The sequence below is a fragment of the Notolepis coatsorum genome (genome assembly GCF_963971535.1).
Source record: "Notolepis coatsorum genome assembly, chromosome: 8".
Lineage (NCBI taxonomy): Eukaryota > Metazoa > Chordata > Actinopteri > Aulopiformes > Paralepididae > Notolepis > Notolepis coatsorum.
Genome location: NC_140172.1, coordinates 62797114 through 62869202, shown reverse-complemented (window position 1 = coordinate 62869202; position 72089 = coordinate 62797114). Strand labels below are relative to the sequence as shown.

Sequence of the window (72089 nt, the reverse complement as noted above, 5' to 3'; positions counted from 1 at the left end):
GCGTCGCTCTCGGGGGCTAGGTGGAGCAGTCTGCTGTCTGATGGGACGGGCTTTGCTCCCTGTAGACAGTCTAGCTCATCGGGGAACGAGTCTCTCTGGGCTCGTTGTAGTAGAAGAAGTTCTGCTTCTTCGTAGTCAGCTGCTGCAATGTCAGTAGTGAGCTGAACCTCTGGGTGGTGCCACAGGAATGTCTTTAGCTGCGCACTCTCTAGGGTGAGGCAATCGTCTATGTCGGGGTCTGTGGAGACGAGTGTGTTCAATCCACAGAACATAGATTTCTTGTTTTCGGCCTCCTCTTTACTCGCTTCCCGTGGGGTGGGTGTAGGCCACTCTTCTTCCGGGAGCTTGAGGAACTCTGGCCCGTCACTGTATAGGTTGTGACGGGTGAGGTCATCCAGGGACATTCCCCGGATGATGACGTCAGCTGGGTTGTGTTTTGTGTCCACATACCTCCAGCTTGCTACTTCTGTTAAATCTTGAATCTCTGTGACTCTGACTCCCACGAAGACCTTGTATCTGCACGAATCAGACCGGATCCATGTGAGTACTGTTGTGGAGTCTGACCACAAGATTGTTCTTTGCACCGGAATGGTGAGTTCACGTTGGATTAACGTGGCGAGTTGCGCTCCTGCTAGGGCTGCGCAGAGCTCTAGACGCGGGATAGATTGTTGCTTTCGTGGGGCTATTCTTGAGCGAGCCAGGATGAAAGCAGTATGTATTTCTCCTCCCTCCTCTCGGGCACGCAAGTAGGCCACCGAACCGTAGGCTACTTCGGAGGCGTCGCTGAAGACGTGCAGGTCCATCTGGCACGTCTCCGGCCTCACTGTGGGTGGGAAGTAGCTGCGGCGTATGTTGACACCTGGGAGTGAGCTGAGTTCCGTCTCCCACTCTCTCCATGTGGATGCAAGGTGTTCGGGTATGGGGTCGTCCCAGCCCTGGTCCTTGTCCCATAACGCTCTTACAATCATCTTTGCCCTGGTGGTGTAAGGTAGAATACATCCCAACGGGTCATATTGTCTGGCGAGTGTTCTGTATACACTCCGTCTGGTGGTCGGTAGTGCAGTCGACCTTCCCTGCTCCTTGGTCAGGGGTGTGTGTTTATAATGGAGCGAGTCTGTTTTGAAGCGCCAGACTAGTCCTAATGTCATTTCTTGGGCTTCTCCTGGGATGGTCGCCATCCAGGTCTCGCTGCTTGCTGCCTTGTCCTCGGGGGAGAGGCTGCGCAATACTTGCGGGTCGCTGCTGGCCCACTGCCTGAGATCAAAGCCGCCTTTGATCAGGGAGGCGCGGAGCTTGAGTAGAAGGGCCTCGGCTTCTTCTGGCGTCGAGACGCTTTGCAGACAGTTGTCCACGTAGAAACTATTTCCTACACTTTGTCGGACCTCTTCATCAGCTGCTGGGTCCTCTGCGACGTGTTTTTGCAGTGCAAACGTAGCACAGCATGGGCTGCATGTGGTTCCGAAAGGGAGGACTTCCCATTGATAGATGGCTGGTTGCTCATCCCCGATCCTCTCTCTCCATAGGAACCGCAGCAGGGGCTTGTCCTCCTCCACTAGTCTCACCTGCAGGAACATCCCTTTGATGTCGCCGCTGATGGCCACCTTGTCTTGGCGGAAACGTAGTAACACGCCTAGTAGAGAGGGGCCGAGTGTTGGGCCGGGCAAGAGCTCTTTATTCAGATTTTGTGATCCGATCTGGTAGCTGCAGTTGAACACAATACGATCCTTGCCGTTGTGGTGGACTTTGTGGTGCGGCACGTACCATGATTCGGTCGTCTGATCGGCCTCTTTAATGTCAATTTTCTTTATGTGTCCCGCTGTGATTAGCTTGTTAATCTCAGCGCGGTACACCGTCTCTTGAGCGGGGTCTCTGGCTAGGCGCCGCTCTGTGTTCAATAGATACCGCTCCGTCGCTTCTTTTGGGGCGTGGAAGGTAGGCATACCCTCTCGCCTCAGGAGTGGAGTTGCGTATCTCATCACTCCGTTGACTTTGACTCTCTTTGTCCCCTGCTCGAGGAGGGCTATAGCGTAAATGTCTTCCTTGGAACGAATGTCTTTCTTTTCGTTCTTAAAGGGCATTGTCTCTAGTGTCCATAGCCTCTCGACATGCTGTAGGAGGGTGGTGTCTTCTTCTGTCACTCTGGAGTGGAGGCAGTTAGTGGCTGCTGTTCGGTTAAGAGACTTAGCGAGGGGGCCTTGTAATGTCCATCCTAGGCGGGTCTCGACTGCTGCAGGACAGCCTCTGGGCCCTGTGTGGACCCGGTCAATCGGGACGATGAGGTCTGCATGGTCGGAGCCTATCAGCAGGGTCGGGGTGGCACCGTCTATGAGCGGTATAGGTAGTTGATGCAGGTGCACATATTTATCCATCAGCTTGGCGATGGGGTAGGTGTACTGCGACAGGCCTATTTCTTGGCTGGTGAAAGCATTAGTAATCCTATACCGTCTCTCTGGCTGCCCGCTTGCTGCGATAGTGAAGGAGACATTCTCGCCCTTTATCGTCTTTAGATCTCTTCTTATTGTCCAAATCGTCATCTGGTTTTCGCTCCCCCGCAGCCCCAGCTGGGCCGCAGCGGACGCGAGGAGAAGGGTCTTCTCTGACCCGTCGTCAAGGACGGCGTAAGTGTCCATGACCTTGTCTTGGTAACTCAGTGTTACGCGGACCACCTTTAAGAGCACCCGGGCGCCCCCGCTGCTGGCGGGGTCAATGTACATAACACTTGCCTTTGTGCTGCTTGAGGGTGCAGGCTTTCTTCTGTTACTGTCGTGTAGGACATCTAGGTGGGCTCCGTCACACCGACTACACCTCTTCTTTAAGCGGCAATCGGCTGCCATGTGACTGCGCGCACATCGGTAACAGCGTCGGTTGGACTTTATCCATTGACTCACCTCGTCGGCGGTCATCTTCTTGAACGTGTCACATTGTGACAACCAGTGTTCCTTTTCGCAGTACGGGCACACCATCTTCCACTTCTCTTTCATCGAGGGGGTACTGTGGTTCTTGCTGCTCGGTACTGATTCTGATTGGTGCATGACGGTCACCAATCTTCGGCCATCGTTTGCTCTCCTAGGTCCCTCTCTGGAGCTTGGGGTGCTCCGCATGAACGTATCCAACCGTAGGCTGTTGACTTCTCTCGCCAGGAAGTCGGCTAGGTCTAGGAGGGATGGCTCGGGACTAGGGATGCCCCCCGGACCCCGGTTTTAAACGGGAACCGGTACTATATTAGAAAATACCGGAGTATTTATAAGCTCCGACGTCCTCGGTACTGCTATCGATACTCTAGAGAAATTATTATTATTATTATTATTATTATTATTATTTAAAAGTTGCAAACGATCTATCCTCTCTCTGTCTCTGCACGAGAAGCGAGCCACAGCGAGTCATTATTACACACACTCCTCGCGAGTCGCTCGCTAGTAGTGCTACATACGGGTACTCCTTAATGAAAGTTCTCCGTGCTGAAGCGCGCTGCACACAGACACAGACAGCTCTGAGTCTGCATGCACCGTGACTCGTGATGGCGGATAGAGCGAAGCGTTCTAAAGAAAGTATGGATATACAACGCACGTTGCCACAAGTGCAACAAAACATTTGCCAGTAAGGGTGGCAATACGAGCAATTTATCAAAACATCTGTTGGCAAAACATGATATTAGTGTGCAGAAATGCGCGTATTCGACTGCCTTGCGCGCAGTGTTCCATCTGCATCCACGTCCACTGCCGCCGGTAAGCCAAGATACGGAGTTTCCTAGGCTAATAACGAATTATTACAAATAGGCTAATAAACAAAATAATTGTTTAGCTACAAATACTACAATCTAAACTTTTTATAGATCGTCAAGCTGAGGCGTCAGCCACCAATGTGTCCCAGGCCAGTGAGCCCAGGGCCACCACACATCCTTCCCTCTACCTCCCTCCACCACCCAAAGTCCTTTCACCCTAGCAGCTAGAGGAAGGATGACAGAGGATAGGGTGAACGAGTGTCACAGTTCTGTTAGCCTTTTGCATTTGTTGTTTATTATAAAAAGTCTATAATTCAGAGTCAGACACATTTAAAACATTGTTGCTGCTGTTGCTGAAGAAATTATATTCATTTATTATATTTATTTATAAAGTTATATAAAAGAACATTGCTGCTGCTGTTGCTGAAGAAATTATATTTATTTATAATACTTATTTATAAAGTTGTATTTATAAATAATAAAGCAATGTTGATTCTGTTCTTAATTAATTGTCTTTTTTTCTTGCAAAAAAAGAACCAAAAAGAACCGATAAGAGTATCGATAAAGTACCGAACCGTTAAGCAGTATCGATAAGAGTAGTAGTATCGATAAAATCCTAACGATACCCATCCCTACTCGGGACCGTTAGGATCACGGTGGTCTCTTTGCCGCCTGAAGCGCTCTTGTCGGGCGGGCGGAAGCTTCTCTAAAATCCTCTCGACATTAGAGTTCGCGTACAGTTCGTGCATACCCTTTTCTCTTTGCGCCCCCAGCATCCCTACCAGGGATTGTACCTTGATAGACAGGTCATCTAGTGAGCGATTGTCTGTGGCTGGGGGTAGGCGGTCAATATGCCTTATCTCTTGTATTACGTAGTCCCATATGCGTCCATATCTTTGGTCGAGTGCTGCTAGAGCCGCTGTGTATGGGGTAGTAGAGGTGGCATAGGCCAGCGCTATATTGTGCGCTCGGGGCACCTTGAGGTGCTTCAGTAGGATAGCATACTTGTACGGTTAATCAGCTACATCGGACATCATTGTCTCTAAGCACATTCGTAGCTCCGTGTACTGTGCTCTGTTCTCGTGGGTGAAGTCCGGAAACGTCGGTGTGCCAATGTATGATGCCATGGATGGCTGGCACATCGGTGAGCGTTGGAAGAGAGGCCTCCTAGGCGAGTCTCCTCTTACGCCTCTTGGTGGGCTGGTACCTGCTGGGTACCATGGCCCGCGTATCCAGGTGCTGTTCCTCGGGGCTGGTCGTGCGTCAAGCTCACCCGTGAATTGAGTCGGGGGTCTGTAGCGCAGAGCCGCGGGGGTAGAGCCTGGGCTGTACTGGACCTCCTGGTCCTGTGGAGTACTGTGCTGCTGTCGGGCTTGACTCTCCTCCTCTCCCTCTTCTTCTTCCTCTGGCAGGTCCTCTAGATCCTGTAGTCGTCTATTTAGCCTCTCCGCGGTGTAGACCGTTTCTTCCTTGTAGCTGGGTCTCACTTGGACCGGTCGGGGAAGGGGTTCGGAGGGGGGTATAGGCTCTCTCTGGTGGTCGGGCTCAGGGTCGCTTGATCGGGTAGGGGAGGGTGCCCTTGACCCTTGTCTTGACGAGGCCCTGGAACCCCGTGCGGAGGGAGGGGGTGTTGCCCTGGTGATCAGCTGCTCCATTATCTGCGCTTGTAATCGGTCGCGCTCGGCTTCGCGCTTGGTGAGAGCGAGGTCGCGCTCTGCTTCTCTTTGGGCACCGGCAGCGGCGCGCTGGGCTTCGGCGGCGGCGCGCTGGGCTTCGGCCCGGTCCCTTACCATATTCTCTTCCGTCTGAAGGCGTCTAATCTCTAGACGTATACGATCTTCGTCGCTCCGTTGCTGCGCCTGAAGGCGTTCTCTTTCCATGGAAGAATGTTCGCGCTCACTAAGCGTCTGTGCTTGGAGTCGATCGCGCTCTGTTGAGGCTGCTAGGCTGGCGAGGAATGCCTGTGCCAGCATCTTGTCCGCCTCGCTGGGGGAAGACGCTGGTTGAGGTGATCCGCTCCTGGCAGTACTCGTTGGAGATCTGTTCTCCTGTGGCGAGTCCTGGAGATCCATCTCCGGGGTGCTCTCCTCTTCTTGTAGCGGGTAGAGTTCCATCCCTGGAGAGCTGTCTTTATCCTGGAGCTCTCCGGGGACTACTTCTTCGGTCTTAGCGGGGGGTAAAGTCATGTCGGGTCCCTCCTGGTCCCTACCGTGAGCTTGGTCAGTTACGTTAGAACCCACTAGGGCCTCTATTGGCGGGGTAGCCTGGTCGATAGGGTCGGACATAATTTTACTATCTACTTTTTCCGCGTTTACCGTCTGTAGAAAGCTAGGTAGTATATTGGCAACGTAATCCTCTAAGTACTGAGGTGTCTGCCGTCTACGCTGCGGGCGATCTACTTTAGGAGAACCGTTTTGTGGAGTGTTCATCATAGGCCATGTCAATATTAATACCACTATATTAATATTACACTAGTTACCCTCCGGCTCGAAGGACCAATTGTAACTGAGGGGTACAATTCCCTGACTGTATTGATAAGTATGGTATCATTAAACCACTACCGCTTTATGTACTTTAATTACTGGCCATACAGTACATGATATATAAATATGATGAACACTTCCCACAATGAATCGGTTCCACACAAAGGTGTAATCAAGTATTTATTGCAGCAAAAGTTACATAATATACTTCTCTATTTTACTTTGGATGCGCTTATAAGGCAAAGGAATGTGCGTAGGCAAATCAATAATGAATGTCCATTCTCTGGTTACGCAGGAGGTAATTATACAACCTGAATCTTAGGGAATTATATCTATGGTACACTAGTAATATATAGCGGGAGATACTGGAAGGGTCCCCCCGGTTGTAAGCCAGCAGGGGTAGAGGATCTGTCGGTAGTAGAGAGTCTGGTCAACGATGACTAAGGAGACTCCAAGTACAGGAGACGGTGCAATAGTCTCTTGATCCACAGACGAATACAGCTGTTCTCCGTAGACTGTAGCTCCACAGTGAAGAAAGCTAGCCGGCCTCAGGCTCTCTGAGGCGCAGACTCGACGTGGCTCCTCAGGGTAAATCCCACGCGTGTAGGCGTCGGCGATTCTCCGCTCCATAAATCACAGGACCAAAACAAATATAATCCAGCCGCAAAGGGCTATGTAGTCGTCGGGTAGATTAATCCAGTGTACATGTCCACACGGTTCTCGTCTAGGTCTCCTCGGGTGAAAGCGCCATGAAAGCAGCCCAGCCTGGATAAGCACTCTAGCTGATACGAGGAAGCGCTGGTGATGCTGGTCACTGTAGAACTTTAGCCGCACGATACACTATACACAAATAGACTATTACTGACTTAATAGAAATATGTCGCACTCGACGGTATAGCGCCAAACTCTGACAATTCAGTTATTAATTCGCACGCGGTCTCAATGCTCTATTTGGGGCCAAACAGGCCATACTTCACCGCACGGAGTATCGTGGGTGAGGCTTCAACTTATTGGGTAACTCTACTTCTGTATTCACCTGCGCCATATTTATATGCACGGCGAACAATCTAGTGCCAACCTCATTTCTGTCTCGTATTCCTGGGCAAGGCCGGGCATGTACAGACATGTCTTGACGGTGGCTTTGAACCTGACTCTGGAGGCGCGGCCCTGGCGCCTGTGGACCGCTGTCCAATAGGAGAATGAAATATTATGGTCTGTACTAGGCTAAAGGGACATTCCGTGTATATGTACAAGGAATATACAAGGGATATCAAACGACATACAAATACTATGCAATATATATCAATCAATAAATATATATATTCGGTTTAATCTGATCCTTTGTAACAACAAGCATTGTGCATCCTGAACAGCTACATCCACTACTTACTAAAATGCACAACATAAAGCTGCCTTTATGAACTTTGATGTTACTGTTGTTGTAGGCTATATTGTATTGGAGGATACTTTTATGGTGTTTAAGATAATTAGTGTGAATGAAATAATGGGTGTGCATGAATAAGAAACTCTTGAATGCATTATAAAAGTATGCCGTTTCTGTTAACCTACCCTTTTTGATGAGGTTTTCATCTTTTGTCCAGGAGATCCGGAATTTTGGGAGCAGGATGGCAGCTGCGATGATTTCAGAATCTTGATATGTCTTTGAAGCGGGACTTGATTCCCTGTTGAAGGGCATCCACCAGTACACCACAGTATTTGAGCGAGAGCTTGCTTCATTCAAGTTTCACGCTCAACTGCTCGAGTGTTGGCAGCAGCCATCCCCCAGATGTGCATTGGTCTCAGCCTGCAGAATGTTCAGCGCTTTTGCAATCGGACTCATCGTGGTGGCCCACTCGCACAAGAACGCGAATTCTGCCTGATTAAACCTGAGAGAGAAAAAGAGAGAGAGAAATTGACTACCGACTTGTTACGTTAATGCAACATATACTTTCAAACACCTCCTTCCTCATCCTCAGCCACGCTCCCTAAAGGATACTCCAATAAAACAGATAGAGGGATGGTGTGAGAGGGGGGCAGGGGGAGAAGGAGAGGAAGGGTGTGGAAGAAAAGAGGGTGGTTTTAACATAGATGCTCAAAATGCTCAGAGAGAGAGTTATATTCATCATTTTTACTATTATATTTTGTATATATTTATCTTGTATTGCATGTTTGACTTGATACAGTACATCTTTGGATGTCTTGCTTTTACAGCAATGGTCACCATCCATTCATGTACAATTAAGAGAGAATATTTTGTTGCTAAACACAATTTAGAGGAGAAACACGACTTACATTCGAACATCAAGAGCAGTGCAGATACTCCTGATCGCATCTTCTCCTGCTTCCTTACAGATTTGGAGGATTCTCTCAACAGCCATGAACGTTGAATTCCAACGGGTTTGGTTGGGCCTTATCAGCTGAAGCCTGCTTTCTGCTTCAACAGCCTCAGCTGCCAGAGCTGATCTGCCGCTTCGGTTCCATAAACCTTGGCACTTGGCGAAGCTAGACCTGAAGAGCTTCTTGTAGGCATCCTGCTTTGAGAGGGCTTTTTGAGCATCGACAGTTGACACCAAGTTAAGGATGTGGCAGGCACACCTTTGATGTTTTGGTAGTTGGTATTCAAAGCGGTCATCCTGTTGCAGGAGTGTTGAGGCATCTTGGAATTCCACATCTTCAGTTCCCTCATCATGGTTATCTTCTTCGTCATGGTCAGTTTCCAGCTCTTCTCTTGTTCCACTCACTTCTCTGCTGTTCTCAGCTGCGTCATTGTTGTTTTCCTCTCCAAAAACCCTGAAAGCCTTCACGAAGTTGGATCCACTGTCTGTGGTAGTGCAGACAATCTTGTTTTGCGGATTTTGTACTCCAAGTGAATGTCGTTTAAGGCACTGGCCAAAACATTGAACGTATGGGAGCCCTTCAGTCTTCTGCAGGCAAGTGCAGCAGAACGCACAAAGCTTTCAGTGTCGATCCAGTGAGCGCCGGTTACCCCAATGAAACTTCTTCGTCGGGCTGTCCAGCAATCTGTTGTTGTCGCGATCCATTCAACTTCACTCATAGCAGCAGTGACTGTCTCTTTCATGATTTGAGCAGCTTTGCTGATCTTCGAGTGGACAGTGGGCCTCGTAATGACGTTAGTGCTTGGTCGCAAACCATTTATCAGGGTTTTGAATGATGGCAACTCAACAACACTATAAGGTTGAGTCCTTGAACTATGTATCTTAACACAGCTTTGTCCACAGTGGCCTGAGACACATGCTTGGGTGGTAAGCTGTCCATCTTCAGTTGCTTGCTGTTGGATGCGTGACTGGTCTCCAGCTTTCTTTTCTGTGAAGCAGAAGTCAGTTTGGAATAATTAAAATTTTGGTAAATTTTAAAAATTTAATAAGTTTGATACCCCTGGTCTACCATTTTTGTATCCAACAATGTAAGAGGGAGTGTGTTAACCCAACAGTATAGATTAGTGTACTTAGCTAGCTATAACGTGTGTGATTATTTTAATCTATTTTAATAGACCACAAACTCTGCTGGAAACCCCATATAAAATATTTGTGTTCAAAGTTAGCGAGAAGTATTGGTATACTGGGCAAGACTAGATATATCCTGAATCAGAAAACTCTATATACATTATATTGCACACACATCATATCATATTGTGTTGAAACCTGGGGAAATACTTATAAAAGCAACTTCCAAAAGATATGCACATTGCAAAAAAGAGCCATACGGATAGTACATCATGGTAGATATTTAGATCACACAATCAAATAGTCTGTTTGTAAGGAGTCAAACATTAAAATGCATGGACTTAATCAAATTCAAATCTGCACAAATTATGTTTCTGGCAATAAAAAACGAATTACCAAGCAACATTAAAAAAAAATGTCATGGCTAGAGAGTGTTTATAATTTTAGAGGGACATTAGCTTTAAAGCAACCTACAGTATGTTTGCGGGGTATCACTCTGGAATGGTCTGGATGAGAGTATAAAATTAAGCAAAAATATCAATCAATTTAAAGGTAGCTATAAACAAGCACGTATGGACACACAGTGGCGTCGCGTGGGTAAAATAACAGGGGAAGCCAAAAAAAATTAATAAAAAAAAAAATTATTAAATGTTTTTATTAATTTTTTAATTTTTAATTTTTTTTTAAGTCAAGCAGTCACCATGTACACTACAGTATGGCTCGGCGGCCAGTCAAACTTTCTTAACAGATTGCAGAATGGGTACAATACAGTACGGCTCAATACACACAATTGTATAAGGGGATGCATTGCAGACCAGAGAAAGACGTTTGTCTTGTTTACATCAGGGTCCCCCATTTTCAATTCATAGTGACATTTATGACATACAAGACATCATGACATTTATGGGATAGGGACATACACAACATACATGACATTTATGGCATAGGGTCCGGGACATACATGACATACAGGTATTTAGTATGGTTACATTTGTGACATATACGATATTCAAATATACAGTACTGTTACCCATAGATCCTGACAGAGTATATACATATGATGGGGAGGGGACTGTACATTAGGAGGGGGTGGGTGGGTGGGAGAGAAATATACATACGGCCGGGAGAGAATATGACTGTCTATTAGACAAATGTCTAGAGTCTAGACAAACAAGACAAGACAAACGTATTTCTCTGGTCTGCATCCCCTTAACAATTGTGTGTATTGAGCCGTACTGTATTGTACCCATTCTGCAATCTGTTAAATAAAGTTTTCATTCATTCATTCATTCATTCACGTGTCTGTTGCGCGGCGCGCCCAGCCATCAGAGCGCTCCTACTGTAAAATGCGGAAGCAGCCATTTCAGCCTCAGTTTTACTCGTTTATAAAAATGATTAAAAATGTTTATTAGCAACGCCGAGCTTTCAAACCCCGCCGCATCTGTGTGTGAAACCCTAATGGAACGCTGGGTACCTTTGACATTTATATCCGATATATTTTGGACCCACCGCTAGCTTTTAAGCAGTGCTTGATGGTGCACATTAACCTGGCTACTACGGAGGAATAAGTGACTCAGTGCTTACCTGGTCAATAATGTGGTCCTCCTCTTGCCAGATAGATTTGTTAAATCATAATATCCACAGTGGTGTGCTCTGCTGGTCCTCAGTAAATGTCCCGCCGGCGAAAATAAGTTGCTATTAAAGTGCTAAATGTTAGATACACTAATAGAGGATTCAGTTCAGTTCAGAGTTTTTTATTTGCCACATGGAATAATACAATCATAGTTTCTTCATTAAAAAATCATAAATTCGAACGTGCCCGCTCTGTTAATAACATTTTCAATCAATCCCGCGAGGGGATGACGTTCAGACGTGTTCTGACCTGCCCCGCCTCCAGGGGGGAAAATGTGAAATGAGTGCAAAGGGGAGGCCACACTCAGGATTCTTCTCACAGCCCCGTTTTAAACTTTTAAGGTGTGGCAGTCAGCTCGAATCTGATTAGGATCGGTTTTGGACTCTAGATACATGAATCACATGGTTGAGGCTGGAGAAAGAGACCTACCCCCTGCCTCCTCTCCTCTATAGCTGCAGTGAGTCTGACAGTGTGTTCGAGGGAGTGAGAAGGAGAAGAGGGAGACATTTAAAAAAAAAATATATATATAACACAGATGCACAGATGAAAAAGAATGTAAACTATATTATTTTTTTAATTTTTTTTTCATATTTCATATTTGATATTAATTCATATTTTAATAGGGAGGCATGGCTTCCGTTGGCTTCCATAAGGATTCGCCACTGTGGACACATAAGAGAGAGGAGCTTGAGCAGTAATGTGACTGCCTATTATTTTTTCTCATTTGGATATATAAAAAACTGTACTTTTATTTTATTTTTCATTATTTGTTATATTATTTTTATTAAATTATAATGTCAAATATTGTAAGGAAGGGGCAGGGCTTGATAAGTTGTTTTACTTCCCCCTGTTCCTTCTCAAACACTTATTGTATGGAAATAGTCTTTGACTATTTACCTTTTTGTTTTTTGAACTTGTTTTATGTTTCTATGTTCAAGACAAATTTAAATCAAATCAAATCCAATTATCATATGGGCGGCTAGTAGGGGCTAGACAACTTTGCTAGCTAACATTAGCAAGGACAAATCATGAAAATGTGTGTCATCCTGCTAAGTAAGCTAACGTTAGCTAGAATTAGTTTAGCTGGTTAGCCAAGTTAATCTTCTTAATGACTTTAACATTACTGGAATCGATAACGTTGTCTACATTAGCAAAACGAACTTAGTGCTGTGTTAGCTACATTAGTAAAGTAAAATAAAACGTTAAAACGTGAAACGGGAAAAACGTTAGCTAACTAGCAAACTTGCCTCGACATGAGTCTTCAAATTCGATGGAGAATTTTTTAATGCAGAGATTTCATGGGATCGGGGGAGGCAAAGGAGACACTTCATTTTATAAGTGTTGACTGTGGCCAAAGAGAACAGTTTATGTAGATAGGGCCATGGATGCTCGTCTTGTCCGTCCACGCCGTCGCCGACCATTTCGTCCTCTTCATCACTCATTGTGGCCATCTTGCTTGTCACTCTGACTGTCTATTCTTCTGATAGCAGGTGTTTAATCAAAGATCCCCGCTTTCTAGTCTTTGCACAAGGACCAATCAGCATGGGTATGGGCGGGTTCATTTTCCATTGATGAGGATTTAATTGGCTGTTTACCTGCAGTCGCAGGATTAATAACGTTAACGTTAGTTCGGCCAGATAAACAATTCAAATATACTAATTAAAATGGTTGGACCTGTGAGATTTGTACTTTGTAGGTCTGCATTTTAAATGTAAGGAGTAAAAAGTATGTTTTTTTCCCTCTGAAATGTAATGGAGTAAAAGTACAAAGTATACAAAACTAATAATACTTGAGTAAAGTACAAATTCCCCAAAACAGTACTTAAGTATTGTAACAAAGTACAATTACTCAAGTACTTTACACCCCTGCTCAGTAGTGGCCAAAATCTTCGCAGCTGGGTTCCCATGAATGAAAAACGTCACTCATTCTTAAGCTGGAAGCGTGTTCTCGTACACCTGAATTTGCATACAGAAACGCCCCGCCAGCTCCTTATAAGGAGAGGCTATCCATTGCGTCTACTCCATGCTGACCCTTATGGGGGAAATATTAATTCAACAGGTAGCGTGAATGCAATTTGCGACTGATCGAAATGAGATTAGATTAGATTCAAATGTATCGTCATTATACAGCACAAGTACAATACAATGAAAATAAGTTTGGCATCCAACCAGAGTGCAAATGTAACAGTAAAGTGCAATAGTAATATACAATGCACAGGTGATTAAACTGTTTAATAATTATAAAGATAAACGCGACAATATTTGTGTATCATTAACAATTATGCTTTGCATTTATAGTCATGACTCAATGAGGTATTGGTGTTGTACTATGGTATTACTATATATATTACTATGGTAGTACTATGTACATTGGTGTAAATGTCATTGTGAGCATTACACACGCGCGTATGTACAGTATCTTCACTAAGCCGCCTGCCTCACCCGCTGAATCGTGCAGATATAGTGGAATAGACTAAGAATAGATTAATTCCATATAAATCTGTAGTCTCTGTAGTTTATTAACACATTCAGTGCCAGACCCGATGATAGTCAGGTTATCTCACCAGTGGTTGAGCGGCATACCCGAGTATAGTCGGGTTTTCATAGTTTTTTCTTTTATTCGATTTTTTTATTCTATGCAATGTCATGGACATCGGTGTTACCATAGGAAATCATTCTGAGATGCCTAGAGTGCAATACCGGCCTCATCCTGCTAGGTGGCAGTATCGCCCACCCTTTGAAACCTTATTTATAACAGTGCGTTACATCTAATTTCCTCCGGGCGAAGAATTTTGGTCCAGGCAAGCCTAGCGGTTCACCCGATCACATTGGAATGCGTCCATGGCCCCTCGATGCATGTGTTGTGCCGGATTATGTCTGGGACCCGATGGACACCAATACTGGAAATCGCAATCAGACAATATTCTTTTTGGGATACCCCCGATCAAAGGTAAGGACTATCTGACGTCAATTCCACCTTGATCCTACAATGATTTCATATCGATCCAGTCGATCAACGTATGCAGTATTCAAAACGATATATATATATATAACGTATACATGAACAAATGTATTCTTTTTCACATGTTGAACGATGGATAATGTCAAATGAGCCATAGTATCGTCTCCATAGCTATAATATAGCCCTCCAAACACTGCGACGCACAGTGAAAATCCCCATCTCTTACAGCGGTGGCGCAGTAGGTACAAGGATGACTAAAGCGGCTGGCGCCCAAAGTGTTAACGATGCAGCAGCTGATGCAGGAGATTGTAAGGATACTGTACATACACACACGCTATGTAGCGTGAAAGCAATTTACGTCTGATCAAAATTAGATTAGATTCAAATGTATTATCATACAGCACAATACAATGAAAAGAAGTTTGGCATCCAACCAAAGTGCAAATGTAACAGTAAAGTGCAATAGTAATATACAATGCACAGGTGATTAAACTGGTTAAAGGCTTAATTTTGTGGGTCTGTAGGATCGAAGTGACGGCAATCCCCAAGGACTTCTCCCAAAGACGGCGGTTATAAACTCTGGTGCACACCAATACATGGTCGTATTTATTATTATAATTATTTAATTCCGTGGATGTCTGTAGAATCGAAGTGATGGCAATCCCCAAGGATTTCTCATAAAGCCGTTAAAAACACAGGCGCACACCGGTTCGTCTGATTTACAACTGCCTTTTCGAGTTTGTAAATCCTACATAAATCCTACAACGAATTTACAATACGAAGCAAGCCGTTCTAGAATGCAGAATAAATTCATAAATCGAGTTACGAAGTAATTCCTTGGTAACTTTCATCTATGTCCATTCGAGAATGAGGACCATCATATTCAAAGAGTGTTTTTGATTTCAACACCTTCTACAGTCTGCTGATAATCAGACGGCATCTATTTCAACCATGTACATTACATTTAGAGGAGGAAAGATTAAAAGATTAAAAAAACTGGTTTGGTACCAAGTACTTTGTTACAGTGTGTTCAAATGAAAAATCATTAAGATACATGTTCCAGAACCCCCTCCCCCCAAAATTAAACATTTGCCATTTTTACATGGTCCTTTTGATCGGCACAAATAATATAAATAATTAGGAGTCCAGAATGATCTGTAGATGACAGATCTCACTGCTCACACACATTTGTCTAAAAATAAAACATATTCATATAAATGTAGGAGTATATACTGTAGTTTAAAAACTACTGAAATTGATGCAAAAGTACTCAATCGTACTAATAATACAGTAGTTGTAGTATTTTCCACCTCTGAGCATACCAATATTATCAGCAGATTATAATAAAAAATAAACAGGCTCTAACCAGCACATACAGTTCATCTCGTCATGAAGAGTCTTCTTTCAAATTAAAACTTATCTTTATTTCAGAATCATTAATTACCATCAACACATGATGTACAAAAATACTGAGCTCTTGAAAGCCCATCATCTTTATTAGAAATTACGGGACTACAGGATTTCCCAAAGTAATTCTAGTAAACCATATTCTAAAAGCATCACTGAGTTATAAACACATTGAATTAATAGCATAAACATTTCATGTAGCTTAAAAAAAAGGAATGTTTGTGTTTTTTTTCTTTTTACTAGTATTGTTACACATTTGTCAACAACCCTAAACACTTGACTTGGTCATTATTCATGTGTGTGTGTGTGTGTGTGTGTGTGATGTGTATTTCTGTGCATGTGTGCTATGAAGAGTGAATTGTATCGTTTATACACAGCGTGTGTCTTCCTTGGTCCCAATTTTGATCCAGTTGAGTCTTGATAACATTCATATACCTCCTCCTTTTGTTGAGTTAGCGAATCGAGGCCCTTCGTTCTCTGTGATTGGCCAATAGAGAAAAGGAGGAGGAGTGTACTCGACGTTTAGGGATAAGAGGGGGGGGGGGGGGGGGGTCTTAAGGGTTGTTGTTCATGATCTGCCTGGGTCTCCCGTAGCCAGTCATCCCCGCCTGGGACGCCCCCTTATTGGTCCCCATCTGCAGACCAATCACAGTCTTGCCCTCCTTCAGCTGTTCATCAGAGAAGTCTCTCCTGTTCTCTTGGGACTTCCTGTACACACACACACACACACACACACACACATACACATTTCTCAAAACGACATTCCTCAATGTAGGGCTGCTCAATTATGGCCAAAATCATAATCCCGATTATTTGGCTTGATACTGAAATCACTATTATTAAACCCATTGATTTGAGAACATCGTATGACGATGACTGAATTAGTTTCAACTTTCTTCTCAACCAAAGTCATCATTCATCTCGATTATGTTGTTTTCATGATCGACTCGGAAGCCAAAATCGCAATTGAAACTCGATTAATCGGCCATCCCCACCTCAACGTAGAACTTGAATGTTTCTTTGTTTCCGTGGACTAACCGTAGAGGACAGTAAACGTACTGCACACAATTCACTTTCAATTCAAAATCAATAAAAACATACAAATTAAACATTATTTGCCGTTTACTTGCTGATGGCAGAACATCTATTGTCATTTAACCCTTAGGGGTCACGCTGGAGCTTAGAACCCGTCGGCGGACAACAAAAGAAATTAGAATCACTCTTAAATGCTCAAAAAGGACATCTTTTCAGAAATCGATAAAAATAGAAAAATGGCCATTTCTAGTGCTTTGACATGCAAGGTATACGTCCCCCAACTTGCTAAACCTAATACGACTTGTAAATACGTTTAATTCTTGCTAGATGGCATGATTGTAATAATCTCCATTTGCGATAAGAACTACAACGCGTCACGAAACGCACATACATGGACGCGCGCACACACACAATAGCGGTGTGTGCGCTGTGAATAGGTGTTACACCCCCGCAGAGGCGTGAGACTGGTATCAGAGCCTACCCCCCCATCCAAATTCTAAACATAATAATGTATGAATTATCTGTTGCAATAATATCCACGGGACTCGACTTTTTGCAGTCGTTTCTCCTCTCCTGCGTGAGGAGTCTGAGGACATTCGCGGACATTCTCTCAGATAAAAAAAAAAAAGCTTACATACACACACTCTCGCTCTCTCTCAATTCAAATGGGCTTTATTTAACATGAACTACTGTATGGCAGAGTGCGTCTGTGTATACGAGGTATGAATGATCACTGGCTGCTGTGTGACGAGTTTGCTCACCCGCGCTATATAAATCCAAGTCATTATTAAACACGGACCGCTTTAGTTGACAAGCTTACATACATTTCGGGTCATTTCATAATAGCAGTGTGGACCAGCTCTGTAACAACGCATCTCGCTAGTTTGACAGCTTACGCATGATGTAAAGATTCTCTCTCTCTCTCACTCACTCACTCACTCAACACTCACTCTCTCTCACTCTCACTCTCACTCTCACTCTCTCTCACTTTTGGATATGAGCATTCTTTCAATACCCAACTATGTAGTGGCCGCTTGTCGCTAGGCTAGGCCTCCTGCTGGGTCCATTCACTGGAATAACAAAGGAATGACTGGGCCTTTGCTCCAGGTGTGAAATGGTTCTAGTGACAATGATCACATTGAATTCTGGGAGTGTAGTTCTCTCATCAGAGAGCTGAATGAACTTGGATCAAGTTCTAGTCCTATCCTGAAAAGTAGTTAGGATTTTACCAGAATGTTTGATAGGACATTGATTGAAAACTATCGTCTCAAATTTGACAATTGATGGCTTATTTTGAAGGTATGAATCTGTAATTTTACATTATGTAACAAAAAAAAAAGAATATTCTGAGAAGGTGGAGCTACAAACTTTAGACCTCAGGGGGTCAACATGTTGGATGGTAGGGATGCAGGCAGGGCTTGACAATAACCTTTTGGCTCATCAGCCACTCAGCATTTTCACCACACAAAATCCCCTCCCCCACAATAAGTAATACATAAAAAAGTAACTGGAGATTGTAACATTGATATAAGCAACCATTATAGCTATAGACCAGGGGTCAGCAACCTTTTTGACATGGAGTGCCTGTTTGAAATATAGTTGTAACTAGTGTGCCTCAACAATATTCCATGCATCGTAAATATTTTTTCTCATAATCAGGTATTTTTAATGATAATTTTTACATTATTACATCATTATCGTTATTGTTATTATTAACAATATTATTATGATGGTTGTATCAACCCTAAATCTGAGTTGGGGGGGGGGGGGGGGGAATGCAATGCAGACAAACAGCTGCATACAGTGCGATCATTTCACTCACATTTGCCCATTCATTTTTGGACACATCACACACCATCGGTGTGTGTACTGTACGTGGGCTGTCATAGCTCCACCTACAGGCCTAATGGAGAACACCAGGATGTGAATGGAGGGTGAATGTGAGGTATATCGTGTAAATAAGTTTTGATTGATCGCAAGACTACACTGTAAAAAATATATAATAATAAGTTACCAGAACTTAAAAATACTGAGTTCAGTTACTGTGCATTAACACTTTGGTTGCCTAAGGTTAAATTAATGATATACCATAGATTGCCAGCGCTATTTGTCTATGGAGAAAGTCCCCTTCTTTGCAGGGCTATAACTTTTTAAATTCTATTGCTACATTGCCATTATTAGGGCCCATTCAAAGTCCTATATGTATTGTTCATTGTGTAGCAACGTTAAACTTTTTCATTCACATATTCATAGTAAAGTATGGTCTAATGTATAAGTATGTTTTCATCTCTTTCTGCAGCTTTCTCCAGAACGTGATATATAGCCCCAAATGCATTATATTGATGATGAAATACAGTTTGATGGCAATCAGCGCGATATAAAAAATTCCAACTAGACGTACTTCTAGAAGTTACTACACGTCATCTGATGTTGACCGGATGGGCGAGGGGGCGTTTATAATTCCGTGGGCAGCGTTATACCAATCATCTAATGTGGGTCAAATGTTGATAATATCAGTTATTATCGAAGACGGTAACGTTACACGCTGAAACTCACCCCAGTCTCCGCGCGCCGTTGGGCGATCATCGTCGAGTAGAAATTTTATCATTATGGGATATATTATTACCCGGTCCATCTCCAGCTTGTATAATGGTATATACGTCCAAATCATGTTGTTTATCGAGTTATTGGCAATCGATCGCTATGTAGTGTGACGAGCTAGAGTGCCGGAACCTATCCCGAGTGGCCGGAAGCAATACGGACATCTAGCACAACCTCTATTGCGCTTCCTGTTAAGCGGTTGCGCGATCGGCCACCAGATGGCGCTCCTGAACCGCCAGAGAGCTCAGTGGGTCCTGCTGGTGTATCTCAGGCCAGCGGAGGGACATTATGAATCCGATCGCAGATTTTTGAAATATTGATATAAAGACGACGTACAGCGTCCCCCGGCAACTTTAGCATGGCCAGCAAAGACGTCTAAAGACGGCTCCCGGCAGTCAAAGTGTTAAGGTTTTCAGTCTTCAATCCATAATAATCCAGAAAAATAAGTACACAACCACATTATTTCAACCTAATAAAACTATGTTTATTGTCATTGTTTTAAGAACACAAGTTGACTTGGTAATACTCACATTTTGAGTAAAAAATATGGCTTTTAACATGTGCAATGTTCAATGAAATAGAAAAATAAATAATAAAATTTGTTGATTAATCCCACTGGTCACAATGGTGACCGTAATAATGTTTTTGTTATAAGGATCTGCAAATGTTACTGAATGATGTAGCAATGTATTTCCAGCTAAATTGAAATAATAAACAAATAAAGGGTCTCAATTAAATATGTGGTAGTAAAAAGAACCTGTGGGAGGATTTCAACAAGATAAATGCGACAACAGTGCAAAATATTTCACTATAATATTTCAAAGCAAAAAAAAAATATATATAATTTTTTTTTTTTTTTTTTTTTACTGCTGCCCCCTGTGCCTATGCAAATGCCCCCGCGTGCCTATGCAGGCACGCGTGCCTAAGGTTGCCTACCCCTGCTATAGACCATCTCATATTTTTTTATCTCACTTCTCTATTCGAGTGGACGTCTGGACCCTATAGTACATGTTTCAATGATTGGCTCTTACACTTAAAGAACCTAGAGTTTGTACTGAACTTGGGACATCTGCTTTTAGATTTAGGGGAGACCCGTCCGGTCACGGAGCGCTCAGGGAAGCAAGTGTTGGTGAGATTTGGAGAGAAAACGCTGAATCGCATGTCTTTTCTAGGCATGCTGAATCGCATGCCTTTTCTCTCAACGCAAAAATTATTACAAATGCGGGGGTCCGGGGCGGTCAGGTGGCGTAACGGAGATTGCATTCGTCACCAACCCCGGAGCGGCTGGATTCGCCTGTTCGAATCCAGCTCACAGCTCCGGGGTTGTCACCAGCTTGGCTGGCCGTTCACACTAATACAATTGGCAGTATTAGAGGGTGGGAGAAGCTGGCGGGGTGGGTCCGGGTCGTTGTAAACAGCGACTCCTACAGTTCGGTCGGGGCGCCTGCTAAGCGCGGATAGGATCTAAGTGGGATAGTGTGATCCTTCCACACGCTACGCCCTCTCAGTGAGAATCCGCGCTGCCAGGTGAAAAGAAGCGGTCGATTGGCTGGACGTGTGTCGGAGGAAGCACGTGGTAGCCTCCACTCTCCCAGACCGACTGTGGGGGGTAAGTGCGCAGCGACCAGGAAGGGGATTGGGAATTGGCATAACGACTAACATTGGGATGGGAGAAAATCGGAGGAAAAAGGAGGGGGGAAAATATCAAGCTCCGAGTCGTTTTTGGCGGGTGGCGGGTGTTAATGTCAAGCCCTCTCTGCATCTCTATTGGGTAGTATACGCTTTACATGGCAAAATAACTTACTGAATTCAGTGAATGGAAAGCGAACCCCAAAAAGAGGAGATGAAAGATGGTCAAACTCACTTGTGGAACCAGCTGGGGTCGCCACGGTAACTCCCATCATCCTTGGTGACGGCCAGACTCCCCAGGGCCATCAGTGTCCTCTGGATAGCCGCCAGATCCTTCCCTTTAGAGACACACATCAGCCTCAGGTAAACACAGCAGCAGAGGATGGAGCTACAGCACATAGCCTGACCCCAAACCCAAAGAAGCTGTTGAGGGGTGCGGTTCTCTGCAGCTCAAACCTGATATTTTCATCATTTGCTACTAATAAATTGTTAATAGTATTTTACAACAATTCTTCGGACCACAAGCACGATCTAATTCTCGATTCATGACTCAAGTAAATTAAGTGAGATATGCAGCCCAACCCAAGTCTAGTTCCAGTTGAGTCTTAAGTCGGGTTCCCACCTCACCGGCCCAGAAGATCCCCGATAGAACTCAGTAGTTCCCAAACCTTTTAGACCAGTGGTTCCCAACCTTTTTCCCCCCAGGGACCCCCAAACATCTCTGATGAAATTCGCGGACCCCCTCCTAATAAGATACCATAAAATACTTTTTTTTTCTTCATTTTAATAACAAACTGCTTATACACAGGCATATGCATCACAATTAGACCCACTATGCTTCTTTAACTTGTGCCTTCAATCAACAAATCTCATCTTGCACCATATGTATTTCAAAATTTTGGCCAATATTCAAATCCTGTATTCATCCTCTCAAATCAGGCCCTAATGGTGAACGGTTTGCATTTATGTTGAATGAAGTAAGAATCCACTGCAGTAAAAATATCCTTATCCTTATCAAATAAGGTTGACTGACATGAGAATGTCCTGCTTCAGATCCTCATTTTCGATATATTGCACATAAACGATGAGCACAGCCTTGTCTGCAACAGTTGTAGTTTCATCAAGTTGTATGGCAAATGGACCCTTTCTACGCTTTTCTGACAGCTGCTGCTCGCAATCACTTGACATCTTATCAATTCGGTCTTTCACTACATTGTTCGAGAGTGGTACTGATTTTAGTTTATCCGCCACCTGTGGGCCGCACAGTTTCTAAACCATTTTGATGCAGGCTGGTTTGATGAGCTGCTCGCCAATATTGTGCGGTTTCTTTGCTTTTGCAATTAAAAGCGAACACTCAAAAGGAGGCTTCGGTAGCCTTCTGTAAATCACTGCCACCCCTGCTCCACGCTACTCTAACATCAACAGGCTTGTTCGCCTTCCTCCGAAAAAAGTCCGGATCCTTCCCAACGGTTTCTGGGTGCTTAGACGCCTGATGTCTCTTCAGCTTGCTGGGCTTCAGGCTCGAGTTTGCCAACTTTTCTCCACAAATCACACACTCAGGTCGTTTGTCTGGTCCCTCAGTGAAGCCCATGGTGATGTAATTTTCGCGATTGCTGTAGGTCCTAACTTTTTTTGCAGATGAGCTGCCGTCATCTCCTTTTCGTTTGTCACACATTTTCGCCTCTGGCAGCTGACTGCAGACGAGCCGAGAAAGTTAACTAGCGTGCTAGGCTAGCTACAGAAAGTGATACAGTCAACTGATTCGCGTTTTAGCGGCTACCCGGTAGCCTACTGTTAACGTTCAAAAATCATGTCTAGATGTTTATTTATTTATCTTTATTGTAGTGGAGAGACTATTCATGCTTCTGATGATAAAAATATGCTAATTAAATATTTCTCTTTATAAAAAAAAAAAAAAAAAAAATCATTCGTGGTCTGGCGGACCCCCTGCGCCCCCTGGCGGACCCCAGGTTGGGAATCACTGTTTTAGACCATGTATCACTAACTATTATTACTACTACTACGGCTACTTCTGCTACTACTAATGCTGCTACTACTACTGCTGCTACTACTACTACTGCCGCTTCTGCTAATGCTGCTACTACTACTACGGCTTCTGCTACAACTACTCTACCACTACTGCTGCTGCTGCTACTACTTCTGCTACTATTACTACCCTACTAATATTTACAATGGATTTTCAGAGCCTTTTTAGCATGACACTGGTTGACCACCAGTGAGTCTGGTAACGTTATATGAGCTACAGTTTGAGAACTCATATGACACACCTCCAACCCGCTGTGTAAACTCACCCTCCCATAGGTCGACGGTCTGGAACATGTCCGTTTTGGTCACACCATATTTCTCGGCAGCGTTGAGGAACTGGGAGATCTGCTCCATTTGCTTGAAGGCCATTGTGGAGCTCTGGATCTTCCTGATTGGCTTGGTGGCTCCAGACAGGCTGTTGATGAGCTCACATAAGATCTGGAGACAGAGAGAATGGAGAGAGGAGGCGTCACACAACAAAAACATTATAATGAATAAATAAAATAAAATAAAAAATTAAAACCAAACTGAAAAATCCAGATACGATTCTATTAGTTAAATTACTAGTTCAACTACAATTTGTAGTAGTTGGGTGGTAGTTGAACTACATTCAAATCTCAGCAATCGTGTAGTTGAGGTAGTTAATTACAAACAATATATTTCCAGGGAAATGTAGCATTTTCCGGATTCCACCTCAGTCTCAGCAATCGTGTAGTTGAGGTAGTTAATTACAAACAATATATTTCCAGGGAAATGTAGCATTTTCCGGATTCCACCTCAACAACTGCTCCCTGTCCTCTCCTTAAGAACACACCCTCAGGCTGTCAAAGTGAGGTTTCACTTGCCCTGGTCTCTAAATCAAAACACACCCACACTTTACTGTCAGTTCAGTTGTTGCTCTGTGTAACTATAGCTCTGTGTAACACAATATCATTTTCAGTGATGTAGTTTGCATGTATTAGTTTGACAAACTAAATGTGTTTTGAGATTAGTTAAGCTGTAGTGTTGAACTACTTTTAATTGTGAAGTAGCTTGTAGTTAAAGGTAGACTACAGTTTTAAAGTAGTCTCCCCAACACTGGATGTGATATACAGCAGACAGAGACTCAACACAAGCATGCAAGCACACATTATCTATACAAATGGAACCTTGATATTGCTCCATATATATATACACACTTTAATTTGCACTGTATATCTCATCTCACTCATTTGCTAAAAGAAAAAATCTATTTGCACTAGTTTGTGAAAAGAGTTTAAGAGTTCTTTCCTCCTTAGTTCTTTTTTATTTATTTTTTAAGAGTGGTTAATGCTCTAATGTTTTTATTTAATTTATTTATTGTATTTCTTTTAATCTTGATTGTATGCAGTTCATGGGGGGGGCGGGTCACACAGGGAAAGCATTTCACTGCAATGTACGTTTGTATGTAACAATGTACCTTTGTACATAGTATTTCATGTATACCGTAATTCCTCTAATAGTAACCGGGTCTCAAATACAAGCCGGGTTACTATTAATGGCCGGGTGCGCTCTTGAGCTAAGCAATTATAAGCCGGCCTCCTAATACAAGCCGGGTTACTATACTGAGCTGCATACTGAGCTAGTTACTTGATTTCACTTTGAAAACGTTGAATTGACCAGTGACCACCTGTAATTGCACTGTTTACTATTTCATACAGTACTTGGTTTCAATATATGAACCCAGTACATTTTACTGGGTTCAAACTGACACAAAATGTTGATTTATTCATTATGATCAGTTTGAAAATTTGAAATATAGGCCTCCCTCTTATACATGCCTCCTCCTAATACAAGCCTGGTACCCGCTACAGTTGAAACAAATACAAGCCGGGGTTACTATTAGAGGAATTACGGTATGTGCAGAGTGACACGTATGATCTACTGCCTGTTGTACATCTTGTATCACTGTTGTGATACAATGTCATGCATCACACCATGTATCATCCTGTACTATAAAAAAAAAGGAAGTTGCGGACATGTCAGAGAAAAAGAATCCTAAACGTTTATCACTGCTGGCAGATTGAAGCGTTTTATGATTTAGCGCTGTAGACGGCACTCACACATCCGTCCTTGAGCCAGTTCTGGAAGCCGGTCTTGCCTGCCTCGGGTTGTCCCACCTCAGAGCCACACTGAGCCACAAGCCACTCCACTAGCCTCTCCTCCAGCTCAGAGTCGTACTTCTTGTCAATCTTGCTCTGCACCTCGCGGCTCAGACCGTAGGCTGGACCTTTGTTTGCCATGACTGAACCTGTTGTTAGGAAGGGGGAAGGCAGAGAGAGAGAGAGCGGACATCAGATAGGGAAGCAGCTAAACTCTTATCCTCTTTCATTTTGGCAGCAGTTTAAGATTTTATTTTAGTATTTAGACTATAACGTGTATTAGTTAAAGTCAGACCACTTGACCATACAATTTTAGTATACCCCCTCCCCTAGGGTTGGGAACTTTTTTTAAAGAACCATTTTGGTAATATTTTGTGAAATTCTCTTTACATGACAGCAACCAGAAAAAACATGGTCTTTGTGATGCAATTGGCCCTGTAATCAGCCATTCCAAAATCTCAGGGTGCCTGAATCTTAACTAATCAGGGTTTTCTGGCCTGATGCGGTGTGTGTGATTCCCAGGGTCCACATCAGTAAACAAACACCACCAATTCTTTAGAATCTTTTTTTTTATAATTCTTTGAAAAAGCTGCCAGTGGGAGTCTGTAGGAAAGCGTTGTTGTACATGGCACACGAGCTGGGCTTGGCTCTATTCCTGCTCACTCTTGCGCTTCAAGTTTACCTATCCCAGCTTAAAGTCTGGTAAAAAGTGTTATTGACTAATATTCAAATTTGTATTAGAAATAAATAAATAATATGCGTGTCCAGAGACACTACTGTGACTACTACTACTGCTGCTACTACTGCTAGTACTACCACTACTACTACTACTAGCCTACTAATATTTACAAAAGGATTTTCAGAGCCTTTTTTAGCATAACACCAACTGACCCCAGTGAGTCTGGTAACATTATACAAGCTACAGTTTGAGAACCACTCATTACATGACACGCCTCCAACCCTGCTGTGTAAACTCACCCTCCCATAGGTCAACAGTCTGAAACATGTGTAAGGTGTAAGGTGGTTAATAACTCTTTATCTGAAATCACATGTACCCCTGCTAGCCTGGGATCAGATCCCTCCAGAACCTTCTCTCTTGTGTCTCTCCTACTCTGTCTCCCTCCCAGCCTTCCTACTTCAATAAAGAAAACATTTTGAACAGTTTCAAAATAAATAACTGACAATGACACCAGGCAGTATAACCATGTTGCTTTGTGAGCTCTAGACCAGTGTAACCATGTTGCTTTGTAAGCTCTAGTCTAGATCATTGTAACCATGTTGCTTTGTGAGCTCTAGCTCAGTGTAACCATGTTGCTTTGTGAGCTCTAGTCTAGATCAGTGTAACCATGTTGCTTTGTGAGCTCTAGTCTAGCTCAGTGTAACCATGTTGCTTTGTGAGCTCTAACTCATTGTAACCATGTTGCTTTGTGAGCTCTAGATCGGTGTAACCATGTTGCTTTGTAAGCTCTATCAGTGTAACCATGTTGCGTTGTGAGCTCTATCAGTGTAACCATGTTGCTTTGTGAGCTCTAGTCTAGATCAGTGTAATCATGTTGCTTTGTGTGCTCGCTCAGGGCGGAAATAAAGACTTCAAATCAAATCAAGTCAAATATTTAATCGATGGGAACAGAATCCTGCCCTGCCCACACCCTAAATGCTGGCTTGCTGTCAACACAGATAGGACTATAATCAAGGACTATAATCAACATCAACATCAATCAATCAAACTCAATGTGTGTGTGTGTCCACACCCATGTTAGCGCTGATCTCTAATATGGCTGAACACTAACAGTGAACATGAAAGATATTAATTACTTTTCTCTCTTCTTTTATTGCAATGGAAGCCTTCCAAATTGTTCAGGTTTTCTCATAAACTCAGCTGATGTGAAATGCACACAGTCTGTTTTCATCCTGTAAGAGTGTCGAACATTAAAAATGACACCCTGTCTCACCATTATCCCTGTGCCGGTGTCAATACCATAATAAACTAACGAAGGATACACTGTGGAACAGAAATAACACTTCTGGGATTGCGATCGTTACTCGGAAGGCCAAAAAAGAAAAGAAAGTAATTTGTCAGGTTTATTCTGGCAGTGTACCCCCGGTCTCAGTCTCTTTTCTTCGTACAGGAAGCACTTCCTCTCGGCCTTGGCAGCCCCGCCCCAATCTCTGCATCCTGTTTGCTCACTCATCAGTCACTTCCTTCCTCCTCCCTCTGGAGAGGTATGTGTACAGAAGTCTACACTTAGTCACCGGGTGTCACACTGAGAAGAGGATCTGAAAAGCCCTTGTACATACGTACAGATGTACTATAAGTACTGGTACGTCAAACATGCCCCGATGAAGACCTTTTACTGAACTTTAAAGTTCTTCTCAACCGTTCCAGGGGTACATTTCTTTTGAACGCGTTATTGGAATTCCATATTAGAATTCCTCCACTCTATACCGTAGCATTCATTGGCCAGTAGCCATTTTGGCATCATCGCCAGAATGTTCGGTTCTCAAGATTCTAACCTCATGTGGAAATTTTACACCTGAAATGGATTCAAATACATTTTATCTTTACCCTCTGTGTACTTTATGTTGCTAACTGTAAGCAGCAGGTACCAGCTTAAACCGGTTCACATGGTTTCTTCCTTCAGCTGGGAGGTGCAGCTGATATAACATAATACTCTACTTTCACCCAACAGTCAGGTATTCAAGGCGTAATATGTTAATAGGGTAAGAAAGGTTAGTCATCTACTACATCTATTACTGATTACCAATTGAATGACAACAACGTGATCCACTGCGGTAGGAATACTCAAGTAACCAACTGTCATAGGGAGGTGTAGTGGTTACGTCATTGCCGTTTTTCCGTGTTCCACCCTCTGTCCAACGCAATGTATTTCCCCATTGCCCATTTCTAAATCGTCTTGTTTAAAACAAACAAAGCATTAACATTTGCATGGACTTTGGTGTATCTTTCTGTGCATATTCATCCACAATCTATAGCTCAACATGAAAATATTTGCAATTAATTAACACTTTGGCTGCCTAAGGTTAAATTCATGATATACCATAGATTGCCAGCACTATTTGTCTATGGAGAAAGTCCCCTTCTTTGCAGGGCTATAACTTTTTAAATTCTATTGCTACATTGCCATTATTAGGGCCCATTCAAAGTCCTATATGTATTGTTCATTGTGTAGCAACGTTAAACTTTTTCATTCACATATTCATAGTAAAGTATGGTCTAATGTATAAGTATGTTTTCATCTCTTTCTGCAGCTTTCTCCAGAACTTGATATATAGCCCCAAATGCATTATATTGATGATGAAATACAGTTTGATGGCAATCAGCGCGATATAAAAAATTCCAACTAGACGTACTTCTAGAAGTTACTACACGTCATCTGATTCCGTGGGCAGCGTTATACCAATCATCTAATGTGGGTCAAATGTTGATAATAGCAGTTAGTATCGAAGACTGTAACGTTACACGCTGAAACTCACCCCAGTCTCCGCGCGCCGTTGGGCGATCATCGTCGAGTAGAAATCTTATCATTATGGGATATATTTTTACCCGGTCCATCTCCAGCTTGTATAATGGTATATACGTCCAAATCATGTTGTTTATCGAGTTATTGCCAATCGATCACCGTGTAGCGTGACGAGCCAGAGTCCCATGAACTATAGCGAGCGCCCGGAAGTACTACGGTCGTCATGACAACCTCTATTCAACATCCTGTTTGGCGATTGCGCCGATCGGCCACCAGATGGCGCTCCTGAACCGCCAGAGAGCTCAGTGGGTCCTGCTGGTGGATCTCAGGCCAGCGGAGGGGACATATGAATCCGATCGCAGATTTTTGAAATATTGATATAAGGACGACGTAACGCGTCCTCCGGCAACTTTAACATGGCCAGCAAAGACGTCTAAAGACGGGTCCCGGCACTCAAAGTGTTAATCATAAAAAAAAAAAAGACGAATTTTATTTCAACCAAAAATGCTTTAACAATAATGTTAGTGATAGAAAGGAACTCATTTTATGCAAAAATTTAAAGCCTTTCAATTTCCATTGGCAGAATTGTTACAATAGCCAATAATCCATTTTCCCTATACGGGTGGACCTCGCGGGCGGTCCAAATCAGACTACAATCTCCCTATTTCATTACTTAGTTTTTTGGGATTCATTTAGCTTCCAAACTCTACAGACTATGCACTTAAGGAACAGTTTTCTTTTCAAACATTGCTGTGGAGTAACTAGTAATTATGTTTTATTTTATTTGTATCATTATTATTTAATTTTACAGTAACACTTTTTTCTCTTTCTAATATTACTGTAATTCTGTTACTACATGTAATCCATTACTCTCCAACCCAGGTGATCAATTTCATCACTTCTGAAATCCATATCGGATGGATATTGGATACTGTATGCCGTTAAAAAGGGGTGTCGACTCGATACTGTGTGTGCGTACGTGTTGTGCGTTTTCTGTGTACACGTTTCAGAGTTCAGTTACCGTGAAGGATGGTGTTCACAATGCAACAGCATGCAGACACATGTCTAATAACTTCTATTAAGAGCGCTGACGACAAGCCAGACTACTGTATTAGAGACTCTGTCCCCGAAGCATCTCAGCTTCCTGTTGTCAACCAGAGAGGGAGAAACATCTGTGTGAGAATTCTATAATGATCTGTGGTCATAGCAACAGTACACACACACACACACTCACAGATGGACTGTGTCCTGAATGGCAAAGTAAATATTTCTTGTTTGGATGTCGTGGTCATTGGTGATGAAGTTGGATTTCGACACTTATTATTTTTCTATCTCTTTTGAACTCAGAGGCTGTTGATATTTCTCAGTGTGAGTTGATAGTTTGGAAACAATATAACTGTTAGTCTTAAGCGCATATATATTATATATACAGTACTTATGCCATCATGGGTTTGTGTAATTTATTTAGGAATCATGTCCCCAGTCCCACCCCAAACCAGCTTACGTATCCGTCTCTGCTCTCCACTGTAAACTATACCATCTAATCAAGTAGAGATATCCATCTCTGCTCTAGTCTCCACTGTAAACTACTATACTATCTAATCAAGTAGAGATATATCTCTGCTCTCCACTGTATACTATACCATCTAATCAAGTAGAGATATATATCTCTGCTCTCCACTGTATATATACTATACCATCTAATCAAGTAGAGATATATATCTCTGCTCTCCACTGTATACTATACCATCTAATCAAGTAGAGATATCCATCTCTGCTCTAGTCTCCACTGTAAACTACTATACTATCTAATTAAGTAGATATCCACTATACTATCTAATCAAGTAGATATCCATCTCTGCTCTCCACTTCCACTGTATACTATCTAATCAAGTAGATATATCTATCTCTGCTCTACACTGTAAATATATCCATCTAATCAAGTGGAAATATCTGCTCTCAAGTCTCCACTGTAAACTATACTATGTAATCTATAGTTGCAAATGGTCAGAAACCTTCTGGTAAATTCCCAAACATTTACTGGACTACTACTACTACCACCACCACTACTGCTGCTACTACTACCATTGCTGCTACTTTTACTACTATTACCACTGCTGCTGCTGCTACTACTACTGCTGCTGCTACTACTACTACCATTGCTGCTACTTTTACTACTATTACCACTGCTGCTGCTGCTACTACTACTGCTGCTACCATTAATACTGCTGCTACTACTACTGCTGCTGCTACTACTACTACTACTACTACTACCATTGCTGCTACTTTTACTACCATTACCACTGCTGCTGCTGCTACTACTACTGCTGCTACCATTAATACTGCTGCTACTACTACTGCTGCTGCTACTACTACTACTACAGTACGAATACTGCTGCTACTACTACTACTACAGTACGAATACTGCTGCTACTACTACTACTACTACTACAGTACGAATACTGCTGCTACTACTACGAATACTGCTGCTGCTACTACTACTACCATTACTACTGCTACTAGTAGTTACAGCAACATGATCAGGAGTCACCAGGGCCATGCGTGTGTGGGCCACTAGTCTCTTTGTCACTACTTTCTTCAACCACAATCTGCTAAATGCAGTGACAGTGGTTAAATAGGGGAGGGGCTTCTTTCTTACAGCAGCCATTGTAAATACCATCACAAATTCCTAATGAGTCTTGCTCAATCACTGGGATCTCGTTTTAGCTGTCCTGGCATGCCCAACACAGATCAACATCAGGCTTACTGCTAGGGCAGGGCACGGCACATAGCAGCCTCAAGCAGCCTATATCTCTGTAATCAGGGCCTTTGAATGGATGAGGGGTGGGGATAAATTACCTTTTATGTTTAAATTACCTGCCCTAATCTTGGCACAGACCTGTGTGTCTACACAGGCTCATATGCAAACTACTGATTACAAAGTCATAGGATCCGATTAGACCAGTATAGGACTCTGATTAAGAATAAGGCAAACCGAGTTGAACAACCTACGCTTCGGCTTCACACGTCATTCACAATCAACATCACTGTAGATCAGGGGTGTCAAACTCATTTTCACAGAGGGCCACATCAGCATTATGGTTGCCCTCAAAGGGCCAAAGACCGTATAAATGTTAATGTAATGTAAAATAAATGTAGCTAGCTACTCATTTACATATTGTTAAACATGTTGTTTCTGTATTTATTACTTATTCAAGTTATACATATTGCATATGCATTTGCATAGATGTAAAAATATATGTTAGCTTATGTTATTTTAACAAATAATTTTTGTTTATCAGAACCCCATATTACTCCATTAATCAATGATCAAACCATTCAAGTAAATAACAAAGAAGAAGTTCATCAAATACAAGCTATGACATTAAGTTTGTTCAAAACCTTTTTGTCACAGTCAAGAGGGGCAGAACTAACAACTGAGCTGCAAAGAACACGTGGGACAGATGTAGCAGATGTTACAAAAACAAATGGCTGCACACAACCTTCAGACAATATTTCTTCAACCCTTTGTTACCTATTCCGCCTGGATCTTTTTTGTATTTTGGGCTGTAAAATTGTCAAAGAATGTCTGAGGAGTAAGTGCTTTTGGATTTTTTCCTTTGTTACTTCATCAATACCTTAGATGTTCAACATACATGTATGTGTAAGAATGTGTAATAACTAAGACTGTCAAAGTTAAAGCTTTATTAACGCATTAACCCACAATTATTTTAACGCCGCTATTTTTTAACCCAAGATTAATGTTTATAAAAAAAGAAAAAAAAAGATTTTTTTATTTTTTATTTTAAACCAGAGCTCTTGGGGGGCCACATCAAATGACGTGGCGGGCCACATTTGGCCCGCGGGCCATGAGTTTGACACCTATGCTGTAGATCAGGGGTTCCCAAACTTTTCAGGCCGGGAACCAGAAAATAAGGCGTCAGAGAGCCGCGGCCCAATGCACATAGTCTGGCTTTTTTTTCTTTGCCTGGTGACAGATTTTTTAAGCCAAATATCACTTCAATCCTATTAAGTTAGTTCAAGTTAGTTATTCATTTATATGTGCTATTTATGAGAGGGCTAACTTGTTGCAAAATAATAATGATAATAATAATAGCCTCATTAAAATACTATTGTTGCTTTGGTTGTTTTCAGTGTTTTATGTGCATAATCTGTTATTTAGTTTGAAATGTTCGTTGAAATAAGTTTTTTGTTTATTTATTAAGTTAATATAAAACCATATAGTCACATTTTAGAATACAATAGAATAGAATTTTAGAATACAACTAGAAACACTGTCCTGGCCGGCTTCTAAGTTCAGTGGCCTGACAAAAATAAAATCTTTTGGATTTTTTTTTTTTTTTTTAGAAATCATCTCGCGGCCCTCCCGTGGCTGCTCGCGGCCCACCTTTGGGTCGCGACCCCGACTTTGGGAACCACTGCTGTAGATCATACAGAGGGTTGCAAATGAGAGGACAGAGAAACAGTGTCCATATAATCCAATACATTATCCAATTTAAACCATGATACAGACGATATTTCCAGAGTTTTTTGGCACTATAGAAATGCTGGAAATATGATACTTTTTGGGAAATAAATTGATGGTTAGTCTATACATAGCCTACCAAAATGACATCATAAAATAGCTGAATTTAGTATAGATGCTTGTTCCATCTTGACCATCCTAATGGTAAATGGTGCATTTATATAACGCTTTCATCCAAAGCGCTTTACAGTTTTGTTCCTCACATTCACCCATTCCCACACCGATGGCGAAGGCGACCATGCAAGGTGACGACTTGCTCATCGGGAGCAATTAGGGGTCAAGTGTCTTGCTCAAGGACACTTCCGACACACTGCCCGGGAGGAGCAGAAACCGAACCTGGAACGTCCGGATTACCAGATGACTGCTCTACCTCCTGAGCCACTGTCGCCTTATTTATCAAATAGCCATCCTCAACAAATGCATCTCAAACAAGAAGGGTCACATTGCTCAAATTCTAAATAGATACCTCTATAGAAGATCATTTGCATGCCTGGATTACCGACTCGGCAAATCGGCACAAATGCTCCAGGGCCAGGGCCCCTGACCATCAGGAGCCCCAGACCACCAGAGGCCTGAGAGAATTTTCTTGTGTATATTCATTTCAATTGGAAAATGTAAGTCCCATGCAAGCATGATTTTAATTGAAAGAGGCCCCAGCATAAGAAAAGGCCCAGGGGATATCCTTCACCAAAAGGCCCTATGAGTATTACAGATCAGTTCTCTCTTCCTGAGGGAGCATGCCCCTGAACTCCCCTAGTTATGTCTTTCATCAGTGGGTGATATCACCATTGGGTTTCCTCATTTGGTGAGAAGATAAGATATTCCTTTATTGATCCCCTTGGGGAAATTCAGGCATCATAGCAGCATGGGGGATACAGGTAGTAAAAACAACACAAGCAGTGTAAACAAATAAGTCAATATAATTACTATCTAACTAACTGAAATATACAGTATTCATATTCACAGTGTCACATAAGGTGCAGTATGCATAAGGTAGTGTCATAATTTACTATCTAACTAACTGAAATATACAGTATACAGTTAAATAGTAACTTAACAGACACTTATTTGAATGAATCTTTGAGATTATCACTTTAACTGACATTAGTCATAACGGTAGGCAGCTAAAATACAAACTTACAGGTTTGGCCACCAATCTTTGTGCTAATGTTAGCTAACAAGCAGGTGTTGTGTCAAGACACTTTGTGCTGGGAGGTGTTCCATCAAACACAAGGGGGAAAGACATTTATCTTTGTAAATATTTTAATTTTAATTTATTATTTATTTATTGCCATTTTATACTTTTGACTGTAGTACTTGTTTGACCTGCAGTGCCAAGACAATTTCCTTGTATTGTGCAAATGTACTTGGCAATAAATTAAATTCTGATGTAAATCAAACATGAAGTGTTCCAGGAATGCTAAAAAAAAATTGGTTCACTTGACCGCATTCACACGGCGAGCCCGAGCACGACATAATGGCCACCGTGTGAATATGGTCAAGTGGCTTTTCTGTAAGGGATTAAATTAGCTTTATCTTTTGCCCTGATCTCATGTAGCCACACCTTTTGCCAACATTGTGTTATTTTTTTGGTCAACCTTTACCCAGAGAAGATTTGCTGAGCATGTGTGCTCTGTCAACAACGCCCAGTACACACTCATAACAGTTCCACACATTCACACCTGGAAGCTGTTACCCAGTACAACCACACACACTTCTGCTGTTAGCTACCGAGCAGCTCGATCGCCTTGCTCAAGGGGACTTCAAAAGTGTGTCATTAATTTCTCCCACTCAGATGTACCTTTAGGAGTGGAGATTCCAGTATTTTTACCTTGTGTACTTAAAATATAAAATGTAACGTCTTATTTAATTGCTTTTTTACGAACGATTTTCTAGCAAAGATATCTTAAGCAACACTCACAGCAACCACAATGTGTTCACAGTACAGTCTCATAACGAAGACGTCCATGTTGATATAATACATATTATATCCATCATATGACCTCAAAGCATGCATTTAGAAATCTTATTTTAGTCAAATGTTTGATTAAAGAGTTATGTAGTCTACAAATAAATAACATACTATGATAATTGAGAAAATGTATTTAATTCAGTAAATGTCTATTTATCGTGACAAAGCCAGCCCAGGCAGCTCTGTGTTTCAGGCTGCGGTTACACCTTTCGTATCATTTCGTATTGTTTTCTTATACGTATCGCCGCGACGTCATGCGCCTCGAGTCACACTTTCGTTTTTTTTTTTTCGTTTTTGTCAGCCGAGCACACTGATGTAGTACACTGCCAAAGCAGTAGGTGGCAGTAGGTGGCAAACATGAAGGCAATTTCAACCAATCAGAACGAATGTGCCAATACACTTCCTGGTGGAAGCTCCAGCAAAGAAAATGTCAATAAGGCAGGCGCCTATGCCGCGCCACCATCTTGCTTATCCAGCAATAATTTTTCAGCAAAGCCTAATAAAAGTGCAATAAACAAAACGGATACATTCACTGTGTGTTCCGCCTGTCATTTGTTGATGAAACAAAACTAACATCAACACAAGTGACCACCAAGAGCGGATAGTTTAGTCTAAAAAACGATCGGTAGCATTGTTAGCTGCATGCTAACGTCAATGGAGTATGCCATTATAACAATATAGCGTTGTGGCTAGAAGCTAACGTTAGCTCACGCTATTAGCCAGCACCAAAACTGATGATATCGCGAGCTATCAGTAGTTAGATAACATTAGAGACAACGCTGTGTGTATTAAACAAAGGTGAATAGATGACTGGGCCATTTTGTTTAATGCTTGTTAAGTTGAAAGAGGAACTCTGAGCTAACAGGGTCTGAATCCTGATAGCTCACGTTAGCCAGCTGCTCATGCAATCGGTAATGCTAGCAGAATGAATGGATGTAAACTTTATTTAACATATTGCATATGGGTACAATACAATACGGCTCAATACAAACAATTGTTAAGGGAATGCAGACTGTTGTAGCTTGGACTGGGGTCCTTATAACAATAACTTGACAACACATGGTAGCTGAAGCTATTTGGGACACGGAGCTCTGTCCCAAACACACACACTGTTGTCACCGGAAGGGCACGCAGATGATATCTACTGCGCATGGGCGTTTTCGCAACAACTGCTCCGTGCTGACTACACGCTGTTGTCGAAGCGTTTTTTTTGCGTATCTCCAAACGCAAACACAATTTTGCGTTTCAGCCGTATCCACAAAAAAACGCCAAAAAACGCATTTCTGTGTAGATAGGACATCAAACGTCGTCAAAAACGTATAAAAAACGCCAGGAATACACTAGTCTAACCATAGCCTCAGTGTTCTGTGCTATACTTAAGGTTCCCAGAGTTTGCTTGTAACAGGGTAAATCTTCATTGCTTCGATGCTCCTAGCTCATAAAATTGACTTCAACAGCCCTTAAAGCTTGAGATTCTCTCCTCTGTTGCAGAGTTTAAGACCTTGATCTCCAACATTTGTCAATCAAGTTGTATTTGTTTTAATTGATTTGTTATCCTTGCTTTTTGCCTCATCTTGTTGTCTTATTGTTATGATTCATTGTATATGCTTTTTTGTGTGCTTATTTCTGTATGTACACTCAACGTGACTGCATTCTCCCTGTGTGCATTTAGAAAGACCAGATGAAGTCAGGAGTATATTATATTTATAGTAAATTTACTGAGGATGGACAGATAATGTTGATATTTAAACATATAAATAACAATACGTAATAAATGTATTCATGATCATCATGCAACATAAAACAATTGTAGGAGCGGTTTGGGAGAGGAAGGGGTTTTAGGTTGCGTGTTGTGAGTTCCAAAGATTTTTACTTAAAGTTTAAAGCTCAATATATCAAAACGTGCCACTTTACAGTGAACAAGAGGTCTATTTGTATTAAAAACAATATTGTTTTTCATTTAAATGTCTGGAAGAGCTCAAAAATAAAAATGTCAAATGATATTTCCGTTGCCTTTTTTTAATTGATCTAAATGTTACCGATTGTGTTAAATGGGCATATAATATCGTCTCATATCGATCGCAGGCACCTGAACCGAATTGTATCGTGGCAGACTGATATCGGCAAATATCGTATCGTTGTCCAAAGAATCGATATCGTATCGTGATGAAACTGGTGATTCCCACCCGTAACAATCAGTCAAACTGGAACGGTTTACCAACCATACACTCCCGGCATTCATAACTCTGACAATTATCCATACGAACGTCCCGCATTCTAAGAAAAGATATCCGGCGTGGTACAAAGAAGATCCACCGACAATAGCAAAATGGGTAGGAATAGTAGAGGAGATACAGGATATGGAGAGGATAACACATGCTGAGGCTACAGGAAGAGAAATTTGGGGAAAGATGGAGAAAGTGGGATGATTATAAGGGGAACGAAAACGACATCACAGAGGAAGGAACAAATGCAACACAAGAGGGCGAAGGGTAAAGGAGGAAAGAGGTTCAAGGAGGGTCTCTGAACCCATGTCGCACATTTTTGCTTTAGTTAGTATTTTTTATTTCTATTATTTGGGTATGACAATTGTTTTATGTTTTTTCAATTTATTATTTATGTCTGTGGAACTTTTGCTTTGCTTTTTGGTATTTTTTGTTTCCGTTTTTGGGTATTAAAATCTTTTCTTTATTGTTTATGTCTGTTTAACGGTGTTATACATTATGTCTAGGGCTGCAACTAATGACTAATTTGGTAGTCGACTAATCTGCCGATTATTTTTTCGATTAGTCGACTAATCGAAAACCAATGTAAACAACAACAATTTTTTTTTTTTTTTTTTTTTTTTTTTTTTTTATTACCTATCTTTGTGAAAGTGGCTTCTCAGCTCTGGTCCAGCTGAAGACAGAGCAGAGGAACAGATTGGACATTGAGCATGACCTCAGAGTTGCTTGTCTACCATCACCCCAGACTTTGAGACTCTTGTCAGGACCAAACAACAACATCATAACATGATGATCCCATAGCAAATTAAAATAATGACTCATGAAACATTTGAATTTGGATCTTTAAGCCACTTTAAATGAAAATGTATTTGAAGAACAATACAGCAATCACTCATAACAAGATAAATAAATTAAATAATACAAATTAAAGTGGAAGTGTACTTTAAATAACTTTTGTTTGCTGTGTGTGAGAGGAGTCCGTGTGTGTGTGTATGTGTGTGTGTCTTACTCTGATCGCTGTGTGAGTGAGAGGAGTGTGTGTACTGTGTAATTTGTGTGTGTGTCTTACTCTGATCGCTGTGTGAGTGAGAGGTGTGTACTGTGTAATTTGTGTATGTGTGTGTGTCTTACTCTGATCGCTGTGTGTGAGAGAGAGGAGTGTGAATGTGTGTGTGTCTTACTCTGATCGCTGTGTGTGAGTGAGAGGAGTGTGTATGTGTGTGTGTCTTACTCTGATCGCTGTGTGTGAGTGAGAGGAGTGTGTATGTGTGTGTCTTACTCTGATCGCTGTGTGTGAGTGAGAGGAGTGCGTGTGTAATGTATTGTGTGTCTAGTCTGATCATCATCTCCTGCAGGGGAACAATGTTTTCAATGTCCAAAATTTGCTATGGGATCATCATGTTATGATGTTGTCTGGAACCCTGAGAAGCCACTCTCACAAAGATAGGTAGTGCACAAAAAAAAAAAAAAAAAAAAATGTTTTATGACTAATCGACGCAACAATTTCTCGTCGACGATTTTTTATAATCGACGTCGTCGATTATGTCGACTAATCGTTGCAGCCCTAATTATGTCTATGTATTATGTACCTGGAAGACCGACTGATATGAAAATAATATTCAAAGATGATGTCGTTTGTATGCTTGTAATCCAAAAATGCAAATAAAAATTGAGTTTAAAAAAAAGAAAAGATATCTGGACCCTCATACGTTCATCTTCCATACGCTTAACCATAACATAACTTACTTACCCAAACAACGTGTTCCCGAGTCCACATTCACGCACAAATCCACTCTCAAAACGTTAGAAAAATGCTCCGATACCCGAATCCACAATCATCCAATGTCTGGAAGTGGACCTATGGTCTAGGCGTGGACGGTATGGTCTAAAATTTATATCACGGTATAATTTGAAGCATAGACGGTAACGGTATATATCACGGTATCATCGTTTTTGATAAAAAAAATTAATTTAATTTTATATAATTTTTTTTTTTTTTATAAAATATATATATTATATAATTAGACTTGTACTTGTATTATCTGCGAGACATCGCCACCACGCAACAAGCTCCACTGTCTGTGTGTACTCTAGTAGCCTCCAGCTACGGCCAGGATTCTCCGGAGCTGCACCTGGACCTATACTCGAGTAGCCTCGAGCAGAGCTACGGCCAGGATTCTCCGGCGCTGCACCTGGACCCTATTGGTATAACGTTACCAGGGGAGGAAATTAGGCCACTTTACTCGCCAAATGAGAGTATTTTTTACGTTTGGCGAGTGATTCATGAAGACCACTCGCCAGTCTGGCGAGTTGACAGTGCCACGAGAGCACTGCACAAGACCCGCGGACATATATAATGTTTAATAAAAGTTCCCGCAGTACTGGCCAACCCGCGGACATATATAATGTTTAATAAAAGTTCCCGCTGTACTGGCCAACCCGCGGACATATATAATGTTTAATAAAAGTTCCCGCAGTACTGGCCAACCCGCGGACATATATAATGTTTAATAAAAGTTCCTGCAGTACTGTACTGGCCAACCCGCGGAAATATAGAATGTTGAATAAAAGTTCCTGCAGTACTGGCCAACCCGCGGAAATATAGAATGTTGAATAAAAGTCCCGTGGTACTGGCCATCAGTCAAGGAAGCACTCGCAAACAGATAACGTTAAACACAGAAGATGGAAAACAGACAGACTGAGCAACGGGGAACTGCATCCAACCCTAGTACAACTCTCGAGTCCAAGGCAAGGACACATTTAAATTACAGAGGTGTATGTTAGTCTATTGCGCACCGGACTACGACGTAAGGTTAGACATTTTATTTCATGCTCAAAAGCCCCTGGCTTGCACATCGCAGTCACGAAACGAAAGGGGCTAGCTCAACCAGTGCACAACAGCAGACCAACCCAAATGACCACAACACTTGACGGTACTTCACAGCACTGTCGTAAGGCCACCGTGCCGTCTTAAAGGCACAGTGAACACTCGGATGCATACACAACATTGACGTGGCTTGACAACCGAGTTTCAAAGTTAACTTGATTGACTGATTGAAAACTTTATTAACAGATTGCAGAATGGGTACAATACAGTAGGGGTGGACGGTATGGTCTAAAATTTATATCACGGTATAATTTGAAGCATAGACGGTAACGGTATATATCACGGTATAATCGTTTTTGATAATTTTTTTTTTTTATTTTATATAATTTTTTTTTTTTTTTATAAAATATATATATTATATAATTAGACTTGTACTTGTATTATCTGCGAGACATCGCCACCACGCAACAAGCTCCACTGTCTGTGTGTACTCTAGTAGCCTCCAGCTACGGCCAGGTTTCCCCGGAGCTGCACCTGGACCTATACTCAGTAGCCTCGAGCAGAGCTACGGCCAGGATTCTCCGGCGCTGCACCTGGACCCTATTATATTGGAATAACGTTAGCAAGCCCTCAGCTCGAATACGCATCGAATCAGTGTTATAAGACATTGATATCAGGAGCTATCCGGCTAAGCCGGATATATAACGTTAATACAACGCCTCAGTGAATTATTTAGTTCAATGGGACATTTCGTTTTGAACGGTGAACTAACTCGCGTTAACGTGAGCTAACGGCTAACAGGTAGCACACACACGTCTCTCTCTACTAGACTTTGTGGAGCGTTTGTTGATGTCAGGAGCTATCGGTAGCTGGCCGACTAGATACCGTTCGGTTAGACAATGCCTCATCATGTATTAAACTAAAAGTGAATAGTTGACTGGGTCATTTTGTAACGGTAGCTAAGCTAACGTTAGCTCAGGGAGACGCCGCCGACAGCTGAGCTCCCGTGTCCCGTCCCACTAGACTACTAGATCCGTGTTTACATGCGTGCGGTAGGGGCTGGCACGCCCACTGCGCGAAGCCTCCTAAATAACTTTTTCCAGTTCGCACATATCTATTATCTATGACTAATTCTATCTATTTTTAGGGGCAAATGCGAGTGAAATAGTCGCGCTGTGGTTACATGACGTCATTGGTATTTTAGAGCTGCACTACTGGTTTAGACGGTATAGTCAAAATCCATACCGTAGAGCAAATTCATACCGTTTATACCGTATACCGTTTATACCGTCCACCCCTACAATACAGTACGGCTCAATACACACAATTGTTAAGGGGATGCAGACCAGAGAAAGACTTTCGTCTTGTTTACATCAGGGTCCCCCATTTTCAATTCATCATAACATATGACATACACGACATACAGATAGACAGTACTGCTACATCTATACATTTCACATCTATCTATCTATACACTTCACAACATACTTCGGTTTTTTTCTTTCACTGCCCAACCCAGTCCAACCCAGCATCTTTCACTGCCCAGTTCAGCCCAACCCAGTCCAGAATAGATCCCTCTTTCATGTTAATATGTGTTATGCTAATATTGTGAAGAGTAGAGACTGTTATTAATGTTTTATGCTACTAAATATTTGAAAGAGTAGAGACACGGTGTGATTTATTACTATGATTGAAAATCAATTTAGACGAAGACATACAAAGAAGTAATTATCACAATTAGCGATTTTTTTTGGCTGGTAAAAAATCAGTTTGTCTGGTAAAAAAAATCAGATACTCGCCAGTTGGCTGGTAAGCCAAAAAGTTAGTTTCCTCCCCTGAACGTTACTTAACTGTGCTCAGCAAGCCCTCAGCTCGAATACGCATCGAATCAGTGTTATAAGACATTGATATCAGGAGCTATCTGTAGCTACTGTTAGCCGGATATATAACGTTAATACAACGCCTCAGTGAATTATTTAGTTCAATGGGACATTTCGTTTTGAACGGTTAACTAACGTCAGCTAACAGCTAACAGGTAGCATACACGTCTCTACTAGACTTTGTGGAGCGTTTGTTGATGTCAGGAGCTATCGGTAGCTGGCCGACTAGATACCGTTCGGTTAGACAATGCCTCATCATGTATTAAACTAAAAGTGAATAGTTGACTGGGTCATTTTGTAAGTTTAACGGTAGCTAAGCTAACGTTAGCTCAGGGAGACGCCGCCGTCCTCCCGTGTCCTGTCCCACTAGACTACTATGAATGAATGAATGAAAACTTTATTTAACAGATTGCAGAATGGGTACAATACAGTACGGCTCAATACATACAATTGTTAAGGGGATGCAGACCTGAGAAAGACGTTTGTCTTGTTTCCATCAGGGTCCCCCATTTTCAATTCATATAGACATATATGACATACATGACATACAGATAGTCAGTACTAGACCCGTGTTTACATGCGTGCGGTAGGGGCTGGCACGCCCACTGCGCGAAGCCTCCTAAATAACTTTTTCCAGTTCGCACATATCTATTATCTATGACTAATTCTATCTATTTTTAGGGGCAAATGCGAGTGAAATGTGGTTACATGACGTCATTGCTATTTTAGAGCTACTCTACCGGTTACACGGTATAGTCAAAATCCATACCGTAGAGCAAATTCATACCGTTTATACCGTCCACCCCTACTATGGTCCATTCGACCTTAACACTTTAATCGCCGGGAACGCCGTAACTCGTCTTTGCTCGCCATGCTCATTCTGCCGAAGACGCCGTAACTAGTCTTTGATATCAATATTTCAAAAATCTGTGATCGAAATCATATTTCTCCTCCGGAGACATGAGATGTACTGGTGAGCTCCACTCAACTGTCTAACGGTTCAAGAGCGCCATCTGGTGGGCGATCGGCAGATCGGCCAACAGGAAGTGACACGCCAAACAGACGGTGCTCATCCATATTTCGTCCGGGCACTCACGATCGTTAGCCGGACTCCATCTCAACACACTGGATAATCAATCGCTCGCCCTAACTCAATAAACAACGTTATTTGGACGTATATAGTATTATACAACCTGGAAATGGTTCATCTATATCAACATCCCATAATCGAAAACTGTCTACTCCAAGCTGATCGTCCAACGGCGCGAGGAAGATACGGTAAGATCCAGCGTTATTTTCTAACGTGTTCCATATAAACTGCTCTGATGACCATATGACCCACACTAGACGAATGATATAACGTTGCCCACGGAATTATAAACGACCCCCCGCCCATCCGGTCAATATCAGATGATACGTAGTAACTTCTAGAAGTACCTCCAGTTGAAATTTTTCATCTGGCACCGATCGCTACCAAACTGTATTTGATCATCAATATAATGCATTTGGGGCTATAAATCAAGTTCTGGAGAAAGCTGCAGAAAACGATAAAAACATACTTATACTTTAGACCATATTTTAGTATAAATATGTGAATGAAAAAGTATAATGTTGCTACACCCTGAACAATGGATATAGGACATTGAATGGGCCATAATAATGTCAATTTAGCAATAGAATTTAAAAAGTTATAGCCCTGCAAAGAAGGGGAACTTCTCCATAGACAAATAGAGCTGGCTAGAGATGGTAAATTATGAATTTAACCATGGCGATCAAAGTGTTAATAAACGGACGGCCACCGGTCCATAACCGCATTCTATAGAAGAATAAGTCTATTTGTCACACACATGCAAGATGGGCGACCCACAGGACACTCTGCATCTTCTGGCCGCCTCAGACCTACTCCTATCCAAGCCCCGGGAGGGTCATCAAAGAGATGCCACCTATTCTCAGTCCTTGCCCCACAATGGTGGAATGAACTACCCACTAGGGCTGACCTTCGATTTTTTTTTGGGAATTCGAAGCTTCGGGGCCGAGATTAGATTTTTTATTCAAAGCTTCGAAATTAAAAAAATATAAATGAAATTAATATTTTGTTTTTAATTGTATTAAAAGAAATGTGTTGTGGGACTTGTACAGCACTTTGTTCAACTTTGTCAGTGCTGTAAAGATTAAACCTTTTTAAATCTTAGACAAACTAAACACTTTGCTTTCATGAAATATTGTAAGCAGTCATTTGAGGCTTTATAAAAGCAGCACAATGAACACAAATCTGTCAGTGCCGAGTCCGACCGCATCTTAAATAACAAACAGCATTGCTTGTTGTAGTTAACCCATCTTTCGCCAATGACGGATTCAGACGTCATTCCTCGCCATGCTTAATCTGCCAATGACGGATTACGCCGTCATCGAGATCAATATTTCAAATTTCTGTGATGGTAGGGCTGGGCGATATGGCCAAAAACATTATCGCGATAAAATTATAAAATTATTTTCATATAACTCGATATCGATAATTATCGTCGATATAATGTCTGTCAAGTTTAATTAACTTCTTATGCCCGGCGCCGATGGACGGGCTATTAATAGACTTGTTTTGCTGCTGCGAATGTCTCGAGTTGATGTCGTCATCAGTCCGCGCACGTTAGCAGTTAGCCAGAGCAAGCCGTGTATCTAGGCCTGCCACGATAACACATTTTGCTGGGCGATTAATTGCCCCCGAAAATATCGCGATAAGCGATATTATTGCGACCGGTTAGAGAATTTTTTTTGAGAAATTTATTTCCCAAAACTTTTATTTTGAAGCCCACCGCTCCGTCTTTTCCGGTGTTTTAGACTTTTATTTTGAAGCCCACCGACCGGACCGGAAGTATTGTTGTGATTATCCTAAGCAGAAACTATGAGCCGACAACTTGGGCTAATGATATGATGTTTTTGAGCTAATGATAAAACAAATTGTTGGTGAACAACTAACTTTAGGTTAGTTTTAACGTTAGCTACTAACGTTAGATGCAGCTACTACAGGCAATCAACGATGAGGAGGAAGCGTCAAAGCAGTATATAATAGAATAGCTGTGGTGCGTAAGCACTGCAGCACGACTCGAAACTACCGGAGTGTTATAATAAATGTATTCATGTTTAACTTGTCCCCGTGTCCAGTCCTTTGACTAGCCCCACCCGTTCATTGTAAACAATGATGCATGTAATTGTATTAACGTTATTCTGTGTTGTACTTGTAACGTTGTATTTAGTTTGTTAGCTATTTAGCTAATGTTGTTAGCAATAGCATTGAATGAGCATCAACGAACGCTAGATCTTTTATCTTTATTTAGCAGTCCAGTTTCTCCGGGCAGTAGCGAGTAACTACTTGGGTCTAAAAATAGCTAACGTTACACTACAAATAATGCTACTTGGTTAAAAGGAGCAACACTATTGAGAAATGTCTATGTGGCGTTGCCCCACGGAGCTCCCGTGCTGTACTCTAGTAACGTCAGCGGCCCGCCTCCCAACACGGACAGTGACTGAGGGGCACTGGTTCCGCCTCATTAAAACAAACGCGCAAATAGCAATTAATCGCGCCCGTCAAAATCATTGCATTCATTTTAATTATCGCAGCAATTAATCGATGTATTGCTTATCGCGGCAGGCCTACGTGTATCCCATGACAATGTACTAAATATGACCCTAAAATACTCCGTTTCGCCCCAATACATTGCAACGACGTCCACCGTATACCCCACACTACTATAACCGTGGCCTCAGAATTCACGCCACACACCCACTCGGCACGTAAACTATAAAATAGCGCCGTGCAAGCTAATTATCCTAGCCAGCCTTGTTTACTACTTGAGTCCTACCTCTCTACCCAGAGGTGCAGCGCGGGTCTCCTTCCGCTATCGGCCATCTCCTTCACTGATTGGTTGTTAGTGCGTGTGCTCATATCCAAGCTTGGAAAATCGATATATCGAAACTTTGCGACCACGTTTCATGTTTATTTCGAGGAAATAATTTATCGCGATAGTTATCGTTTTATCGCCAAGCCCTATGTCATGGCATTCATATTTCACCCACGGAGTCATGACTGGTGCTGTAGGACTCCGCTCAACTCTCCAGCGCTTCAATACCGCCACCTGGTGGCCGATCGGCGAGGTGCCAAACCGGAAGTGGGGGCCGGAAGTTTCTTGGTGTCCCCCCTATTCCGTCCGCCACTCGCGATCGCTCCCGGGACTCCATCTCGACACACTGGATAATCGATCCGTTGCCATAACTCAATAAACACCGTTATTTGGACGTATATAGTATTATACAACCCGGAAATGGTTCATCTAGATCAACATCCCATAATAGCGCTCTTTTTGCTCCACGCTGATCACCCAACGGTAAGAGGAAGCTGCGGTGAGTTTCAGCATTTTTTATTATTATTAACCATACAAACTGCTCTAATCTATATATCACCCATACAACATGAATCATTTAACGTCGGTCATTGCATTATAAACGACCCCCCCCCCCCTCCGGTCAACATCAGATGATAAGTCATAATGTCTAGGATCATGTACAGTTGAAATTTTTTATCTGCCAATCGCTATCAAACTGCATTTGATGATCTTATGCATAAATGGCTATATCTCACGTTCTATGAAATACAGCAGAAAACGATAAAAACATATTTATACTCCAGACAGTATTTTAGTATGAATGTGTGAATGAAAAAGTTAAACATTCCTACATCCTGAACGATAGATAATTGATGTTGAATGGGCCATAGTAATGTCAATTTAGCAATACAATTTAAAAAGTTATAGCCCTGCAAAGAAGGCGAACATCTCCATAGACAAATAGAGCTGGCAGAGGACGTCTTAGGACGAATCAAAGTGGTGGCGGAGAATGGGTTAACAGAGAGGCAGAGTTGATTTAGCAAAAAAATAAAAAATAAAAAATATATATATTTTTTTTACATAATAGACTTCTTTTCATATTCGAATCCCATGCCCATCGAACGAAGCTTCGAAACATTTAAGACGGCTGTTAAAGTTAGAGGTTCTATGTAGGATTGCAAGTAACTGTATTAAGGCGAGACACGCCAGGTGAATAGGCAAATATCCTTTTTTTTGTTGATTTTGAGATTGTTATATTTTGCTTCCTAAACATGTCTTCTATGAAACAATAAATCATCAATAACACACATTTAGTTGTTTATTTTACTTCATTTTGCCTTATTGCATCCATAAATGTGCACATATTTAATGGAGAAGTGCCTCATTTGCATATATAAACATACAATTCAGAGAACTTGCAATATATTTTTTCTTAGTTTATATGTACATAACAAACTGGGAAAGTTTCATAGTGATATCTATTCAAATATGTTTTGCCTATTAGGGGGTACTACACTGTACTACACTGTTTGTAGCCTGTGTGTAGTTCTGTTCAGTTCAATAACATCATTATTATTATTATTATTATTCAGTTATCAGGCATGCGTTTAGGTTGTCTATTACTAATGGTTTGATTAGGTATTGTGTTTGTAAATATCCGTTTAAAAAAAAAGTATGGCATTTTACAATACAGAACTTTGAAGGAGTTTTCCCAAAAATGAGTTTAGAGTTTTTCCTCATACTCTGAGCCAGAAATCTCCACTTCAGTAGCACTCACATACACCAAACCTTCCAGTTCTATTCATATCTATGTTCTGAAGGTATTTACAGAAGGGTTTGTTGATATCGCATTCTTAATACCCTGATTTATATCACATTTTATTCCTAAAAACATGGCGAAATATGGAATTTTACCATAAAAATTGACTGAATGGAGTATTTTCTGATTTATGGAGTGATAAAAAGAGATATCCAAAATCCCCTCTGTAATAACCTTTGGCTCTAATATGTCAACAAAATGAAACTATAATTTTGAAAATGGCTTTATCCAATGTTCAGATTTCTGTCCTGGAATTATATGCAAATTAGTGCATATTTAAGTAGATCATGCCTCATTTGCATATTTAAACATACAATTTCAGAAAACTTGTATTGTAATACAAAAAAGTCTTGTCTTAATATAAGTAATCAACTGGGGAAGTTTCATTGTGATATCTATTAGTAGGGATGCCCCGATCGATCGGCCACCGATCGTTATCGGCCGATACTCTGTATAAATATGCGATCGGTGATCTGTGATAATGCTTTATTGCGTCAAAACCGATTTCACTCGCTGTCGCTGAGTTCTGTCTCAACACCGGGTGGTGCGGCGTCTGCTCATCCCTCCAGCAGTGCACGCATGTAAACACGGGTCTAGTAGTGGTCTACTCTAGTGGGACGGGACACGGGAGGACGGCGTCTCCATGAGCTAACGTTAGCTTAGCTACCGTTACAAAATGACCCAGTCAACTATTCACTTTTAGTTTAATACATGATGAGGCATTGTCTAACCGAACGGTATCTAGCCGGCCAGCTACCGATAGCTCCTGACATAAACAAACGCTCCACAAAGTCTAGTAGAGTGTATAATACCTGTTAGCTGTTAGCTGACGTTAGCGCAAGCTAGTTCACTGTTCAAAACGAAATGTCCCATTGAACTAAATAATTCACTGAGGCGTTGTATTAACGTTATATATCCGGCTAGCAGTAGCTACAGATAGCTCCTGATATCAATGTCTTATAACACTGATTCGATGCGTATTCGAGCTGAGGGCTTGTGAATGTGATTTAACGTTATACCAATACTAGGTCCAGCTGCAGCGCCGGAGAATCCTTGCCGTAGCTCGAGGCTACTCGAGTATAGGGTAGGGTTGGGCATCGTTTGGATTTGAACGATTCCGGTTCCGATTCCGATTCTCCATATCGATTCCTGTTCTAAACGATTCTCGATTCCGATTCTTTGAGGTGCAGGTCAAAACAGGTCACAGCTTATTTCGAAGGAGATTTTTAATTTTTTTAAATTAAAATCATACTATTCACATTTTCAGTTGACTTGATACAGTTTAATTTGGTTGCTGTACTGTAACTAGGGTATTAAAGTAAAAAAAAACAGAACCGGAAGTTAGGAACCGGTTCCTATTAGAACCGGTTTTCGGTGCCCAACCCTAGTATAGGGTCCAGGTGCAGCTCCGGAGAATCCTGGCCGTAGCTGGAGGCTACTAGAGTACACACAGACAGTGGAGCTTGTTGCGTGGTGGCGATGTCTCGCAGATAATACAAGTACAAGTCTAATTATATAATATATATATATTATAAAAAAATAAATAAAAAAAATTTATATAAAATAAATTTTAATTTCTTTTAATAAAAAACGATCGGTATCGGATCGGTATTGGCCGATATGGCTCACGACAATCGGTATCGGTGGCAAAAAACGTGATCGGGGCATCCCCATCTATTAGTTAAATTGTTTACCCTATTCACCTGTAGTGTCTCGCCTTAACTGTTTCCACTGACTGTACATAACTGTTTCCACTAGAGGGCGCTATAGGTGGAGCCACTAATGCTACCACCAGGTGGAGTGTATTTAAGGAGATGTCTCCTCCCCCTCTCTCTTTCCCACCTGCCTCTCACGGAGAGGAGAACTCATGTACTGCTGCCTTACCATGCAAATAATAAACCATGCTGATTAATGGCTGAAGGTAGAAACCATGCCTCTTGACCACATTGTCACCCCATAGCCAGACTCTGTCAACAACAGCCCTACTACCCACCCCAGTTAGGACAGCCAAAACCCGTCCAATCTTCCGCCATCGACTTAAGACACACTTCTTCAACCATTATCTGAAATAATAATATAAAATAATATATATAAAAAAACTCTAACCCTAACTAACCTTACAATCATGCACTTGTCCTAATAAACTAACCTACACTGTAACACGCAACACTTTGATGAACATTGTTACTCAGCTGATAGAGTTGTACCCTTCCTGATGACTTGTCGTACAGAACTTGTAAGTCACTTTGGATAAAAGCGTCAGCTAAATGACTAAATGTAAATGTAAAAAGGAACACACTATAACGTTGCGTGGCGCACAGTCTATGACGTCATGGTATTGAAAATCCTACCGACGACATTTCTAAATACCCTGGCAGGGCTCCAGACTAACTTTTTACATTGGTTGCACCAGTGCGCCTAACTTTTTCATTTAGGTCCACTGCGCCTTTTGCCGCTGCAATAATACATTTTAAGCGTTACCTTTACCATTACCTTTTTTGTCAGTTTCCATACAAATTAGTAATTTCTTAAGATGTTATGTAAATTATTGTAAAAAATAACATTGTATTACAGTTAGCTCGCAAAGTCCAATCCTTCACCTTTTTATGTCTATTTTAACACATTCAGCTCAGCTCCAGTTAGAGCTGTCCCAAGCCTGTTTTTGGGATTCGAACATTCGCCAGGGTTTTTCGAACGGATGTTCGAACCATCGTTTTTAATCATGCAAACAATTGGCTCCTAAATAGGGAGGTGTAGTCTGACGTCACTTTGGACCGCCTGCGAGGTCCACCTGTATAGGGATTTATCTTTGGTAAAATTGATTATCGGCTATTGTAACAATTCTACCCCATGAACATTTGGAAAGCTTTCCATTTTTGCACAAAATGAGTTCCCTTCTATCACTAACATTATTTGTTAAGCATTTTTGGTTGAAATAAAAGAGATTTTTTTTTTTTTTTTTTACAATTAATTGTGAATATTTTCATGTTGAGCTATAGATTGTGGATGAATACGCACAGAAAGGTACACCATGCAAATGTTGATGCTTTGTTATAAATGAGACGATTTAGAAATGGGCAAATACATTGTGTTTTCAAGATTGTGGACCGGCCGGAAACGGCAATCATGTAACCACTACACCTCCCTATACTAATAGTCTTTCAGGTATTTTATTTTGAAAACTGGCCACTTCCGCCTGTGCCTCAACCCAGCGTACTGTCGAGTCTTGACTAGCAAAGTTTAGGCACATAGCGCACATTTCTGTGGTTGAGTAGTAGTGTTGTCAAAAATATCGAAGTATCGATACATATCAATACTGAATATTTAAAACGGCTTCGATACTCATTTGCAGAAATACCGATACTTTCTGCAGTATCGGTACCAGCTGGCGAGTGTTCTACAGCAAGTTGATGACGCGCTGTTCAGAGCGCGCTTGCCCCTCCCGGGGCTGCTCCGAGTCCAGCCCTCCCCCTCACAGAGCAGTCTACTCTTCAGTTAGTAAACAAACATTTTAGCAGTGCCAGCGCGGATCTCCATAAATAAATGAAAGAGGTTCGTGACAGCTGCTCTTTCAACGTCACTGTGACTGAAGCATTAAACCATTAACTCTAGTTTAATACATGATACGTTGTCTACTGATGGCGCATAATATCAACAGCTGATTCGTTGTAACGTTACAGCTACCAGCTAACGTTAGCTACTGCTAGCAGTTAGCTCCGTTAGCTTAGCTGGCCACCGTTATAAATACTGCATGGAAACGGAGTAACGTTAACGTTTAAACGTTATGTCGAGGTCATACAATACTACAGTCGACATAAGGTTAACGTTACCCCGTTTCCATCAAGTGTTTAAATAGCAGCAATCTTGTTGAAAAATGTAACGTTACTAAAATGCTCCGAGCATAGCCTCTCTCTCTCTCTCTATCCATCTACCGCTACCTCTCTCTCTCCCTCTCTCTCTCTATCTACCGCTACCTCTCTCTCTGTCTCTCTCTCTACCGCTACCTCTCTCTCTCGCTCGCTCTCGTTATCTTTAAATAAAAATCGAAACTGTTACTAACTGTAATACAAACAGTTCAGTTTGTCAGGTACATGCAACACAGATTACAGTGTTTACATCTGTCTGCTTGAGAAAATACCATGTTCTGCATTTGCAATAAAAATGATTGAAGTGAGATGAACAGTTATTTTTAAATGTGTGATCTAAAGATAAACAAAGGGTTTTAAAAGTGTTATATTTATCTTCTCTTATAGTACCAGAGAGAAGCCGAGGAGAATCAACCAGCAACAAAAGCTAAATTTGTTAAAAAAAAAAAAAAAAAAAAAAAAAAATATATATATATATATATATATATATATATTTTTTTTTATATATCGAAATGGTATCGAAGTATCGATACTTTTCAAGGTATCGTATCGAAGTTGAAATTCCCGTATCGTGACAACACTATTGAGTAGTAGTAACTACTTACTGGTCACGGGAGGCTTGAATAACGTTTGAATCAGATAATCCATTTTGTGAAAAATTTGTTGAAACAGCTTTGTTGGCCGACGGCTCCTGCTATCTTAACGTTAGCTGAAGCTAAATGGCTGCGCCCTAACGTTACATAGCTTAATTAACGTGTATAACATACCTGTGTAACGTTAAGCAGCTTGTGTTCCGCTGGGAAAGCATCACTGCATACACTTTGTTTAATCCAAACGTCCATTCGGAAACGTTGTATTATGAAACCAGTATGAGACGCTGTCATTCAGCGAATAATAATGGCAGGGTGATTATCAGAGGCAGATCTGGGCTGGTCTTTGCATAATGCACGTGTTATAACCAATCAAAGGCAGATATTTTTTATTATTATTTTTTACCGCAAATGGCCACGGGGAAAAAGACGCCAAGTAAACACACACAGACAGACAGACCTGCTGGGAACTGGGAGCACCAGTGCGACAAGGGAAAACATCCAGTCGCACAGCTCTGAGTTTTGGTCGCAAAATGAGACCAAAACGGGCGCACCCTGGAGCCCTGCGTGCCTGGTATACCGTAATACCGCCATACCGCCCAAGCCTAGTCCACACAGCTCAGTTTTCATATTGTTCATACTGTACATACTGCACCACTCACTTGCTGCTTTGACACCTGAATTTTACCAAAGGGATTAATAAAGGATCACCTTAAATCAATATTGTGCTGTCAGAACTGTTTCGTGTTTGTTTATAGGTTCAAATATTTAATGTTCGCTATATGGCCACCTGTTCTGTCATCTTGGTCTAATCAGGAAATGTATGCGTTATTAGAAGTTGAGAAATCTAGTAGGGATGCACAGATATGAAAATTTGCCACCGATACCGATAGTTCAACTAACACAATCGGCCGATACCGATATTTGTGGCAACAATTTTTTTTTAAATATTTTTAAAATATTTTTTTTTGTAATATTTTTTTTTGTAATATATATATATATATTTTTTTTTATGAAACTACTGTATATTTGTGTTACAAATTGTGCTCACCGATATGAACATAGGCCTCTTTACTTTAAAAAAAGGAAACATCAAGAAATAGCACCATCTCTCTCCCAGTATGTTCTGCAGGGCTGCAGCTAGATACTAGTTCTCCCAGCATGGTCTACCTGCTGGGCTGCAGCTAGATACTATTGTCTACTCTCAACCAATGAAATTTTGATTGACAGTAGATTCTGCCAATTACGTCACACACCGCTTGCACCCGCCTCTGCTGTTACCACCAATCGGCAAGCATGTATACATTTTTTACTTCGGCTTTTGTCCGCCATTGATTTTGAGTTGACGAGAGCTTTTCTACAACAACAATGGCGGCGCGGCTGACGTTTAGCTTTGAGCTCCGCAGGATGACTTAAATGAGGCATAATGATTTTACTGCAACTAATGTTATAATAAAACAAAGCCTTTCTATACATGTGTCTGATTGAAAACGTTATTAACAGATTGCAGAATGGGTAAAACTCGGGGCTCTGTGAGCAACGGATGGAACTGAGCTAGTATGAACGCTTGCTACGTTCGGGTAAATAATATGCTGATGTTATTGAACATGTAACACTAACTATATAACGTTAATGCCACAAAACGAATGTCTTGTTAATCATAAGTAGTAACTTTGATGCAGTAGCTTGTGTGTGTGTGTGTGGGGGGGGGGCTGGGGACGGCGTTGTGCAGGTCGCGAGTGAACTTTTTTTTGTCTTGACGCTACACAAATTGATGGATATTTATCGGCTACTGCCATCGGCACATCCGAGCTTATCGGCCGATAGGCCGATTGCAGTCAACAAGGCACTTATCGGCCGATACCGATACCCGACCGATACATCGGTGCACCCCTCAAATCTAGTGATCTAAAATGTATTATTAGATTAAGATTGTGTTAGGTTAGGCAAGATTGTGTTTATCGATTGATTGAAAACCTTTATTTATCCCCGAGGGGAGATTCAGAGTATTTAGATTAGAATGTTCACTATTTGGCCAAACATGACAGCTGGTCTGAAGTAGGCAGGCAGTCACATTGGGGTCTCAGTCTACGAAGGAGAGAATCCAAACCAGGAGATTTCTGAAGTAAAACACAAACACTTCTGCTGATTTGAGAGGCCGCTCGTGACTGTAGCAGTAGAATTAGACGTGGTGTGTCATCAAGTGCACCCTTGTGCTTCATAAACAGAGACGTTCCAGTGGTTCAGTGAGTGAGTGGTGAGTGAGCACAGCTGTCAGACAGAAGTTCCACAGTTGAGGTAAATTCTAGTGAGGTGTCTCACTCCACAGCAGGAACGAATTATAGCCCTATCCTAATAACATTTTCATAGCCGTTTCATAGATGTTAACCAGATGGGCAGGGCTTTGCCCACTTGCACGGGTGTAGGCATCTCTCAGAGTGCCCTTTTTTTTTTTAACAGTGTAGGCCCTACTTGCCTAACCCTCGCTTAAGCTTTCTTCATCAGAATTGCATCAGAATTGCATCTCTGGATTCTAGAATGTATTATCATTATCATGTTCAGACCACACCCCCTGAAAAGGGTTAAGCAATGTCAAGGTCTATTCGAGGCACCCGCCGAGACATAAACCCTTATCTTGACCCATGATCCTTGACCCACATGGCCGTGTAAGTCACACGACCCTCGACATGTACACAATTTGACTGCCACATGTACAACTGCAGTCAGGCATTCGGCGCATGCAATGAATTACGCAACACTGACCACGCGTCTCAGCTTTGAAGCTCCAATAAGATGTTTACTGTGGGCTGGCCCTGCTAAGATACCATCACACTGTAGCATGTGAGGCCTTGGATTTGACAGACTGAGTATAATACAAGAGTAGCACAGCAGGTAAATTACAAACAAACTGAATTTGATAGTGCTAGGTCTGGTCGTGGGCAGGCATGCAGGGCAGTTATTCAATCTATAATCTATTACAGATTACATATTTAACACCGTTTGCTAATGTAATCCAGTAGAATAGTACTCAAAATACAATACTATTTCTGGTACATGTATTACTTTGCCTGCAAACAAATTATATATATGAGACATTCCTGTTATACAGTGACTTTTCTGTCCCTATGGTTTACTTTATAAGTGGCTTAAATAATATTTAGGTCTTCTTTATCATTTAAACATAGATAAGACTATTTTGTATTTTACACACCTTTTTATTGATATATACATTAGATTTTAACATGTCTTCAGTGCAAATGATAAAAATCTCAAAATATGCTTTAATTGTGTTATATAGACTAGGCTAAACCAAATCGAATCATCCATATAAATCAGGTGAAACTATAGTTGGTTTACTTCCACTCTGTTAGTATAATGTACTACTCGCCTTCGAAAAAAACACTACAATTCCATTGGGACAGTCATGAGGAAGTGACATAATTTTTTTCAATTCAACCGTGCGTAAAACAATCAATTCTACTTAATTTAAAACTCTTTAAAAATGTCTAGGTATACCAGTATTATTATAATTGTTTTGGGTCCCGAGCTTGACTAATATGTATTATTCACAATACTTAAACATGTCACTATTGTGAAAGAATGCTAAAAACATGAACAACGTGTACTTTCCCCACCTAAACAAATGATGAAGCCGAAATATGAACGTATAATAGTAATGACATACTGTGTGTTCTTACCATCACATAGAACCAGTATCAACCATTATTTTAAGGTGTACATTGAGTACATTTGTGTCTCTAATCAAAATCTGAAAACCTTTCCCCTTCAAAAATGTTTCCGAGTAAAACACCCCCCCCTCCTAAAGAAAAAAAAGTATTATGATCTGATTACCGCAATTTTCTACAGTAATTGCAACGGATTCGTTTCCTTGGTAAGAAACAGGAAATTACATACGCACGCGCGCATCCACCACACACGCGCGCACACACACATACAGAGGTGGGGGATATACTGAGATTGGGAGTGATGATGATGGTGGAATATATAAACATAATATAAAAGAGAGAGAGAGCGAGAATGAACAAGTACATCTAACGTTAGAGAACAGATCTTCCATCCTTATCTTTCTGCCGAGAAACTTCTCGCCGGCTAAAGTACAGAGAGAATGAGAAGGAGCAGACATTTTGACCGTCGTAGGTATATATAAAAAAAAAAAAAAAAAAAAAAAAAAACAAGAGCAATGATGTGTAACCGCCACCACAGCGGCATTTCTCAAAAACGTGTAGAGAAATTGTAGGTCGCTTTTGGATAAAAGCGTCAGCAGCTAAATGCAAAAGGCAGAACAGAAGAGGTAGACTGGTAGCTGGTCTAGTACTCACAGTGTGTTCCGTTTGAGTGGTGGTGTACAGGTGTGGTGGTGTTGACCCGGTTAGTTGGTCGCTGTGCTTCGGTCTCAAAGCAGTTAGCCGTCGCCTTCCTTACAAACACCGTGTGCAGTACAGGGCAGTGCGCGTTTAAAGGGAGTGGTGGTTAAAGAGAGCGAACACGCCTTGTGTCTGAGATGACTCCACTATACAAGAGAGAGAGAGAGAGAGAGAGTGAGGAGTTAGAGAGGGGCCTCCCGGGTGTGTGCTCTTATTACATTCTTTGGACACACCCACTTTTTTCCTACCTTCTTCCTACTTCTTTTCCACTCAAAATTGTACCTCCTTATTTAGGAGAAAGGCAGGGAGAGAGAGAGAGAGAACCAACCAAATTGCTTGGTAGTGTGTGTGGTCACTGAGAGGAATTCTTGACATTTCTGTCTCTACCACTCAGCAGAGAGGATAAGGAAGTGATGGGGGGGGGGGGGGGGTAATAAAGTACTAGATAACAGGGTCGTTTAGAGCGGAGCCCAGGGAGGGGGTGGCAGTAATGAATGATTTGTGTTGTTTGTGGTCTGACATTTCTTTTCTTTTTTTCTTCAGAAATGGAAACACTAAAGTAGCCACAGAATGCCATTTCAATCCCATTATAGGCCTTTTCAGAACTATAGTTTGATTTGGAAACAGTAGCGTGTCCAGGCGAGAAACGCGAACGACTTTAGCTAAATTCACATAGCGCTCCATAACTCAGCTTTCAGGAATGAGCCCGGATCACTCTGAAACTATATTCACCACGGGATAACGCGCGAACGTATACATAATTTTATTTACTATTTTTTGCATGTTGGACGAGAGATAGTGACTGTCAAATGAGCCATAGTATTGTCTCCATAGCTATAATATAGAATATAGATATATAGCTCTGAAAACATTGTGACACAGTGAAAATAGGCAATGGAAATCTGGCGCATTGACTACAGGGATGAGGGTAAAGGCCCCCCGAGTTTGCTCGGAATAGGGTCAATCTGAATTTTGCTATGATGCCCCTAGCTCATGGAATTAACTCAGTGTTTCCCATTAATTACCTAGACTGTGGCGGCCCGTCTAATTTGTCCTGCCACAGTTTTATAATGTAATAATAATAATAATGTATATATGTATAATAAAAAAAAATTATAAAAAAATTACAGTATAAAATTAAATACAGTCGCTGACAGGAAATAAACAGGGGCCAAAGCTGTTCCCCCTAGCAATCGACAGAAAGCTCCACCCAAATATCATAATTTGTATATCGATTACTCACCCACGTGAATCTGAATCACAGGATATAGACTAGACTGGCTATACGCATGCCATTGGCTGACTATTTCAGTTGGAATTCTCCCCTTCTGCTATCTGCAACACAACATAATAAACCTCTCCATAAAACAGGGACACGTCCCCAAGGACTTCAAAATTGCGAGAGTAACACCCCTGCACAAAAAAGGCAGTAAATTAGACCCAGGCAACTACCGCCCTGTTTCTATTCTTACCTCCACCTCGAAAGTCATGGAAAAAATTGTATATGAACAGGTCGAAAAATATCTCGCGGAAAAAAATCGAATCTACGAATTCCAATCTGGCTTCAGAACATCCCACTCCACTGACACATGCCTTCTCTATTTAAACGACCACATCAAACAAGAGGTGGACGCGGGCAAATACTGCGGCATGGTCATGCTGGACCTACAAAAGGCCTTCGACACTGTCAATCACACCATTCTGATTGACAAGCTAAAAGCAATTGGTTTTGATAGTCTATCAGTGAGCTGGATGCAATCCTACCTGGAGGGGAGAGAGCAGATGGTGGAGGTAAACGGTACCCTATCCCCCCCCCTCACAGTAAGCTGTGGTGTTCCACAAGGAAGCATACTAGGTCCGCTACTGTTCCTAATTTATGCAAATGACATGTCGTCAGCTTGTGACTGCAACTTGTTCCTGTTTGCGGACGACTCAGCCCTGCTGGTCTCTGACAAGAACAAGTTACAGGTTGAAAAAACCCTCAGCTCGGAACTAGGCAAAATCTACATATGGCTCGCTGATAACAAACTATCATTACACATGGGCAAAACAGAGTCCATTCTCTTCGGTTCAAATAACAAACTCAGCAAGACCGACGGCTTCTCAGTTACAGTGGGTGACAATATTGTCACAAGGAAAGAAGATATTACCTACCTGGGTTCCATCCTAGAGGCAGGGGCGGACCTAGCCCATTTGGCGCCCTAGGCGAGATTCACCACTGCGCCCCCCCCCCCCCCCCCCCAAAAAATGTTTTTTTTTTATTTTATTTTTTTTGTGGCTTTTTTCTTCATAGTTCTCTAACGTTAGTCTTTCTTTCCTCAACGTTCAATTCTATAAACACTTGACCGATACCCATCAATGCACAGCGCTCTAGCATGTTCTGACTGTGAACACCTAAAGCTGAGGCTCAGACCGACCGACCGTTTTAGATTTTTGGCTCATTTTCCCTTATGTTAGAATTTTTTTAATGTAAAAATAATGGTTGCAGATATAGAGGGGGGCGCCAAAACTGCACAGAAAAAAAATAAAAAAAATAAAAAAAATAAAAAGAATAATTTTTTTTTTTTTTTTTTTTGCGCCCCCCTCTGGGTGGCGCTCTAGGCGACCGCCTATTTCGCCTGTAGGAAGGTCCGCCCCTGCCTAGAGGCAAATCTTTCCTGTGACAAAATGGCATCCAATGTAATAAAAAAAGTCAACCAACGAACTCGATTCTTGTACCGGATTTCCTCACTGGTAAACAAGAATACCCTGAAGACTCTGGCAGGAGAACTCATTCAAGGGTACTACGACTATGCTTGCACCTCATGGTACCAAAGCACCTCAAAGGCGCTAAAAACAAAATTACAAACATCTCAAAACAAACTGGTCAGACTACTGCTTGACCTTACTCCTAGAACCCACCTCACCCCTGCCCACTTTGACAACCTAGGATGGCTTAGAGTAGACGACAGAGTACAGCAACTTGCAATGGGCCTGGTCTACAAGATACACTACACGACCAAGGTAGGTACCCATGTACATGTCAAAATACTTCCCAAAGGTCAGTGAATACCACGATCACAACACCAGAGGGAGCTCCACAAATCATGTTAAACCCAGATTCGGCTCAAACAAGGGACTAAACACGTTTCGCAATTATGCCACATCAATGTGGAACGCACTACCCAAAGCTGTAAAGGAATGTGAATCACTACCCACTTTCAAAAACACTCTCAAAAAACACCTACGGGAGACTGCAATTCGAAACTGGCCCCTGTAAATGTCCTAACACAACCCCCTCCAATGTACAGTAAAAATGACCAAGTATGGTCTTGTCAATATTCCAATGTACAGTGTTGCTTGTACAGTTGTACAGTGTCCCCCACCCACCCCTCCTACCCAACCTCCCCCCCCACTCCTACCCAACCTCCCCCCACCCACCCAACCACCTCCAATGTACAGTACCCCCCCCCCCCCACCTACCCAACCTCCTCCAATGTACAGTTTCTATGTCAAATGTATATACTTCTTTTCTGGACTCTTTTCGTATCACAAACAGTACTGTATTTGCAAATCTGGTATGTCATAAATGTATAGATGTAGCAGTACTGTCTGTATGTCATGTATGTCATATATGTTATGATGCATTGAAAATGGGGGACCCTGATGTAAACAAGACGAAAGTCTTTCTCTGGTCTGCATCCCCTTAACAATTGTATGTATTGAGCTGTACTGTACTGTACCCATTCTGCAATCTGTTAATAAAGTTTTCAATCAATCAATCAATGGCAAGGGCACCGTCGCTACATCCTGGGCTTAGTGCTACCCAGGATGATTGTGATTAGTTTAGAGAAATACAAACAAACCAGAGCTGTAACTGAGGGGTACAATTCCCTGACTGTATTGATAAGTATGGTATTATTAAACCACTACTGTCTATGTACTTTGAATACTGGCCACACAGTACATGATATAGATATGATGAACACTTTCCCACCTGATGAAACGAAGTCCACACAAATGTATAAATCGAATATTTTATATAGCAAAGGGTATATACAACGTTCACTTAATGACATTTATGATTTGAAATGCACTTGTAAGGCAAATGAGTATTCGTAAGTAAATCAACATTGAATGTCCAATCTCTGGTTACGCAGGGAGCAAGTATACAACCTGGTTCTTTAGGGAACTATAGCGATGGTACTTAAATGATTATAGCTGGATACACTAAAGGGGGGGTCCCGCTGGTTGTAAGACAGTAGGGGGGGGGGTTAGGAGAGCCGCTGGCGGTATCCCATCTGGCCGACAATTTCTTGGGAGAATTCAGAGTGCTGAACACGGTGCCCACAGAACCTCGGTCCACAGATGAATACAGCTGGGCCCTCTGGTGGACGGTAGCTGCCGGTCCACAACGAAGAGACGTGAGGCGACCTCACTCGGGTAGAGCGCCGTCTCACCTGGACTCCTCTCGGGGGGGTAGTTCCAACACTCAGCAGTGTTGGCTGTTATCCATGGCATAATCAAAGCACCCAAAGCACGTAGATAATCCAAGCCGTGGAAGGCTCGCCGTCGTCCGGGTAAAGTAATCCAATGTACAGGTCCACTCGTCCTGGCCCGGAGCTCCTCGGATGCAAGCACCACACGTGGTCTGCCCAGCCTGGTTAAGACTCCAGATAACGTCAGGAACGATGGGGGTACTGCTCACTTTATAACTCTAACCGAACGATGCACCATACATAATAGACTATTATTAGCTTAATAGAAATACGTCCCACTCGACGGTATAGTGCCAAACTATGACAATTCAACTATTAATCCACACGATGTCTCAATGCCTATTCTGAGGCCAAGTAGGCCATACTGCACCACACGTGCGTCGTGGGTGAGGCTTCACGTCTGTTACTAGGTTGGAGGGTAAAGGACTAAAAGAAAGTTCTACTTTACTTGCGCCATATATATATGCGCTGTGAACAAATAGTACCATTCGTATTTCGCCAGACGTATTCCTACGCGGAACCGGGCTTGTAACGACATGTTCGTCGGCACGATTGAACTTGAACCAAGGGGCTTGGCTGCTGGCGCCAGGTTCTCGTCCAATGGTAGAATGAAACTATTATGGGCTGTTAGTAGACTAAAGGGATATTCAGTGTATATGTACAAGGAATATACAGGGGATATCAAACGATATACAAATACTATTAAATATATATCCATAAATAAATATATATATTCGGTTTAATCTGATCCTTCACAACAGCCGCCCCCTAATTAGTCCCACCTAATTAGCTAAGCAGAGACAGATTAACCGCACTGTCTACCACTCAAGGTCCGCTGTAAGGGTCAGTCAACTCACAAAGTCATGGGGTCATGGTCGTCATCGATAGTGTCCGGGAGTCTGGGCAGTTCTATTAGCCTCGCCACGGGTCGTGTGTAAGTTCGCCCTTGGACGAGCACCTCGGCTGCTCGGACCTTGCCATCGGCACCGGTGATCACTTTGCTTACGCGGCCAGCCGGCCACATAGCTCTGGGTAGTGACTGGTCGATAATCATGACGACTGTTCCTTCTGTCAAATTGTCTCTCTCTTTTACCCACTTCTGGCGGGTCTGTAGAGACGGTAGGTAGTGGAGTAGAAAGCTGTTCCAAAACTTGTCAGCTAGTACTTGACTGTACCTCCACATTCTTCGGCCGTTCGCTTCTTCAGGCCTGTACATTGTCTGGGGTAGCGCGGGGTCTAGCCGCCCCATCAAGAGTGTGTTGGGGGTGACTGGGTCGACATCTGCTACATCACTGGAGACGTAACCGAGGGGCTTTGAGTTCAATACTCCCTCGATCTCCGTGAGGACTGTCATTAGGACTTCTTCCGCCACAGTCTGGGCCCCAAGCACGGCGTACAGGGCTGTCTTTATAGAACGTACTTCTCGTTCCCAGGTTCCACCGAAGTGGGGTGCGTTCGGGGGATTAAACTGGAAGTCAATCTGGGATGGAGCGAGCTGGGTCTTAAGTTCTGGGCCCATAGCTTGGAAGCTCTCTCTCAGCTCTCTTTCTCCGCCTTTGAAGTTTGTCCCGTGATCAGACAACAATGTGGACGGTTTTCCTTTCCGTGATGTGAATCTTCGGAAGGCCATAAGGAATGAGTCTGTGCTCATGGTCGGAAGGAGTTCGATATGTATCGCTCTGGTGGTCATGCATTTGAATACAATACCCCACCGCTTCTCGGTTCCTCTTCCTCTCTTTATATACAACGGGCCAAAACAGTCCATGCCTGTGGAGTGGAATGGCTTGTCGCCGAGTCGGAGGCGACAGGGAGGTAGGTCAGCCATCCGGGGTATGCTGGGCTGCGCGCGCCACTTTCGGCAGTCTAGACAGGTTCGCTGGAAGCGTCGCACCGCTTCTCTTCCTTGAAGTATCCAATAGCGACGTCTGATCTCCGCGAAGACTCTCTCTGCTCCTGCGTGGTGTACATCCTCGTCGTATTTCTTTATGATCAGCTCTGTGACCTTGTGTCGGCTGTTCAAGACTATCGGGTACTTAATGTCATCCGGTAGATCGGGGGCTCTCCGCAGACGACCACCCACTCTGATGAGATTATGGGCGTCGCTCTCGGGTGCCAGGTGGAGCAGTCTGCTGTCTGATGGGACGGGCTTTCCTCCCTGTAGACAGTCTAGCTCGTCGGGGAACGAGTCTCTCTGGGCTTGTTGTAGTAGAAGAAGTTCTGCTTCTTCGTAGTCAGCTGCTGAGATGTCAGTGGTGGACTGAATCTCTGGGTGGTGCCACAGGAATGTCTTTAGCTGCGCACTCTGTAGGGTAATGCAATCATCTATGTTGGGGTCTGTGGAGGCGACTGTGCTCAGTCCACAGAACATAGGTTTCTTGTTCTCAGCCTCCTCTTTACTTGCTTCCCGTGGGGTGGGCGTAGGCCACTCTTCTTCCGGGAGCTTGAGGAATTCTGGTCCGTCACTGTAGATGTTGCGACGGGTGAGGTCATCCAGGGACATTCCCCGGGTGATGACGTCAGCTGGGTTGTGTTTGGTGTCCACATACCGCCAGCTCGCTGCTTCTGTTAACTCTTGAATCTCGGTGACTCTGACTCCCACGAAGACCTTGTATCTGCATGAATCAGACTTGATCCATGTGAGTACTGTCGTGGAATCTGACCACAAGATTGTTCTGTGCACCGGAATGGTGAGTTCACGTTGGATTAACGTGGCTAGATGCGCTCCTGCTAGGGCTGCGCAGAGCTCTAGACGCGGGATAGATTGTTGCTTTCGTGGGGCTATTCTTGAGCGAGCCAGGATGAAAGCAGTGTGTATCTCTCCTCCCTTCTCTTGGGCACGCAAGTAGGCCACCGATCCATAGGCTACTTCGGAGGCGTCACTGAAGACGTGTAGATCCATCTTGCATGTCTCTGGCCTCACTGTGGGTGGGAAGTAGCTGCGGCGTATATTAACGCCTGGGAGTGAGCGGAGCTCCGTCTCCCACTCTCTCCATGTGGAGGCAAGGTGTGCGGGTATTGGGTCGTCCCAGCCCTGGTCCTTGTCCCATAGTGCTCGTACAATCATCTTTGCCCTGGTGGTGTAAGGTAGAATACATCCCAACGGGTCATATTGTCTGGCGAGTGTTCTGTACACACTCCGTCTGGTGGTCGGTATCGCCGTCGACCTTCCCTGCTCCGTGGTCAGGGGTTTGTGTCTATAGTGGAGCGAGTCTGTTTTGAAGCGCCAGACTAGTCCTAGTGTCATTTCTTGGGCTTCTCCTGGGATGGTCGCCATCCAGGTCTCGCTGCTGGCAGCCTTGTCCGCGGGGGAGAGGCTGCGCAATACGTGCGGGTCACTGCTGGCCCACTGCCTGAGATCAAAGCCGCCTTTGATCAGGGAGGCGCGTAGCTTGATTAGGAGAGCCTCGGCTTCTTCTTGAGTCGAAACGCTTTGTAAACAGTTGTCCACGTAGAAACTGTTCTTCACACTGTGTCGGACCTCTTCATCTGCTGCTGGGTCCTCTGCGACGTGTTTCTGTAGTGCAAATGTAGCACAGCACGGGCTGCATGTGGTTCCGAAGGGGAGGACTTCCCACTGGTAGATGGCTGGGTTCTCATCTCCGATCCTCTCTCTCCATAGGAACCGCAGCAGGGGCTTGTCCTCCTCCACTAGTCTCACCTGCAGGAACATCCCTTTGATATCCCCGCTGATAGCCACCTTGTCCTGGCGGAAGCGTAGTAGCACGCCTAGTAGAGAGGGGCCGAGTGTGGGGCCGGGCAAGAGCTCTTTATTCAGATTTTGGGATCCGATCTGGTAGCTGCAGTTAAACACAATGCGATCCTTGCCGTTGTGGTGGACCTTGTGGTGCGGCACGTACCATGATTCGGTCGTCTGATCGGCCTCTTTAATGTCAATCTTTGTCACGTGTCCCGCTGTGATTAGCTTCTCAATCTCAGCGCGGTACACACTCTCTTGAGCGGGGTCTTTGGCTAGGCGCCGCTCTGTGTTCAATAGATACCGCTCCGTGGCGTCTTTCTTTGCGTGAAAGGTGGGCATTCCCTCTCGCCTCAGGAGTGGAGTTGCGTATCTCATCACTCCGCCGACTGTGACTCTCTTTGTCCCTTGCTCGAGTAGGTTGATGGCGTAAATGTCTTCTTTAGAACAAATGTCTTTCTTTTCGTTCTTAAAGGGCATTGTCTCTAGTGTCCATAGCCTCTCGACATGCTGCAGGAGAGTGGTGTCTTCTTCTGTCGTTCTGGAGTGGAGGCAGCTAGTGGCTGCTGTTCGGTTGAGAGATTTAGCGAGGGGGCCTTGTAGTGTCCACCCTAGGCGGGTCTCGACTGCTGCAGGACAGCCTCGGGGTCCTGTATGGACCCGGTCAATCGGGACGATGAGGTCTGCATGGTCAGAGCCTATCAGCAGGGTCGGGGTGGCGCCGTCTATGAGCGGGATAGGTAGTTGACGCAGGTGCACATATTTATCCATCAGCTTGGCGATGGGGTAGGTGTACTGCGATAGTCCTATTTCTTGGCTGGTGAAAGCATTTGTAATCCTATACCGTCGCTCTGGCTGCCCGCTTGCTGCGATAGTGAAGGAGACATTCTCGCCCTTTATCGTCTTTAAATCTCTTCTTATTGTCCGAATCGTCATTTGGTTCTCGCTCCCCCGCAGTCCCAGCTGGGCCGCAGCGGACGCGAGCAGAAGGGTCTTCTCTGACCCGTCATCAAGGACGGCGTAAGTGTCCATGACTTTATCTTGGTAGCTCAATGTCACACGGACTACCTTTAAGAGCACTTGGGCGCCGCTGCTGCTGGCGGGGTCAATGTACATGACACTTGCCTTGGTGCTGCTCGATGGTGCAGGTGCAGGCCTTCTTCTGTTACTGTCGTGTAGTATATCTAGATGGGCTCCGTCACACCGACTGCACCTTTTCTTTAGGCGGCATTCGGCTGCCATGTGACTGCGCGCACATCGGTAACAGCGCCTGTTGGACTTTATCCATTGACTCACTTCTTCTGCATTCATCTTTGTGAACAGGTCACATTGTGACAGCCAGTGTTCCTTCTCGCAGTAGGGGCACACCATCTTCCACTTCTCTTTTCTCGAGGGGGTACTGTGGCTCTTACTGCTCGGTACTGACTCTGATTGGTGCATGACAGTCACCGATCTTCTTCCATCGTTTATTCTCCTGGGTCCCTCTCTGGAGCTTGGCGTGCTCCGCACGAACGTATCCAGTCGTAAGCTGCTGACTTCTCTCGCCAGGAAGTCGGCTAGATCGAGGAGGGATGGTTCGGGACCGTTAGGATCACGGTGGTCTCTCTGCCGCCTAAAACGCTCTTGTCTGGCGGGTGGCAGCTTCTCTAAAATCCTCTCGACGTTAGAGTTGGCGTATAGCTCGTGCATGCCCTTTTCCCGTTGCGCTCCCAGCATCCCTACCAGGGACTGCACTTTTATAGACAGGTCGTCTAATGAGCGATTGTCTGTTGCTGGGGGTAGGCGATCAATATGCCTTATCTCTTGGATTACGTAATCCCATATACGTCCATATCTCTGGTCCAGCGCTGCTAGAGCCGCGGTGTATGGGGTCGTAGAGGTGGCATAGGCTAGCGCTATATTGTGCGCTCGCGGTACTTTCAGGTGCTTCAGTAATATTGCATACTTGTGACGTTCATCAACGACGTCCACCATCATTGTCTCTAAGCACATCCGGAGCTCCGTGTACTGTGCTCGATTCTCATAGGTGAAGTCTGGAAACGTCGGCGTGGCAATGTATGACGCCGTGGATGGCTGATACATCGGCGAGCGTTGGGGGAGAGACCTCCTAGGCGAGTCTCCTCTTGCGCCTCTCTGTGGGCTGGTACCGGCAGGGTACCATGGCCCGCTGGTCCAGGTGCTATTCCTCGGGGCTGGTCGTGCGTCGTGCTCACCCGTGAATAGAGTCGGGGGTCTGTAGCGCAGCGCCGCGGGGGTATAGCCTGGGCTGTACTGGACCTCCTGGTCCGGTGGAGTACTGTGCTGTCGTCGGGCTTGGTTCTCCTCCTCTCCCTCTTCTTCTTCTATCAGGTCCTCTAGATCCTGTAGTCGTTTATTTAGCTTCTCCGCAGTATATGCCGCTCCTTCCTTGTAGCTGGGTCTCGCTTGGACCGGTCTGGGAAGGGGGTCTGCGGGGGGTATAGGCTTGGTCTGTTGGTCAAGTTCAGGGTCGCTTGCTCGGTTAGGAGACGCTGCCCTTGACTGTTGTCTCGACGAGTTCCTTGAACCCCTGGCGGAGGGAGAGGGTGTTGCCTTGAGGATCAGCTGCTCCATTAGTTGCGCTTGTAACTTGTCGCGCTCGGCTTCGCGCTTGGTGAGATCTGCTTCTCTTTGGGCACCGGCAGCGGCGCGCTGGGCGTCGGCCCGGTCTCTTGCCATATTCTCTTCCGTCTGAAGGCGTCTCATCTCCAGGCGTATGCGCTCTTCTTCGCTCCGTTGCTGCGCTTGGAGTTGTTCGCGCTCGATAAGCATCTGTGCTTGGAGTCGATCGCGTTCACCCTGAAGTCGATCGCGTTCAGTAGCGGCTGTCAGGCTGACGAGGAACGCCTGTGATAGCATCCTCTCCGCTTCGCTGGGGGAAGACGGTTGTAGAGGTGAGCCGCTCCTGGGTGAGCCGCTCCTGGCTGTACTCGTTGGGGAGTCCTGGAGCTCTATTTCCTCGGCGCTCTCCTCCTCTTCTTCCGTGCAGAGTTCTCTCTCTGTAGGGTTGTCTTCCTCCCGGGGCTGGTCGGGGACTACTTCTTCGGTATTGGCGGGGGGTAAAGGCATGTCAGCTCCCTCCTGGTCCCCACCGTGAGCTTGGTCAGTTACATTAGAACCCACTAGGGCCTCTGTGGTCGGGGTAACCTATTCGTTAAGGTCAGACATAATTTTACTTTCTACTTTTACCGCGTTTACCGTTTGTCGAAGGCTAGGTAGTTGACTGACAGCGTAATCCTCTAAGTACTGAGGTGGCTGTCGTCTGCGCTGCGGGCGTTCTACGTTAGGAGGACCGTTTCGTGGAGTGTTCATCATAGGCCATTTCAATATTAATAACACTATATTAATATTACACTAGTTACCCTCCGGCTCGAAGGACCAATTGTAACTGAGGGGTACAATTCCCTGACTGTATTGATAAGTATGGTATTATTAAACCACTACTGTCTATGTACTTTGAATACTGGCCACACAGTACATGATATAGATATGATGAACACTTTCCCACCTGATGAAACGAAGTCCACACAAATGTATAAATCGAATATTTTATATAGCAAAGGGTATATACAACGTTCACTTAATGACATTTATGATTTGAAATGCACTTGTAAGGCAAATGAGTATTCGTAAGTAAATCAACATTGAATGTCCAATCTCTGGTTACGCAGGGAGCAAGTATACAACCTGGTTCTTTAGGGAACTATAGCGATGGTACTTAAATGATTATAGCTGGATACACTAAAGGGGGGGTCCCGCTGGTTGTAAGACAGTAGGGGGGGGGGTTAGGAGAGCCGCTGGCGGTATCCCATCTGGCCGACGATTTCTTGGGAGAATTCAGAGTGCTGAACACGGTGCCCACAGAACCTCGGTCCACAGATGAATACAGCTGGGCCCTCTGGTGGACGGTAGCTGCCGGTCCACAACGAAGAGACGTGAGGCGACCTCACTCGGGTAGAGCGCCGTCTCACCTGGACTCCTCTCGGGGGGGTAGTTCCAACACTCAGCAGTGTTGGCTGTTATCCATGGCATAATCAAAGCACCCAAAGCACGTAGATAATCCAAGCCGTGGAAGGCTCGCCGTCGTCCGGGTAAAGTAATCCAATGTACAGGTCCACTCGTCCTGGCCCGGAGCTCCTCGGATGCAAGCACCACACGTGGTCTGCCCAGCCTGGTTAAGACTCCAGATAACGTCAGGAACGATGGGGGTACTGCTCACTTTATAACTCTAACCGAACGATGCACCATACATAATAGACTATTATTAGCTTAATAGAAATACGTCCCACTCGACGGTATAGTGCCAAACTATGACAATTCAACTATTAATCCACACAATGTCTCAATGCCTATTCTGAGGCCAAGTAGGCCATACTGCACCACACGTGCGTTGTGGGTGAGGCTTCACGTCTGTTACTAGGTTGGAGGGTAAAGGACTAATGGACTAAAAGAAAGTTCTACTTTACTTGCGCCATATATATATGCGCTGTGAACAAATAGTACCATTCGTATTTCGCCAGACGTATTCCTACGCGGAACCGGGCTTGTAACGACATGTTCGTCGGCACGATTGAACTTGAACCAAGGGGCTTGGCTGCTGGCGCCAGGTTCTCGTCCAATGGTAGAATGAAACTATTATGGGCTGTTAGTAGACTAAAGGGATATTCAGTGTATATGTACAAGGAATATACAGGGGATATCAAACGATATACAAATACTATTAAATATATATCCATAAATAAATATATATATTCGGTTTAATCTGATCCTTCACAACAAGAGCATTTCCCCATCCTATAGGGAGGTGTAGTCTGACGTCACTTTAGTTTCCCGCGCGGTCCACCCGTATAGGGATCATTGGGAAAATGTATTATTGGCTATTGTAATAATTCTGCCTCATGAACATTGGCAAACTTAAAATTTTTGCACAAAATGAGTTCCCTTCTATCACTAACCTTATTGTTTAAGCATTTTTGGTTGAAATAAAGTTAGTTATATGGTTGTTTAATTTGTCGTAAAAAAATAACGCACTGAACGCCTGTCGTTCAGTGCTGTCGCCTAATTAATACACACAGGAGTCTACGCTGTGGTGGAGTCAGTCAGCAGTGCCAGAGTGAAGTTTAGTTCCTCAGTGAACGAAAACATAAACGTTGTTATTTTGCTACCTTTACGATTACGTTTTTCATGTTGAGCTATAGATTGTGGATGAATACACAGAAAGGTACATCATGCCAATGTTCATGCTTTATTTGCTTTAAACGAGACGATTTAGAAATGTGTCCATTGAAAATACATTGTGATTTCAAGAGGGGTGGACCGCGTGGGAAACAGCAATGACGTAACCAGCACCTCCCTATAGTGGAATGACAATAGGTTCTGCCAGACCTCTTTCTGGTGCTGGCACAGTGCTAACGTAGTGTGGAGAGAGGTATGGCTATGTGAGACTACTCACCCCATGATGTTTTAAATTCCTGAAGAATCTTTACATGTCTCCATGGTGAACGTAGAATTCAAAATAGGGTAGAAATACTTGAGGAATTGAAAGTAAATGGAGATTTTCAGTTTAGAAACTCACAACTTGTGCAGTATAATCCAAGTCTCATTTATCAGTTGTATGCTCAGTACTTCACCTTGCTAACGTGCCTTCAAATGGAAGTCGTTAAGTTTGTGGTCTCGACTTCAAGGTAGGCAACTGGGCAATGTGTCTTGAAGCCACAGAGGATAACGATATTCCACTTACAACGTTGTGAATACCACAACGGTCGGTGGCTCCTTCATATGGACTCATATGGCGAACACGGAAAACACAAGTTCCATTTGAAGGCAGCACTTAACCAGAAATGTTTTTGTTAGCAAGGTTTTAGTGAAAATGCATATGTACTGAGCATATGACTGGATGAATGAGACTTGGATTATACTGCACACGTTGTAAATGGATATTTTGATATAGTTTTGCTGCAAATCTCCATTAACTTCAATTCATCAAGTAATTTTTTTTGTGGATTCTATGTTCACCATGGACTTCACTTGTCCCCCTCGAAATGGAGAAGAAAAATAAATCTTCATGAATTCAAGGCATCACAGGGTGAGTAATTGATACTAACAATTAAGTATCCTAATCCAATTAAGTGAGTAACCTACTTAACAAGTAGGATATAAATGTGGTCGCAACCTACATGGGACAGTGCAATATAAAAGGGCTGTGCAATATGAAATAACATTGGACTTATGGGACTGTGCCACATCAAATGAATAACGTTGGTTGGGAGGGAAGGAAGGGGTTAATCATATTATTTCTCTGATGTCTTGTCTGTATGTCTGTCTATGCTGGAACATGGTTGTCTTGTGTTTTCTTTTTTGTAAGGCTGCATGTGTTCTGATCTGACACAAAACTATGTTCTGTACCAACAGATAATAAATAATTATCTTGTGTTATCTTATACAGTTTATAATTTTTGGGTAAAGTGCTAGGGCCTGTTTAGAATGTTTATGTTGTCAAGTTAAAAAAAGGTCTATAGATGTGTACACCAAGAGGAAATAAAAAAGCATGTCAAGACACTTTCAGTGGGAGTGTAAATATTGAGAACATTCTTGAGTCATGGGTCCAAATTTATTTATACGCTCATCCTCCCATCTGCTCAATCTCACTTTTTCTCCTTAATCCAAAAGATACACAAACCGACAGACATCCGCACACTCGTAACTAAGGATGCATGACATCATAGCACGCTACACCCTCCAAGGCACAAACGGGGCAAGCCGTGGCTTGAGAGGGGACGCGGTGGTGAGGTTAAACATTGACAGGTGTGACGAAACGGTGTGTAGCACAAGCTGGCGATGTGGTAAGTCATTGTCATAGAGCTACAGGTCATTCAGGTGTTTGTTAAGCAACGGGTCGTATTTCCTTATCTTTCAATCTGCTTGTTCTCTGCCTGTATTATCTTGTAAAGCTCAAAAAAGGACACGTGGTTGGTCCTGTGGGGCACACTCACAGAAACTCAAACTCTGAGTCCAAGAACAAGTCACAGAGACACAATAATAATAATAATACATCTATTTTATATAGCGCTTTTCCAGGTGCTCAAAGACGCTTTACATGGCAAAACAAAATTATGGCAAAACAAAAAACAGAACAAAACAGAACAAAAATAATACAAAAATAAAATAAAACTGACAGAATTAGAGGTCAAAAGCAAGATTGAAAAGGTGGGTTTTGAGGGCTGACAAGACCGAGATGAGTCCCAAGTCACATAAACTCAAGTCACAGTCAAGTTTCAGGTCACAGAACCTCGAGTTGGAGTCAAGTCACAGAACCTCAAGTCACAGAAA

General features: G+C 42.9%; 1 protein-coding gene across 1 annotated transcript; it reads right to left on the bottom strand.

The window, feature by feature from the left end:
- Positions 1 to 15721: 15721 nt before the first annotated feature.
- LOC311233771 (transgelin-like) lies at positions 15722 to 56744 on the bottom strand. Its single transcript, XM_084320788.1, has 5 exons — positions 56526 to 56744; positions 25062 to 25249; positions 23247 to 23418; positions 21170 to 21272; positions 15722 to 16377 (listed from the first exon to the last, which is right to left on the bottom strand). Exons 2-5 carry the CDS (start codon positions 25239 to 25241, stop codon positions 16224 to 16226), a joined length of 609 nt encoding a protein of 202 aa, XP_084176914.1. The 5' UTR covers positions 25242 to 25249; positions 56526 to 56744; the 3' UTR covers positions 15722 to 16223.
- Between the last annotated feature and the right edge of the window lie 15345 nt (positions 56745 to 72089).

Excerpts from the sequence above, each read along its gene's own strand:
- LOC311233771 (XM_084320788.1), bottom strand. The coding sequence starts at position 25,241 with ATGGCAAACAAAGGTCCAGCCTACGGTCTGAGCCGCGAGGTGCAGAGC. Across the intron at positions 23,419-25,061 it reads ACTGGCTCAAGGACGGATGT|ATCTTATGTGAGCTCATCAA; the intron begins GTGAGTGCCGTC and ends CTCTGTCTCCAG. Across the intron at positions 16,378-21,169 it reads GACCCCAGCTGGTTCCACAA|GAAGTCCCAAGAGAACAGGA; the intron begins GTGAGTTTGACC and ends GTGTGTGTACAG.